This window comes from Gigantopelta aegis, unplaced genomic scaffold, assembly GCF_016097555.1.
Source record: "Gigantopelta aegis isolate Gae_Host unplaced genomic scaffold, Gae_host_genome ctg1719_pilon_pilon:::debris, whole genome shotgun sequence".
Classification (NCBI taxonomy): Eukaryota; Metazoa; Mollusca; class Gastropoda; order Neomphalida; family Peltospiridae; genus Gigantopelta; species Gigantopelta aegis.
The window spans coordinates 179-72,267 of NW_024532779.1; the positions used below are offsets into that span (position 1 = coordinate 179).

Here is a 72,089-nt window from a genome sequence, read left to right on the forward strand (position 1 = left end):
TGTGATGAAAAAACAGAAAAAATTAATAACGAAAAAAAACTACATAATAATTATAAATATTGAAAACAATATTTGTGTGATAATACTGATAATAAAACAATAAAAGTGAAATGAAATGATTAATAAATTTTATTATCGTTGAGTTAAAAAAGGCAATCTAGCTGTGATTGTGTATAAGAGATGATGTAATAATGATGTAACCAGCACATCATCAAAATGAGCTGAAAACTTTTAAAGCTAAATTTAAAAGAGAAAGAGATATATAAACTACTACATGCACTAGTCTAGAGTTTACTAATGGTAGCTTATCCTAAGTCACTGTGGTAAGTATGTGGTGTTCACTAGTCTAGAGCTTACTAATGGGTAGCTATCCTAGGTCACTGTGGTACTGATGTTCACTAGTCTAGAGCTTACTAATGGTAGCTATCATAGGTCACTGTGGTAAGTACTGATCGGTTCACTAGTCTAGAGCTTACTAATGGTAGCTATCCTAGGACACTGTGGTAAGTATGATATTCACTAGTCTAGAGCTTACTAATGGTAGCTATCCTAGGTCACTGTGGTAAGTACTGATGTTCACTAGTCTAGAGATTACTAATGGTAGCTATCTAGGACACTGTGGTAAGTAATGATATTCACTAGTCTAGAGCTTACTAATGGTAGTATCCTAGGTCACGTGGTAAGTACTGTTCACTAGTCTAGAGCTTACTAATGGTAGCATTCTAGGTCATTGTGGTAAGTACTTGATGTTCACTAGTCTAGAGCTTACTAATGGTAGCTACCCAGGTCACTGTGGTAAGTACTGATGTTTTCACTAGTCTAGAGCTTACTAATGGTAGCTATCCTAGGTCATTGTGGTAAGTAGTACTGGTATCTCTTACCTTGCTCTATCTCTTTCATCTATTACTCCTATCTCTAGCAACTCATCATTACTAATGTCCTTATATAAATCGTATATCATACAAATCCTGTTTCCACCATTGTGGACGTATACTCTGTAAACCATTTGATGTTAGCAAATCTTGTATAGTACTAGGAGTCTTGTGTGTGTGTGTGTGTGTGTGAGAGAGAGAGAGAGAAACATGTGTTGTTTACAATCAACATTACTATTACTAACTGAAGGTGTTTTGGACATTTGGTCTTTTGTTAGTGGTGGAGAGTCCCCTGATAGTTTAGTCCTTTTTGTGGGTACAGGAGGGTTATTTTTACCACGTTGGGTATAAACTACAACAGTAATTGGATATTATAGTAAAACAGATGATGAGATGAAACTCACTAAAAACCAATGAAACCAAGTCCTCTTGGTTTTTCGCTTACTGGTGGTCTACTGTGAAAACAACACAACACAACATAGTCCTTATTTGGATTATAACATACTATATTATGTTAGTAATGATATTATAAATATATATTGTAGTATATTAGTACTGTGTTATTACAATATATTGGAGTATATCGTACTGTGCTAGTACAATATATTGTAGTATATGAGTACTGTGCTAGTACAATATATTGTAGTATATTAGTAATGTGCTGTACAATATATTGTAGTATATAGTACTGTGATAGTACAATATATTGTAGTATATCGTACTGTGCTAGTACAATATATTGTAGTATATCGTACTGTGCTAGTACAATATATTGTAGTGTATTAGTACTGTTTTAGTACAATATATTGTAGGTGTATCAGTACTGTGTTATTACAATATATTGTAGTATATCGTACTGTGATAGTACAATATATTGTAGTATATTAGTACTGTGCTAGTACAATATAGTTGTAGTATATCGTACTGTGCTAGTACAATATATTGTAGTGTATCAGTACTGTGCTAGTACAATATATTGTAGTGTATTAGTACTGTGTTAGTACAATATATTGTAGTGTATCAGTACTGTTTATAATTGTAGTATATCGTACTGTGCTAGTACAATATATTGTAGTGTATCAGTACTGTGCTAGTACAATATATTGTAGTGTATTAGTACTGTGCTAGTACAATATATTGTAGTGTATTAGTGACTGTGTTAGTAAATATATTGTAGTGTATCAGTACTGTGTTATAATTGTAGTATATCGTACTGTGCTAGTACAATATATTGTAGTGTATCAGTACTGTGCTAGTACAATATATTGTAGGTATAGTACTTGTTAGACAATCTATTGTAGTGTATCAGTACTGTGTCTATTGTAATATATCGTACTGTGTAGTACAATATATTGTAGTGTATCAGTACTGGTAGTACAATATATTGTAGTGTATCAGTACTGTGCTAGTACAATATATTGTAGTATATCAGTACTGTGCTAGTACAATAGTCTTATATTGTATATCAGTACTGTGCTAGTACAATATATGTAGTATATCGTACTGTACTAGTACACTATATTGTAGTATATCGTACTGTGGTGTATTACAATATATTGTAGTGTATCAGTACTGTGCTAGTACAATATATGTAGTTATCAGTACTGTGTTAGTACAATATATTGTAGTGTATCAGTACTGTGCTAGTACAAATATATTGTAGTGTTCAGTACTGTGCTAGTACAATATATTGCAGTATATCATTACTGTACTAGTATATATATTATCTTTACATTACTTACTGTATATGTATAGTATGCCTAGTATTGTGCTAGTATGTATTAGTATTGCACTAATGTTGTACTAATGTATTGTGTTAGTATTGTACTAATGTATTATAATTTACTTAGCATGAGCGCTGTTTTGTCTCTTGGACCTGGTGGTAAAGGAAGCGTGGTAGCTGAGGTTGGTGAAGTAGGGATGGCCTCAGGATAAGTAGGTAATGGTGGTGACCCTCCAGAATATGATCGTGAAGATGTTGATGTGGCTAATGTAGATGACATTGTTCTGAACGTTGGAATATCCCTACGTTTGGGAACTGGAGGTAGGGTGTCACTTCCTTGTCGTCCAGGAGGGAGAGGCATTGGTGGGCGCTGGAAGCCATCATTGTCAGGAACAGAGGTACTAAAGTTAGATGAGGGTAGAGGCATAGGTGGACGGTGGCAAGAAGCACTACACCGAACGTGGAAATGGTAAAGGGGTCGATATTCGGTTGCTTCCCCTCCACTTTGAGGACGAGAATGGAAAGAACCAGTTGAGCTAACTCCACCTCCTACATAAAATGTTGACCTAGAGCCGACAGAAGTAACTAAAAAGATAAAAATAATTTGTGAGTACTTAAACATGAATTACATACTTTCCTCAACTTCTGATTCTAATAAAGTCCAAGTTTCCTAAGAGACAACATTAAAATACACTAATAAACACTGTTTACAAGACTTACCATAAAGGTCTTTCTCTGTGTCACCATAGAGTGGGACTATAATGATCCATTGTGACATGTATCATACATCTATAGAGGACATGTAGATATTCTTAGTTTGTTCATGAAACTTACTCAAATTCTCCTAAGAAAAGTCCTTGATGGATTAGTTCACGAGTTACAGATTGTGGATAAGGGTTTATAACACTTCCAAGAGCGAAACACAGCACTCAGCTAAGAATAGAGACAATGATCAATGAATAAATTAATAAGAGTATATACCGTAAGGCTCATCACTATCTGTAGATTTCAACATCAATAAAATATGTTGTTGCTCCAAATATTCCTGTTCTAGTATCACAGGAGCAATCTGTGGATGGAGTCAGTAGTGTCATGTGATTAGCAGCACTATCTAAATTTACCTTAGCTACAGGTTCATTATTGTTCCATTCAGGTCGTAAGTACCTTCCATCAACTAATTCTGTAAATGTTTGTTAGGATCTGTTTTAACAACACCTGAAATGAAAATGTAATTTTAGATAGAAAACAAAATTTTGTATAGACAACCTTCAAAACAAACTGAATGTATTTCAATATAAAAGTGAGTCCCTGTGTTTGTCAGGATCTAGAAAGAAATATAAAAGCAGTGTTAACTTGTATATATTACAGTACAAACTAATGCCAAATAGAAATCAATGTGTGCTAAGAATTATCAAACATATACCTTAGCTGAGCATCGTTGGAGGATAATAAAAGTGCTATTATGTCCACTGTGAGCTGTACATTGATGACACACATAAGATAAGGGTTTTAAAAATAATTATACCTTTATTTGAAGCATGCTGTTTGAAACCACCAATTTGAAATGTTGAAAAAACAGGACAATGATCACTGGTCATTATATTATTGGAACAACCTATATAACAATTGTCTTTGTAATTGTTGTAACACAAATATATATTATAGTTTTATTTATTCATCAATCCTTCCATACCATATGATGTATTATGTATCCTTGATCCGGGATATGATTTCCACAAGACTCGGTCGCAAAAAGATGGTTCATTAATACGGTACCTGACCTTTTCTTTTTAATATATACATAACTACCCATAGTTGTTTTCTCCTTACGAAAACGATATGTGGGAGGGAAACAAAATGGAGGTTCCTCTGAGACAGAGAAAAGAACAAAGTATTAACTTTTGCATTCAGATCAGCAGATTTAGGTGCCTTACCAAAACCAACAAAAACTTTCTTTTTTCTCCATTCTCCTCTTCAATTGGTCAGCACAATAAATTGGATTGATATCAGCATTTTGCGCATGCTTTATTATGTCCTGAAAAATGGATGAATGAAACAGATTAATGGACAGACATTTTATTTACATACCTTTGGATCTAGTTCAACACGATAGTTGAGATCACCGAAAGAAGAAAAGATGATTAAATTGGTGAGTCAAATCAAATTGGCTCATGTGCTTATGTTTCATGTTGCCATTCCTTTTAAGATATCATGATAATTTTGGTTACGCCCTAAAGTTGAACAGGTAAATTGACACTAGATGGACGGACTATATTGAACAGACCTGTGACATTCTCAGTGCCTGATGTTAATGAGCAGCAATAAACCCAAAGAAATATTGTTAATAAAAAACGATATTCCAACACCACCTTTTATTACCCCCAATGTGTTACCTTATACCAGTTCGTACTAAAGACAATGGCATACAATAATACTAATATAATTATTGAGATACCAACACTAGATAACAAATTATAACTAATTATAACAAATATAATAATGATAACAAACAATGAACAATCACAAGATAGATAACAATACATATAACAATAGACAAAACAATAGAAAAACAAACCTGAGTGTGTTCTACATGAATGATTTTCTTGGTATGTTCTGGTTGACCAGTATGACAAGTCGTTATACCCAGAGAGTCTGTGATGTCACACGTTCATATTCAACATCAACAAGGTTCTTCAAAACAGACTTCACTTTAGCTACCCCCACCATTCCCTTGCTCCCATTCCCGACTCTAATATATATAACATGCTAAATGTAATTGTTTACAAGACATTTACATGTAAGTAAGTAAGAGGTTAGATGTAGCACCACTTGCCTGAGTACCAATAGCATAAATGTCATGTGCAGGAGCAATTCCTTTGTCCATGTTCTGCCCCATCCATCAGATTTAAACCAAGAGTCAATATCAGTGGGTGGTGCACTGTCACCTTAAAAACAAAGAAGATAACACATGTCATATTTAATACAACTTAATTGCAGGGACATACCCCCATATTCAAGTACCGATAAAAACTGAAATGGAATCAGGATCTTCATGAGTATGTAGTTTGTTGCGAATCATTTGAATTAGTTGACAGAAATGTTCTCTCGCCTACAACAAGTTTATATAACCAGTTTATCAAACCAGTTATATAGATGAGGGGAACGTACTGCATACTATTGAAAGACGTAGTCCTTTCTGTTGTGCCCTTCAAACAAACACACCTAACTTCTGTCTTTTGATCGAGATTTAATAAGTTGAGTCACTAAGAAAGAAAAATAGAGAAGTGGACAAACAACAAACTAACTTACCTTGATTATGATAGAATGTTTGTCCTCCTCCTAAACTCTCCTTGTTGCTGATAGTAAGCTTAACATCTTTTATATGAACTGATAAACACATATTCTTTTTGGCTCCAAGTTGTTCCAACTTCACCTGCAGAGGGTGAAGGCAGCAGTCTATTCTTTAGTCCATCCATCAATCCATCCATCCATTTGTCCATCCATTCTTTCATCCATTGATCCATTTTACATACATCAAAGGAGACTTCATTCATCAAAGAATCAGAAGCACCTTGAAAGGATGCAGGTTGTGATAAAAACCCTTTATTAGATCCTATTAAACTAGCACCTAAATCCTTATAGGTAGAGAATGCTATATATACAAAAGCAAAGCTATTTTTAGTAACATGACATCATAAGACTGACAGTAGTCTCTAGTTTCTGCACAGATGCTGCACAATCACTTAATTTATAATGAACAGAGTCAAATGAGTTGTCTTGAGGTGATTGAACGACGAGTTTTAGTGGACTGTGTGGCTTGCTTAGCTCCACCCACTCGATCTAAAAGAGTCTGAAGAACTTCTATTTGAGCTATAAGTGCATCCAGTTGCTAGGTAACAAAATATAATATAAGTTCAATAGATATTATACTAACTTGTGAGTCTTCTCTACTTCTTTGCTTAGCAGCTGTTTAAGACGAGCAGGTTCAGGAGCTAAAGAGCTCATGGTATCAATATCAATAGCAACATCTTCAGTAAGATATTTTTTGAGATTATCCTGAAAGTCAGTATCCACTCTATACAATAAATAATTAATGGAATGCACAAATGGAAGTAACTAATATTAAGTTAGAGGCGATGAAACTTACTGACTAAGATCCACTTTAGCTAATGCAGCTAAAAGATATTTAGTGATAGCAGAGTCTGAACGATCATTAGATTGTTCATCGTCTTCTTGCTCATCATAATCTATAAGAGAAGATAGGGTTAAAAACTAAAGCGAGACATTATTAAAACGAACCATCATCATCGTCATCATCGTCATCATTTTTCTGTTGATCCAAATCCTCGTAAGACGGGTGGTGGCTTATGGGTGTGGTCAAACCCACAAAACTATACCTCTCTTGGGTTGGCTATAAAAACTCGACTAATTCATCCAGTGACAGAAACCTTTTTGCTGGAACCTTCTTGAGACTATAGAATAGTAAACCAAGCAAGAAAATCTATTATACAAAGAACAATGGTTCTAACTTGTACAGAGAGAGAACAGTCATCATTAGGTAGAATACGATAATGATGAATTCTTTGCTGGTGACTAGTGATAAAAAAATACAATGAAAGTTTGACAAGAGCTTACAATATATAAACTGCTACCATTACATTTAGAAGTCATAATGTATTATATCTATAAATAATACCTTTGTAATTTGATACCTAATAATGTGATATAGCGTATAATTAACTATATTGTATTGTTATATTATCTTTCCATTATTAGTAAAACAATATATTATCTATCTCATTATTATACATTTATACAGGAGTATAATAACCATTTTTTTATTCGAAGATAATAGTGTTATCTAAACAAATAACTACTTCTTATCTACTATGTCACTATTGAATAACACACACACTAAATATCATAGTCTCTAATACTTTGGAACACCAATTAAACTATATTATTAAAATTAGCAGTTAAGTTTATTAACAAGAAACATATACTATATCTTCCAGTGACAGATTGTCCATCATTAGTAAATGGTTATCTTTTTAGCTGTCATCCATAAATGGTAAAAAGCAATGTACTAAAACAACAACTATCATTTAAATGGGAACTCAACTAACAGTTAATTTTGTGTTGACTGTTACACACACGCACGCACATGAAAGCTAAATATACAAGATATGGTTTACAAAACTACTTCTGGGGAAGACATACCTGTATATATATATACTGACATAGTTTGTATATTGTCGCCATTAATGTATACAATGTATAGTCTTTGTATGCATATGAGTGTGTGTATCTATGTGTTATGATATTAAAGGAACCAGAACTGAAAAGACAAAGCTTGAATAAAAATAATAAATACAGAAATGGAACAATCTAAATAAGTATAGAGTCATTGACAATATTGGTACATGCAAACGCCTATGAAACAATTGTAATTCAGTCTAAAAACACAAGAAATGTCAATATGAGGTCAAGAATATAAAGATTGCCAATTAACACATCTATTTAGGATTCTCATAGATACAGAGCTTTACAACTACCATTAAACCTAATTATACTTACATCAGAGACAGTACGTATGCTCCTTTCATGGATTCTGATGGACGAATTAAGAATGAGCCATCTTTTCCGCGACTGTCTACCAGCAAACGTTCCGTTGCCATACGTCCAAGATTGCCATGGAACCATGGCCTGTTAGCTTCTGACATTATGATGACCAAAAAGATGCGTGTAATTCTAAGAGAGAAGGGCTCCTTGGCTTGAAAAATAAATAAAAACTAAGTTATGATTAAAGGGGGGAACTTAGGGCCAGTAATTTAAATTTAAACATGCCACGCCTTCCACGAGAATAATTAATTGACCTGTCCGAGACTCGACCAAATCAAACAATTATGACTCAAGTTTTTCTACCTTGTGAGAGCGAACACTGGCAAGAAGACAAACGCTATTTCATTCTTTTTCTCATATCAAATCACCAAATGAATTCAGAAAGCTAGTCAATGAGCATACCTCAATATTATCACAGCAAAAAGCTGACACTCAACTGGTTTTTCTTTGTCCCAGAGACTCTCCTGTCTACAAGGCCTAGCAGTATTTCTCACAGAAATTGCTACAGATGACGAGAAGAATATGTTTTTTCAGACAACTTTGCCTTTTATATGTCGAAGTGCATCATGTCTTGACGTTTCTAGTGCCAGAGGACGGGATCCCTTTTCTTCGTCAACAAGAAGGGTAGCATACCACAAGATAGTAATAATTATCCTTTTACTAATTTAGGGCTACAGTTTCTTTAGGTTGTAAACTTATTGTTTCATTAAATGCTAATGCTTTCGTATGTACATTTCTCATGTTCATCCTTTGGGAAAAGAAACAGGGGATTTAAACAATTTACCTTTCAGAGGTTCTTTTAAATTTACTTCTGGAGAGTAAGATAAAGAAATGCATACTTTTATTTAGTCTTCATTTGCTAATCATGTGTCTATGTGCTCTTATGTGTCCATTTTACTGAAGCCATTTTGTATCCATTCATTTGTATATCATCCATGTGTCCATTATACCATCTATGCGGCCATTTTGTACTTCCTTCATTCGTTTGTTTTTTTTGTGAAAGTAAATCAAGACAATCATCACAGACAGCTAAGTTACGTTGTATACTTAACTATTTTCACCGACTGTTGCTCGAGAGGAAGATGGGTGTACCAGGAATTGTTACCTTTACTAGACAAGTAGGTATAACAGAACAGCTGTGATTTATACAGTCCTTTAAGGACTACATTTAAATCTCATTGGAGCACGACATACATAGTGATTATAGTGATTTGTAAAGTAATTGAATAATTGTTAAAATTCAATAACACTCTAAATAAATTATTAATAAAATAAATGTGTCTATGACATCACTAGTGCTAAACAACAGCTGCATTTTTCATTGAATACATATCAGATTATATTACAGATCAAATTGTTTGATGTTTGACAAATAGATACAATATTTATATGTTATTATTGTATATTATTAGATGATAAATTATTGATTATTAATGGATGTGAATTATTGTATAATTTTTATTATCAGGTGGTGGACTATGATCAGATGCCATCCATACAAGACTGGAGAATGTCTGAGTATCCTTTGTGTTCTGTCTCAGTAGACAATACCAAAAGTCATCGAAGAGACTGGTAGCAGGAGTCTACAGGTTGTATATTTCGTAAATTATGTTATTTTTATATGTTTGTCCCTTTTAGGTGGATTTTGCAGCAGCTCATATTGGAGGTGGGGTTGGGTTTTGGGTGGAGGGCGTGTACAAGAGGAGATTCGTTTCTCAATATGTCCAGAGTTATTGGTCTCAATGTTAATAATGGATGCAATGGATTCTAATGAAGCAATTATAATAAATGGTTTTGAAAGATTTTCTTATTATGAAGGCTATGCTGCTACTCTGAAATATGGAGGAAATTTTGAAGACGCTTCAGAGGTATATATGTGGGTATACAAAGCCTTATCTAAATAACAATAATAAGTTTATTAACTATTCATAAAATGTGTACACAAAGCCACACCCAATAATAGTAATAGTTTATTAATTATTATTTATGTGTTTTGTGTAAATATTCAGAGAGATGTCTATGGTAATCTCAATACCAGTTTAGGGCTATTAATGCAGTCAATTTTCAAGGGAAGTTCAAACCTGAGGAACAGTACCATGAAGGAATGGTCCTCCGAGAATTAAACAAGGCATTGTTGGTTTTTTATGTAAGGATGAACGTGGAGATTTAATGATGGATCAAGTGGCTTTGCATCAAGGAGAGTATGAAGAGATGGAACCAGAGTTAAATCTGACAGAGACAGGTTCTCAGGTTACTGATCCTGATGAAGAAGAGGAGGAAGTGCACTTGATGAGTCAGGTCTGGTGGAATATGCCACTATATGTCTAGTGATATACTTACTGATGCTATGAAGGACCTATCAACCAATTAGGGACAATGGTTTGTATATATAGTACATGGGCATGGACATATCTTGTTTTCAGACAAGAAAGCGATTGAGTCCTATGCCAGTGACTTAGTCAGTGATATATTTTCTAGTGTTAAAACGTCTCTAGCACATGATCACTCACCAGCTGGTACTAATAGAACCTGAAGTACAAACACATGCTACCTCTACCTAGAATTACTTGTAAGTATTATCTCTAGTTGTGTGGTTGCTATGGTTACTACAATATATGTAGGAGGAGCCAAGTAGTCGTTCATCCAATATACTGGTCAGCCAATGTTGCCTATTGAATTTGTCGAAAGTTGTAGTAGAAGATGCTGTCCAAATCTGGTGTCAAGGAGAGTATTGAGAACCCCCATCTCCTTTGGCTATAGGGTTAGTTCAACCAACTGTCATTGATGTGCTAGCTGAAACAGTTAACTACGATGTGTTAGAAGGTATCACAATGCAAAACATCTAAAAAGACTAAAGCTGGAAAGAGCTCAACTGGATTGAGTACCAGCAGAAAGGGAGGACTCATAAAGGAGGACCTGTTCAAAAAGATCCCAAAGGCCACTCTCGGCAGCTCTCTGGTGGACGTCATTTCAAGCCAGTCTCCATGACAGATGGCTCAGATTTGTTGGATCAATGTCCCTACAGCCTCTACATCTCGGATGAGTATAGCGTGGTCTACTACTTCTACTCGAGATGATGATTCTTTACCACCATCGCCAACAGAAACTGGGACAGCTTAGCTCTCCGAATGGTTGGAACAATTGATGAGTTCAGCTCAATGTTAGCAGACATTGTTCTTAGAGATGCTATAGCTTTGGCAAAACAACCAGAGGATTTGGGACCACATTTAGATTCACATAAAGATGAGACATGTGAAGATAAAGGCTTGTCTAAGATTTGATACTTTTCTCACAGCTTACGAGAGGCTGGTTCACAGTATTCTCTGGATATTGTAAATGAAGGATTATTAACTTTTTCACCACGATGGCACAATATTCAAAAAAATGTGCTTAGACCTGTTGCTACGGGTAACTGGGGGTGTGGTGCTTTTAAAGGTGATCCACAGTTGAAGGCATACTACCAAGGGATGGCTGTCTCTTCTTGCGGTCGACAGAACTCAAATATTATCCTTTTAAAGAGAGCTAGGTGTAGGAACAAGTAAGTAAAAAACATTTTTATACACAATTTAGTAAAACTCAATCCTTTAGCTAACAGAGGTTGTAAATAAAATTACAGCTGCCTCTACCACTGTGGGACAACTGTGTTGTTCATTCTAGAACTATGTTCTAAGAGGACCACAGGAGATACAAGGGAAACACTTTTTTGATTATCTCCTCAAAAATAGTTGTACTTTTTGTTGTTTGAGAATTTTGATTTTTTTTTCTAAATAAAATTACCAAAAATGAAAAATTGCAAAACTTGACAGTAAATTATTCAATTAAGAACACATTGTGTCATTCCTTTTCCTTTTATCAGAAGGATCTCGGAAGTGTAGAAATACACACGAAAAAACAAGACCACACCCACCATCATTGAAAAAGCACTCAGATAATAAGGATAAGCGGAGTTAATAAATCTTTCATATTGAGTATGTTCGTATGGCCTCACAGATACTTGTGTAAAAACTTTGAAGATGAGTATACCAAGTCGACTGTAGTCCACCTTGAACTGGAACACACGTAAACATCAGGTAACTCAAAAATTCACATAAAATGTCCCATCTTTTGTTTTGTGAGAAAGGTACGAACAAAAGGATCAATTCGAAAAAATTCTAGCTGTACGTCAGAACCCTTATAAGGGATCCACTTATCATCGACTTAGTTCTTCAATCTCAATAAAGTAGTAGACAATATCTCGAACAGTGTAAGACGAAGGTGGTTCCTCTTCTCCGTCTCTGTGATGACGTAACCTTTCCACTTCGGAGGACACCCTTCTCTTTAAAGACCCACTCAGAAAGGGACCTGCCCATGGCTTCATTCCCACTCTGAGCATATCCTTTGGAACCAGTAAGGGATTTTTGAACTGGGGCTGCAAAATAATTCATTGCTAAAAAAGTCTATGGAACCACAGAATACAACACGTGCATTATTTCTAGCTTGAAGACCAGCAATTAACAAGGTACTTTTACCAACAGCATGAGGATATTCTGTAATCTCTCGAGAAGGGGCTATATGAATAGGATGTAGTGTATCCATTCATTATTTCTAGGACTAAGGGATTGTCTGTATCAGCTATGAGACCCAGCCCACGGTATAATATTGGATTGGTGTTACTACAACAATAAGATGTGAATTAATAATGTTGGATTTATCTACTACTAAACGAGTGTGGTCTCCCTGGTCGTTATGTCGTAATTAAGATGATCAATGACAGCTGTTTCTCGTTCATCGGGTTCAATGCCGATTTCTATTGCAAAATCCCTCAAGATATCACCAACTTGTGAGCTAGCAGCTACTAAAATATTGCCTCCCTGGTCTACAAATCCAGTTAGTGATGGTACATCAAGGTTCCTCCGAACTCTTCGATGATGGTGCAAATATGATCAAATGATCATATAAGTATTCCCACTATTTGGAAAGAGCAAGGCTTGAATCATCAGCCATCTTGAAAACCAATTGAAAACCCTCTAGAAGTCAGATCGTCAAAAAAATATTGAATGTCTGTCTTTAATGAAAAGGTTTTCTAAAAGGGACTAAAGTTTCTTGCCACTTTTAGTGGCCACGGACATGGAAACGACAGCCATTATGACTGCAACCATTTGAACAGCGCCATTTTTCTTATTGTTGGACAACTTGTACATGAGGGTGGTAGTAGGTGTAACTGAACATGCGCACAATAACCAAACTCCTCGTGACATACCATATTGGGTTATAAAAGGAAATGATGTATGGTTAATCAGCAAATGGGTATTATAAGGCGAGCAGTTACGGCAACAAAAAGCAGAAGGCCTTGTGGGCTAAAAGAGGTGGTGAGAAATACCGAAGAGAAGTAATCTGCTGCCTGTCTCAGTCCACATTGTCACCAGAAGCGCGAAATATAGTTTAATATTGATGAATTAGCAAACTACAGAAAAGATTCGAATAGTGGTGTATTGAAAAGAAAGGTAGGTGAGGACTTAATTCTCAGTCTTCGATTTGAAGAAGACAAGATGGCGTCACACACATAGAATCATCGGCACCTTTACGATCTGTAAAAACGAGTTCAGTTTGGCATTACTTTTTCCTGAAGAAATAGTAAGTTGTTGTATATGAACAAAGCCATTTAAGAAGAGACATCAATTAAAAAACTAAACTTTATCATTTGTAATCATATATGATAAAAACACTGCAGATACATAATTACAATCCACTATTTATACAGAAAACGAATGTCAGTCACAGTCCCGGATGGAAATCAGTATCCATACACTATGGAAGGGGGGCGACCAAAATTAGGAGGGCTAATGGACCCTCGTCAGGGAGTAGTAGTAGACCGACTCTCGGATGTCAGACCTGTGCTGGAAATATGACCACCTGTCCAGGACACTTGGGCATATTGATCTTGCAAAACAGTTTTTCATGTTTGTTTCATGACAAAAGTTTTGAAATTAATGCGATGTGTATGTTTTTATTGTTCACGCCTACTTATTGACCCCGGTAGGTTTGTGATCACATGACCATCATATGATAATCATGCTACATGCATTTATATGACATGAATTACAGTGACATGAGATTAGTATTTTAAAAGTGGTAAATGTATATAGCATGTGGGTGTTATATTAAGATCCATTTCACTTCTGTATTAGATATAATACATTATCTAAATGGTATTGTAATCACATGTTTCATCTAATAATGTAGGATGATGAGAAAGTGAAGGAGATATTGACAAAGACAAGAATGTTTCCTCATAAAAGACTTCAGTACATATATACGTTAGCTAAAGTGAAAAAAGTATGTGATGGAGGAGATGTGGTAGACAAAAAGTTTGATACAACAGTTACTGAAGAGGAACCAAATTGGGTAACTAATAAATTACTTAATTATAATAATTATTAATTAACAAGTGAGTATTGCTATTTTGTAAACAGAGTCGTGGTGGGTGTGGTCGTTTTCAACCAAAACTTCGCAAAACTGGACTGGAGATTACAGCAGAATGGAAAGAAGTCAATGAAGACTCACAAGAGAGAAAACTTGTTGTGTCTGAGAAAGGGTACTAGAGATTTTCAAGAAACATGTCAAATGAAAGACTGTCGTATACTTGGGATGGATCCTGTCTTTGCCCGTCCTGATTTTATGATAGTGACGTGTTACCTGTTCCACCATTACCAGTCCGACCAGCTGTAGTCATGCAGGGGTCAATGCGTAATAATGTGGGTGAAGATTCTATTTGTATTGTGTACTTTATCTTTTGTGCTATACTTTAGGACGACTTGACACATAAATTGGCAGACATTGTTAAGGCCAACGAGCAGCTGAAGAGAAATGAAATAAATGGTGCTGCTTCACACATCATTGAAGAGGACATAAAAATGCTACAATTTCATGTGGCAACATTAGTTGATAATGAGTTACCAGGCATGCCAAAGGTATGTAAATTCCTTTAATAGGTTTTGTACAACAATAATACAAATTTATTTTATATATTAGGCTGTTCAACGAGGTGGACGACACTTTGAAATCAATCAAAACAACGTCTTAAAAGCAAAGAAGGTAGTATCCGTGGTAACCTTATGAGGGGAAAACGAGTGGATTTCTCAGCTCGAGCTGTATTACTCCTGATTCTAATCTAAGTATTGATCAAGTGGGTGTTCCACGTACTATTGCACAGAATTTGACATTTCCTGAACTTGTTACCCCTTTCAATATTGACAGGTAAAACATGTGATAAGACATGTGATATCATGTGATTATCATGTGTTGCGTGCTGTTTGTTAGGATGCAGGAGTTGGTAGCTAGAGGTCATAATCAGTATCCAGGTGCAAAGTACATCATACGAGAGAATGGAGAGAGAATAGATCTTCGTTATCATCCAAAACCAAGTGACTTACATTTACAATTCGGCTACAAAGTAAGCTGGCTAGTACAGACAAGTATATGTATCCTTCTCTTTGTCTCTCTGTTAGGTGGAACGTCACATTGTTGATGATGATTTGGTAATATTTAATCGTCAACCTACTTTACATAAGATGTCTATGATGGGACATAGAGTTAAAAATATACCTTGGTCTACCTTTAGACTTAATTTAAGGTAAATTAATAACTCAGATATCTTATAATGCTGGTATCGTTTTCTGTAGTGTGAGCCACACCCTTATAATGCCGATTTTGATGGTGATGAAATGAATCTTCACGTCCCCCAGAGTATGGAAACACGAGCAGAGATTCAGGAATTAATGATGGTCCATCGTAATATTCTCACACCGCAGTCAAATCGTCCAGGTTCATGGGAATTGTTCAAGATTCTATGAGGCTGCCACAAAGTTCACCAAAGAGATGGTTTTCCTTGAGAAAGTAAGTTATTATAGTAAGTGTATCTATTTATTATAAAGCACACTAGGACGGTCTCATGATGAAATCTTTTGATGTGGTTGCCAAACATGGGGATGGAAAAAATGCCTCAACCTGCTATATTTAAAACCCAAACCAATCTGGACTGGGAAACAGCTGTTCTCTCTTATTATCCCTGTAACGTGAATCTCATCAAGACTCACTCCACCCATCCAGATGACGAAGATAGTGGTCCTACAAATGGATCTCTCCTGGTGATACAAAGGTCAGTTTAGAGTTTAAGGGAAATTAAGAGAAAGATGGTAGATGGCAAATCTTATATGTTTTGTGTTTTCTAGGTTCTAGTTGAACATGAGAATTGTTGTCCGGGCATTTTACCAAGGATACATGGGTAACAAAGTGTGTTCTGATGCACTGTGGGATGTATGGAGTTGGTGGTAACGATGTGGCCCGAGAGTTCTATGGCAATATCCAAACTGTTGTTAATAATTTCCTCATGGTTAGAGGGGTCACAGTATTGGTATGGAGATACTATTGCTGATAACTGACGTATAATGATATACAGAAGCAATCAGAGCAGCTAAGGTAGGATGTGGTACCACCTGTACAACTACTTACTACTACTACTACTTGTATAGTAATAGTATATCTATAATATGGTATGTTTTCTTTTAAGAATGATGTTGGTAGAAGTTATCAAGAAGGCACACAATAACGAACTAAAACCACTCCTGGAAATACTCTTGCGTCAAACTTTGAGAACCAAGTCAATCGATATACTCAATGAAGCTTCGTGACAAGATGGTAGTTCAGCACAAACGTAGTCTCTCTGACGTTTAACAATTACAGAGAATTGTGGTTACTCTGGATCCAAGGGTGCCAGATTAAATATTTCACAGGTAAAGGGTCTGGCATCATTTGTGGGGGTCTAGGTTAAATTCACCTAAATAGGTTATTGAGTGTGTGGGTCAACAAAATGTGGAAGGAAAACGAATTCCCTTTGGTTTCCGTCACCGGACCCTCCCACATTTATCAAAGATGACTATGGGCCTGAAAGTAAAGGATTTGTGGAAAACTCATATCTGCTGGTCTGAACACCGAATGAATTCTTCTTTCATGCTATGGAGGGAGAGGAAAGGTCTCATTGATACTGCAGTAAAGAATCAGAGACAGGGAGGATGTGATAGTCTTGTAAACGTTCGCACAAGTGTGTAGTAAGTGGTTAAGTGTGATGTGTTATATAGCTGTCTCTATTATAGTTAATAATTACATCATAGGAATGATTCAGGTGATTTGTCATGCCACTTCTATCCTCTCAGGTTATATTCAGCGCCGTCTATAAAGGCTATGGAAGGGACTTATTGGCACATTATTATGGCACTGTGAGAACTCTAACTCTCAAATTGATCGCAGCTGTGTTATGGAGAGGATGGTATGGATATGGGGCATGTGGATGGAATTCCACAATTACACCAACCTATTAAACATTCTAATACTGGCCTTTAAAGAGAAGATTTTATTTTGACTGTACCAATCAGAGGTAAGTGTTCTTATAGGTAGTGAATGTTTCAATATTTTCTCCCTTTATAGACACAATTACGACATTGTCTGAAAGAGGAGGTTGTCCGTGATTTATGAAAATTACTAATGCTCAATCTAAAATGGAAGAAGAGTATTCAACAACTCAAGGAAGATCGTGAGACCTTACGATCCCATTTTTTCCTACAGCAACAGCAAGGTATAATATAGTATTCTCTATAGAAAAGTATGGTCCAGATGAAATAAATAGAATATTGTGCTCTTTGATATATTCTTTATAATGATAGGTTTGCTTTCTGTAAAATATAACTCGATTAATATGGGATGCACAGAAAATTTTTCCATGTTTGACACTCGGGCTCCTGTTGATCTTCATCCTTGAAAGTATAATTGAGGGCTATGTGATTGTTGTGACAAACATATGTACATTCATATGATGTGTTGTAGGTGTTCAAGATCTAAGTAAAAAGCTTCGATCAGTCTTGTAAAGGAGCATGATTCCTTTATCAAAACCGGGCGCAATTAAGGCTAAACTTCTTGTCTCTATTTTCTCTTCGGCTCTAACTTTATGGTCTAAAAGAATGGCCAGAAGAGCCCAACTTTCCTTGGAATTGCCTTCTGTTTCTGAATGGGTAGCCTAGGTGAAATAGAGTGACTCCAGTTTCAACGACCTCCACCCTGGTCCTGTCCGCAGCACGAAATGTACTAGGGTGATTCTCCCTCCCCTCTGGGCATGTTTTGCAAGTCAGGTCAATTGTGATAGTCGCCACCCACACAGATGGGGACCCCTTGAATACATTTCATTATGCTGGGATTATTTTGCAGCTAAAATTGTCCACAACCTTGGTTGTGGCTCGCGCTCCAAGAGAGATTATCAATTTCCATAAGAAACCAAAGACTCCGTCTCTTACTGTCTTTTTCTTATCTTGGGACCAAGCTTCAAACAAGATGCTGAAAAATAGCAAAGTGGTCTCATACACTATATACGTGATTATCATGTGATAAGTTTAGTCCTATTTACACATGTGATTGTAGCATTGTTATAAATGTGATATCATTAGTGTATCATGTCGTATTATGTAGTTGTTTTATCATCGTTGGTATGTGTAGTTTACCATTTAGGAATTGTAGCAGGTGTTATCATGTGATTTTGTAGTCCTATCATGTGATTTGGCTGTGATGCTCAGTTAGAAACTATGATTGAAGTATGATCAAGGTTATGATTTTCATTATTATCCTGAAGCCAATTTTATTTCTACAATCATGATGTATTGTACTTAGATTCTCTAGGATGTTTCTCTGGTCATATTGAGCATACACTACTCTCCACAAAGTTGACCGCTAATACGGCCCATTTTTTATGATCCGGAGGATCCACAAAACCCAGTCATTGGGAAGATCAAGAGTTTTAGAAGGGCAGTTTTAATATGAATTGCACCGAAATTTGACTTTCCAAACAAGAATATCACCATGGTATACTATCGACTTTGACACTTGACAGAAAGAGAATGACGAATAAAAAAAACGACTATGGAACAAATTGCGATAACATCAGTTGCAACATTTGGTGATGATCTTTCACTGTATTTTTAATGAGTGCCAAGGCTGAGAAAAAAAATTAGTAATTTCATCTCGTAGACGTTAATGAACAGCGAGACCGAGAAATATCAATCTGAGGTGGCGTGTGACGAATCTTATTAGTCATATGACATGTCTTTTGTAGGCAGATGATGGGCACTTGATAACCTTGGAGGATGAAACTTCTTGCTGGCTGTCTGAAGGTAATCTAATCTGTCTGAACATGACGCTTAAGGCATTGAGCAATATCAAAAGTATATTTTCAAAAAGAAACAATGTCACTTCGTTTACATTATGTCATACGTGATAGTATGTCATTTATCTCCACTAAGACCACAAAAGAACTATTATGTTATAAGATGAACAGGTGAATTCAACTTTCAAGATGGGCATTTTGAGACATTGAGTTTAACCTTCTAAGTGTTTTAAGTGAATCCTTCTTGTATTCAGTGAGGAGCAAGACTTGTCTAATCACATTTATGAAATTTTTCAGGTTAGTCGTTACTGTCATGAAAAGGTGAATTGACAAAGGAGGCTAGTCAAGATGTGATATTTGGAGAATCGACCTGGTGTTTAACCTTTATGTTGTTTGCGGTATTGAACTGTTTGTACGAGCCTTGAAAGGACGGACCTCTGCAGTGATCTCATTCGATGGAAATAATTTCGTAGGTCATAGTACTTGCTCTGTATTTGTGAATGGCATGACCTGTCGTGGTCACTTATGGTGGGCACCATGCCATGGTGTCAATAGACAAGAGTGGGAGCACTGCTAGGTTGTTGTTTCCTTTGTGAGGTATTGAAGGCTGGTCGTAAAGCTTGGAAGTTAACGATAGAGTTATGTTCCTCTCACTTCTTAGTTTTATGTCTAATTATCGCATGCTGCTCATGCTGATTACAAAAAGGATAGGTGATGACCGTGCGAGGTCACTTACGGCATGTTACAGTCACTGCCAAAAGGAGAAGAAGTTGGATTCGAATTGATGCTAGATGTTCCTTTGAGGGTAAACTGTAAAGTGATGACCGATGGAAATATCGACAACAGTTTTGTATCCTTGATTGCTCTAGGACTAATTTTTGATAGAATGCACGCTGCCTCAATGCTGAGGTTGACAACCATTGAGAGTGAGTGAGCTACTCCAACTTACTGCTATGGATCAGCTGCCAAAAAGGGACGTGAAAAGGCAGGCATTCGGATTTGATTCTGCATGCCATGAAAATGCAAGTCAGTAATGGAAATATCGAACAACAGCTTGTATCATGATGAAGGGTTCAGTTTCCATATGTACAGCTGGTGGTGAAAACGCTGATATGCACATAGGCAGAGTGGAGCTCACTCCAATTTATAACTGATGGAGCAGGGATCAGGTGGTATGACACAAGAATGGGTGCACACTTTTCCAGCTGTCAATTTCACCGGTTATTCATTCAAGCCCGGGTGGTGCTGCACAGCATCGCCATTTAATACATGGAGGTGTGATACTCACCTGTAGTCATCCCTATGACGGCATCTCCACGGGGTCCACCCAGTCCAATTATAGTCAGAATCTGGGAGATATCCCAGACTCACCAAGGACTACTCCATTCTAACAGGGATTAAGTATTCCAGATATCTAGCTTCTCCAGCTAGTCTTCATACAGTCCAGCTAGCCCTCCTATAGCCCTGCTTGTGACTTTTAGCTATATAGTCCGGCGAGTCCATCATAACTCCCATCTTCACACTGTCATATTCCACCTACATCACCACAGCTTATGCCCAACAACACCAAGTTTATAGTCCTTCATCACCAAGCTATGCCCCTCAAGCCCATCTTACTCAACCATCTGCTCCAAGTTACAGCCCCATTTCTCCAAGCTATAGCCCCTCGTCACCAAGTTATAGTCGCTTTCCCTCCCGAGCTATAGCCCTTCGAGTCCTTCATACTCACGTCATCTTCTCGCCAGCGTTTAGCCTTCGCGTCACACCATTGGATTCATCACCATCGTCTCCAAGTTATAGTCCTTCGTCACCACTCCTATTGCCGTCCTCAAGTCCTCGGTCCAGTCCACAAGCCAATACTTAGCCCACGGCATCCAAATCAATCAATACTCGGCCCCCGAGTCCACATTATTCACCCTCGAGTCTCCGTCATTATCACCCTCGAGTCCAACCAGTATTCACCCTCGAGTGCCACAGTACTCTCCCTCAAGCCCAAAGTATTCTCCCTAAGGCAAGTCCAAAGTCATTCTCCCTCAAGTCCCAAATACTCCGTCTTCTCCCCCTATGTACACCTTAGCTCGCCAAAGTACAGCCCCATCATCGCCCTCGTAGTAACACCCAGTTCACTCCAGTTATACTCCAACATCTCCTCAGTATACTCTAGTTCACCTCAGTACAATCCTAGTGATGGTCCATAGTGAAACTATTCCCTTCACGCCCTACTTCTAGTATGACACCAGACTTCTCATACTCTCCCCTTCGCAACCACCCAACTTCGCCCATAGTCCCAAAACCCCTGAGAGTGAAGATGAGTCAGATAAAGACTGTGTCAGAAAGACACAGTGACTTTTTTGTTCCATATAATAATGTCTTTTAAGTCATTTTGTTTGTTTTTTTGTATTGGTTTATTGTTCTCTCTAATCACTCGAGTCATTTATTTGCGTACATGCAAAGAATTGTGTTTATTATTATAGATATTATATTTTTATTGTAAACAGTTGTTTTATAAAGCAATATTTGTTTTTGAAACTTGTAAACAGTTGTTTTATGTAAAACAAATATTTGTTTATAGCTCCGTCAACAATAAAAATAGAGAGACCTCTATCATGCAAATAAATTAATATTATAACTATCAATGGTTATTTTTTATATTATAATAATAAAAAGTAAAATAACTAAAAGATAGTATATTCAATATTTTAGTGTGAGAGTACCTTATGATAACTATAATATTGGTCCCCGTTAGTAATGTTTGTGTTTGATACTATACTCACTGTATTTTATCACGTTCTGCTGATACTTTAGTTTGATTTTGCTCCCAATCAATAGTAATCCTGATGAGACGACAAAATATATTTACTTCGTCTTTGTTTACAATAACCTTTTCGTTGTATTGTTGGAATTTTTTAATTATTTCTTCACATCCTAATTCCCCTCTAAGGTATTTCTGGCGGATATGACCAAGACAGTATCGACATGAGTCTTATACTGGATGGCTAATTCAAGAGCTCTAAGTGTAGAGTACAAAGAATTAAGTAAATAGCACGAGTGGAGATCAGAAGATACCTTTCCCATTGAATAACTGGATATTTATTTCAATAGCTCTGCAAAACCAATCCAGACTGTGATGTATATGGTCTCTGCGATATGAGGTTGGGCCGATGACAAAACCAATGCCAGCTCAGCATTTACGAACTTCAGTATTGTGTAGACTTTGAATATCAATCAAATAACGAACTTTGTCCATCTATAAAGAAAATAAAACTTGTTCACTCAAAAGTGGTAGTAAGTGTGGTATCAAAGTGTAGTAGATATTATAATCCCACTTATCATTGGGATTATAATATATCAGTAGTACTACGATAGTTATGGAATACTACCATTTATAATATGTGTAGTAAACAAAAAAAAAAAATCCTATTTTAAGTATTATAATCTTGAACGAAAAAAAAAAAAAAAAAAAAAAAAAAACAAAAAAAAAAAAACAAAAAACAAATTAAAAGAAAAAAAAAAAAAAAAAAAAAAAAAAAAAAAAAAAAAAAAAAAAAAAAAAAAAAAAAAAAAAAAAATATGTGTAAATTTATTAAAAAAAAAAAAGGGAAAAAAAAAAAAAAAAAAAAAAAAAAAAAAAAAAAAAAAAAAAAAAAAAAAAAAAAAAAAAAAAAAAAAAAAAAAAAAAAAAAAAAAAAAAAGGATTTTAGAATAAAATAAAAAAAAAACTTTGGTAACTAAGCTTCCTCATCAATTGCCTGAGTATGGCAGCTTTTATAGCTGTTGATATGCTCTGATCTCTTGTAAGCCTACCTGCTAAACAAGCCACAATGCGCGATTCTATGAGGTATACACATCACATCCATGGACCATAATGTCCATTCCATCTATCTATTCAGTCCAATCAGATTTAAAAACCAATCTTTTGCAAGGTACCTTTGGCAACTCGGCACAACTTACAGTGTTAGCCCATTGATGTGCAAGGAACTTTGAATGAAGGCCATCAGGAAAGGGAGATAAACTCTAGAAATTCCTCAATATGACAATACATACCATGACTGAGGTGCTATGTGTACCGTAGCCATAATTATAGCACAATTCAATGACGAAGGGTCACCTGACTTCCCAAAAATGTCAATTGGGATTCTTTGAATACCCACTGATAGATAATTTTAATTAAACCACACCCCTTTTAATAACACTATCCTAACCTTTTTTACTTGCCCCAGTGGTTAATGGTTAAAAGGTATTGATCTGTGAAATACAATGGTGGATGAACCCAAACTATGAGGGAACGGTAACCTGCTTCTACTTAGATATTGTATTGATCCATTCCATGTGAATGATGTCACCGATAGAACCTAAATGAATATTATAATTAATGAAAAGCTAACTGATAAATAATTAGTATTTGAGTTAATAGATAATTATTTATTTTAGGGTGTGGTATTTATAGTTATTAACCTATTGCAGTAGGTGTGGGTCCTGCTGTTTCTATCTCTTGCTTTGTACCCACTACAGGTCATGGTTCTTACTTCTAGGAAATGCCAAGGTCTTTGAGCTCCCAGATCGACTCAAATGTAATTGATCCACTTACAAGTTTATGAATGTAGGACTAACTAAGTTCACGCGGACTAGGAGTGAAAGGGAAGGTACCCCACTCAGAAGCATCAAAGAAATAGATGCCTACAAAACTGAAAACAATTAACATTTATTCTATACCACATGTCTGTGCTATTACTAATAGGAATGTTAAATATATATATAAACAACCACAATAATATAATATAATAAAATATAATATAATATAATTAATAAAATCTAAATAATATAATATATATACTATATCCTAATACAAACATATACTAATAAATGTACACAAACTGGTAGTATACTACAGTAGCTAGCTAGTCATAAATCATAAAAGTTGAGTACATATATATGTGTATTTCCTTGGCAGACATTGAATATGATAGATCTTCCTTTACACTTGTTCTATTTACTATAAAAGTTTGTATGATGTATAACTACTGTACGTTTAGGATCTCTCTTGTCTCTAATGGCAATTGTATCGTTGGAAATAGCTACAGCTCTGGTGTGATTAAGAGTGTCTGTGTGAGTGCTGGGTGCTTGATTGTGCATACTGTACGACCCTGATGTCATATGATGTGAATATTACATCATTATTTTAGTACCTTCATATGATATGATTTGACTCCAATAAAACTTTCCACAAGCATGAAAAACATAGACATGTATGTGTGTAATAAATGATATATGTACTATAATAACCTTTTCTGCTGTTTAATAAGACTGGACTGCTCCACTTTTGAGATCAAAAAATAACTGGTGTAGTCAATTACGTTCCCGAAAAGTGATGAGTGGAATAAGAGGGTGGTTGTTGGACTTCCATAAATGGTTATAATAAGAGTTTATTTACATAGAGGGGGTGCAGATAAGGGTCATGTGGTCTGGCAGTCCACCCACTCTTGTTAGTAATACCAAACTTATAACATATTACAATAACGTTATTATGAATATTTATATTATAAACACAGGTGTAGTGGTATGTGCTCAAATATTATATTCATTAGTTGATAGCAGATGATTGAATGGACTCTTCATGAATATAGAACTAGTTTCCTGTTAACTGATGATTGTAAATATTGTTTCTCTAATTCCTATTTACCTATAGATAAAACATTGTGTAGATGTTGTCCAATAAAGGTGATCCCATCTAATGATATCTTGATAAATTCTCTCATTTAAGACTATAGAGTAATAGATCAACATGAAGTGAAGTCACATAATACCATCCATCCAATTTATCTCTTTATCAATCCATTCCCTCCATTGTAAGCCATCTATCAATTCATCAATCCATCCATTCACTCAAAAGGGTGTATCAACTACCTAAGTACTCTTTGGAATCATTTAATAGCATTCCTGACAGTAATACTATTATCATCAGTCACTATAGCCTCAAATGTTTCCATTCTATTCTTCTACTCAGGTGGATAAACACTATATATATGGCATTTCAACTAGTCACATGATTACATTTATTGTGCTTAATATGGTATGTATTTATGTGTGGTATCTGGTACCTTCCTAATACTGGTCCGCTGACATGTGACCACTTCCACTTTTGCCCCACCCATTGAATTCCATCATTTGACCAGGCAAGTTTGAAAATAGTACGCATTGAGGTTTGTCAAGGCTATGTGACCACTGGAGGGAGAGGGAGAGAGAGAGGATAAGAGTCTTCTATCTATTTGCTTTACCCCAGCTTTTTGTCACATAGTCTAAGAGTATTAATCCCCCTACAGCAAACAGTTCACCTAAAAGATGACCATTACGATCTATTAGTTGTCATTCAAATCACTTACCATCTGGTTGCCCAGCTACTGAAGTAACAGGAGAGTCATGTGGTAAAGATGTATAGAGTGCTCTACCCATAACAATCCATACCTTAACAAAATATTATATTAAAATTGTATTGTGTATAACAGTTGTTAACAATCCCCTACCTTAACAAAATAATTATTATATTAAAATTGTATTGTTATAACAGTTGTTAATATACATAACAAAAAGTCTACATGGTCTATAACCATACTTATATTTCCTTCTTTCGCCCCCAGATATAATTAGCCCTCCTGTTATATTCCAATCTACAGCAAGTATGATCCCATCGTGTGCCTTCCATTGACTGGTTTTGTGGAGGGTTGAAGTGGTTTAATGACGAGGGATTTAACCACTTGCGTACAAGACTTGGTTACTGTCTGGAGACCACGAGGCTCCATACACTGGAATAGCTAATGATGGACATATAAATAAAATGAAGACAATATATATTTATAACTACGCATAATTTTTGTAATGGCCAGTACAGACAATTATTAACTATATTAAATGAATGTATTTAATCTTTACATTTTGAGCTAACACACTTCTCAACATACCAGTTCTGGACAGATTTTACAGCACCATCTTCACCATCTAATAAAAAACAGTTATGTTAGTAAATTCTGACACAATTGATACGAGGACTGTACATGTTAAAATAGCTGTGCCATTCCTGAATCCATTAAATTCCATAACACAGCACCTTTATGACCCTCTACTGTCTTCTCAAACCCGTCCAGACTTAGGACCCCACAAGAACCGACCTATAAATTAAATAGATACTTAGAGGATTACAAAATGGATAGTCAAAACAGACAGTGATATACATGACAAATGAATGTATGGGATAAAGTTCAATGGACATTAGCAATACATTCAGTACAGAAGCAAGGGCAAATAGCTCTTGACTGTGTGACTTGTTTCTTTCCTGTATAGCTGGAAACAGTGGATATCTGTACAATATATGTCTTAGGCAATTTGGCAACCTAAATTATAATACTTATAATATTCATAGAGTACAAATATGGACCTCTGTGGGGGTTTCGTTGGTTTTTAGGTTCCATTTCATAATCATGTGATCATCTCTGTAGTAGAGAAAGAATGCGGTGCATGAGTTTATTGGAAGTACTTACCAAATGGAGTAGAGTTCACAGGGACTGGCCCAACCCTACACAGCTTGTTCCATCGAATGTATTCCTAAAGTTAGGGATTATAACAAGGAGACAACCCATTCAGTTATTTATTTTAATAAAAAAAAGGATATGTTTAAAGTCTTTGGAAATGGTTAATTTCAATCTATCTTTTCTCCAAATCCGCCAATAACAAGAAAACCTCAAGATTGGTTTTGTAAATTGTATATTATATTTGTTGCTATGGATACACGTATTTTACGATGAATAATTCATTTACGGTATATCTCGTGTTTATTATAATCTCAAGTTTTGAATTTTACAACACAGCAATGAAGTGGAGAAGGCAGTGGAGAAAGTTAGAGCATATCAAACTGGAGTAATATTGCTGACCACCATAACTAGTAGCTGGCAGTAAGAACTATGGACTCAGAGCAAGTGACTGACTCTGCCATCAGTGCTGGTGATGTTTACTACTAGTACTACTTACTACTGTAGTAATAGTGATGAAGAAATGCAACACATCACAACAATCGTAAATCCATCGACAATTCCTGCTGATGAAACTTCAGAGTCAGCAGATACACCAGTTAATAGTATCGACAGTGGTAAGCTAGTATTGTCCTCGACTTCATCCACGAAACATACGAGGGACTCGTCCTTGGCTCGAGCTGGAAGTCTGCAGAGAGTTGTGCGAGGAGACTGCAGCAGGACTGCAGAGGAATGTGCTATGCTCATCCTACAGGCCTCAGTGATTGGTCAAAGATGGTAAAAAGTCATTGTTGTGTTTGACTACCTCAAGGTAAGGCTAATATATATTGATTTATAGTGAATCAATGCATGTTATCAATACATGTGTAATAAAATAAATACCAGCAATGCATAAACTTAGACACTGCTTACAGTTTTATCACTTATCTGTTATGTTATTTTTATTCATAATGCATGTATATGGCTGTGATTGTTAAGAGTATAAAACAATCTTTTTGTCAGTCATGTGGAGTTTTGGGTTAAATTGAAGGTCCAGAGTGATCATTGCATCACTATTGTAGCATTGTAGTATAGTTCCATATTTTTATCAGTGTTATTGACATAATCTATAGTAACATAACTGCATTTTTTTTTAGGATCGATGCTCTCGAGAGCATTGCCAATATCTCCATCCTCCTAACATCATTAAGGATCGACTTGTCATGGCAGGCAAGCAATATGGCCAGCAAGGCTGTTGCATCGAAAACCAATGTTGGTATCACCTCTAGTGCCCTACACTCTCAGCCAGTACAGATACCATCTATTCTGTATAAATCCTTTTATATTCTCATCTAACCTTGTCTCTTCATTTATTTAGCTACCTGTATCAGGGACTTACTCAGTCTCTCTTCCTATGTGACAACTTCGACCTCCACAGTCGGACACATGGCTCATCCGAACACACCCACCTTTACTTTCCCACCTAAACCAAACTTTTCTTACATATCTTCTCAAGTAGAGGGTATGTAGAGAGTTTGACGAGTCACGATGTACTCCATGAGAGACCTGCTACTACGCTCATCCTGGTAAGAGGGTGATATAACTAGATAAGGCTTCAGGGCTACTTGTGATGCCAAATACTAGTATATGTTGTAATGTTAGTCATCAATGTGTGAGTGTCGGTGTGAGTGTATAGGCATTGCCCTATGATAATTATAAATAAATATCAATAATAATTCATGAACAAAACTATGATTACATAATATTATGTGTGTGTATGTGTATTACACTTTGATCTGGGAAGGGATAGTCCTGTGTGGGATAATGTAATTCTATAATAAACTTTAATAGTATTAAGTTTTATTAATCTTCTGGACTCTTTTCTAAGTTTTCTCCTTAATTTTAAAACTAACTAACATGTCCCATGGCCTGAACATAATTATCATTTCATTAATGTTGTACATAATTTTCTTATACATACCAATTATATTTTATAAGTTAGCTTATGTATGTTCTATATAATGAACTATTTTAGCACGAAGATGGTTATTACAAACAATATATGGATATAGTATATAGGTTATTATATCTAACATATTGAAATGCCACAAAAGGGTAGTTCTTTACTTATAAGGCATTGTAGACCCATTGATTAAGTCACTCATGACTACCATTGCTACTATGGTCTACCAAGATAATCACAGCCTACTAAAAATTTGGAGGAGTGGTATATTCATTGATATAAAAACATGTATTTGCCCTTTGTCACGTATGAATATCTTTAATAGGCTACTCAGCAAATTTTTTTAAATTGTTTCATGTGCTATGCATGTGTCATAGTAATTGATAGTAATTGTTACTTGAGTAAGAGGGCTATGGAATTGAGTCTCATGACCACCACCCAACCACTCCACCCATAACTGTTAACTTAGAGTATATCATGGCCTATGAATTTGATTGATAGAAAGTAAAAATGAAGAAAAGAAGAGACCCCTTTTAACAATAAAACTAGACTTGCTTGTTATCAGTTTTGTTAAGAAGAATGATTCTTATATGTCTATGGAAGCACTTATACTGTCTTAGTGATACTCATTACATTCAATACCATATATGATTGCTGTCATTTTTATACCATGATACCCAATTATAATTTATCATAAAGACATAATTAAAGTGGTCATTATTTTATTTGTTTGAGTTTTAAGATCATTAGTCTTATTATCTTTCAGAACCTTACGTCAGAAGAAACAATAACATACAGTTAGTGTTTGTTGGAATTTCATGAAAGGGTTCTGTCGACATCAACAATGTTGGTTTTATCATCCTCCTCCTCACATTATGGCAGCCATGTCATACTAGTGGTGGGTCCTTAGTCCCTCAGCCTTTTCTTGAATCCTATGTTGATACCTTCCTTCACTTCTAAACCTTCATATTCCACTCAAGTTGGAACTAGGAGGACCATTCCATATTGTAAGTGGGAGTAAATCATTTTAATTTTATTCATTGGTGTTCCCAGTAATTGTAATTCATAAACTGGTATATAATAATATTTATAGGTATGTGTTATTATAGTCTATTTATGAATGACTATTAAGTGTATTTAATTATTAAGTACAAAATTTAAATTTTAAATTGTTTACTTATAGTTACTTATGACATACCTCCTTATGCTGAACCAGTTTGACTCTCGCACATCATCTTGTCCCATAACAACCATACCTGTCCCCATTTCTCCACCATGGGTTCGCGTGTGTCTACTCTCCCCAGGCCATTGTCAATTAAAAATCTCCTCTAGTTATTGTAAAATATATGATGATAACTTTAATTTTCTGAATGATATTTTTCTTTTTGTTTAATTGTCTATGTGAATGCATGTTGAGGTATATAGTTCCTCAAATCTATGTGGATTTTTGAATTTTCAAGGTATTTTAGATTGTCACCTGATGTTCATGTTTTAGGTCAACAGGTGTCTTTTATTCTCTCTCATTGCATAGCATGTGATGTTCATGTGACCTTATCATGTAACATATGTAATATGAGGCATATGGTTCCTCTATTAATATTTATTGTATTATTTTTTTAAAATTTGGTCATTTGTTTTTTGGGGGGGGTGATTTACATTATTGGTTATATGTATATACTTATTAAAATTTATTAGTAAATGGAAATCAATAGTAAGTGATATTCTGCCTATAATTCCGATGATATATAATAGTTGCTCAGTCTTTAATCTGTTGAGTAAGAAAGTGGATGAAAAATTCCATCGATTCTGCTTCCTTGTCTCCCTTGAATTGGTGATGGTCTGTAATCTTCTTCGGCGAGACAATCTCTTTTTTGCAGCTGCAACTTACTTTCATGAAGAAGACTGTTTCCATGTTAATTCCTGAGCTAGAGACTTTTATTTCCAGACTTGGTTGACCTTGATGGATAATGTAGAGTTTTTCCCAAAGAAGATTTTGAATTACAAATTTCTTGGAAATGCTGGTTAACTTGTGAGAGGTGCATTATCGATTGGAGGTCTAGATACAGTGCTTGCTACGTGATCATTAGAGACTCGGGAGACAATGCTCAAGTGATCATTACAGCCTTGCAAAATGCGTTTTAATCTGCTTGAGTACATGAGCACCAAATATTACTCAATTTCTGATTGTAATGATTTATATATTTGAAATCCTCATATGACATGATATTTTTCTGTTGGTGTCGAAGGAGGGACCTTGAGAGTTTCTTAAAGTGATTTTCCACTTGTCTCCAGACCACTCCCCTTTCTGTGACTAAAATTTGGCAGAAATCTTTCGAGGGAGATGGTACTTGAGCAGTAGCTTCAAATAGTTTTTGAGCACGTGTGACTGTCTTTTTCCATAATAAAAACATCTGTAATTGGCTGGGAGTCAATTGGTAGAGTCATGATGCCCAGGGAGCTAGCCCATTTTGCTGAGCTGCAGGCATCAGCTGGGGGGCGAAGTAGACGATTTCCAAGAATCCAAACCCAACCCATTTCTAATTTGGTAATAGTAAATTTGAAAGAGTTTTACGCATTGCTCGCGGAAATTAAAAAGGAGGGCGTGTAAAACCAACTGTGGGCGTGACACAGGGCGGTGTTTGCTAGGTTACAGTGTTCGTCAGTTATATTGTAACCACAACAACAGAAAATAGTCACACGAAAGTTAAGCACTATATCCTAGTGTGAAAGACGCAAATTAGGCACTATAGTTAGCTAAGTTGTGTAATCTTCGTGTTCAAAGCTGTGAGCGGATGGCTAAATGACAAGGCCTGTTTTGATTGGGAACTGAAGAGGGGTCCCCCAGCTAACGAAGTATGATATTCTAAGAATTCTTCTTTCATATTTATTTGTTGTTTGATTGACTTTATTGAATGGGGGTGGAATTTTACTCGAGAGAGGAGATAGAGAGAGAACTAGAGTCATCAAATTGTTATGATATATATATACATAAGGTATATTGTATTGAAAAAGCATCTTGTGGGTCAGTTTTGTTGTTTCTACTGGCTGCCAAATTAAGTAAACTATGAGTATACTGACAATTATCCTAAGGTATACTGACGAAACTGAAATATACTATAACTTGTTAGAGTATAATAATTATATTCCAAACCACTTCTTGTTTTTGTTTCTTCTCTCCTTATGTGCTCACTCTTCTAAGTTCAATTGTGACCTTTGAATGGCTTTGATATATGATATACTGTTATAGTACTACCTAGATATTGTAGGATAAAAGATTTAAGTTCAATTAGTTCATAGGTTTTATTCTAACAGTTCTAAATTTTTCTTATTAACAGAGATAGTTCATATACTTCCTATTTTTACGTCGATCAGCTCGTCTTATTGCAACAAAGAAACAATCCACTTGAATCCTTGCCCAAAACCGTCCACTGTCAGCATCACACTCCTCACTTGAAAGAGTTAGCAAAAAATCCAGAACTCACTCAGAAAGAAGTTTGGCAGAAGAAGAGGAAGAATCAACTACTATACAAGAGAATCTAACAAAGCTAAGAGAAAGAAGATATCTATCAAGTCACCAAAACAAGAGTTAAGTGCTGAGTCTCCAGCATCTTGTGATTCTACTGGTAAACAGCAGAAAACTTCAAAAAGGAAAGCAGCCAATTAGAAAAACGTAGCAGGTCACATTCCTCTTCTGCTGGTTTAGAAGAAGTCTGCCTCGATCATAAGAAATATCTTCAGTCATATCAGGAAGACAAGTGTGAAAAGAAAAACAGGAAGAAAGAGTAAAAAAAAACTCTCAGATAGATCTTTAATTAGTGGGAGTGGCTCAGAAAAAACGTTCTACAAGTGTAAACTGATCTTGGAGATAGGCAGAAAAACAAGAAAAAAAACGTGGTTGATCAAGATCCACCTCCATTAATTACTAAATCTCCTAAATTACAGTCTAAGGTCAAAGACGACAACGAAGACTGTACTATAGTGACTAAAGAGACTACAACTAAAGGAAAAAGTAGAAGAAAACGAAAGAACAAACAAAGAGGAAATTCCACAACAAGAAAGGTATTGTTATTAAATTCATATCTAATGTACTGTAGTCACTACTCTTAACTATAATTATGTTTGCTATACATGTACACATGTTGCTATCATTGATGTGTAATTATTGTGTGTGTGAATCAGCTGTTGATTGATAGTAGCTTCCTTACTACCATATGTTACACACTACACTATAGGCTTTCATGAGTCTGATATGTACAACACTAGTACACTGGTACAATGGTAGAGCATTTTTTATCAATGTTTATTTATTAGTGTAATACTTCCATTGACAATATTCTCATTGTAACACTTGTTTTGTGTGGAATATGCCAATATTGTTTGCATTTTATCAGTTTTGTTTGTTCTCTATTCTTCTGTTTGTGTATTGGAGCTAGTGTTTATTATTGCTATTTGTTTCCATTATAGAGTTGTACGTAAATCTGTTATTCAATACGCAATGTCTAATAAAGAGTAAGTCATGTTGATTGTACTACTGTAAATCTCTCTTTCTCCTCTCTCTCTCTCTCCTCTCTCTCTCTCTCTTCTCTCTCTCTCTCTCTCTCTCTCTCTCTCTCTCTCTCCTCTCTCTCTCTCCTCTCTCTCTCTCTCTCTCTCTCTCTCTCTCTCTCCTCTAGTCATAATCAGCCTGGTCCATCAGGTGAAGGTCAGATCTATCATTGATACTTAACTTGATTGTATATTTAATTATATTAGGAAATGAAGGATCCAATGATCTTCCAGGGGGAGCAGGCCACAGGGAGTCCCTTTGGGGATGGTTCTGATCCTGTGGACCCCATTTTTGGCTTTGATGAATGAGGAGAGTAAAAGACTACAAAGTAAGGATATGATGAAATGGTATTGGAATGAAATATTATAGGAATGAGATGGTATTGGAATGAGATTGGGGACTGGAATGATTTATGTGTGATTTCATTTCATTAGTTGATGCTGGAGTCTCGTGGTCTAACCTCCTCATCTCCTGGGCTCATTAGGTCCAAGAATTCCTCACTTTTTTTCACAAACATATGAGCTCCTCTAACAGTAAGAAGTATTTTATCTGTTCATTAGGTTTAATCTAAACTAGATACAAAGGCTCATCAATTACTTGAAGGTCTCCAATGTGTTGAAGACGAGAGTGTCCAATTACAGTCATGTATTGAGATAGGACAACTACTAGTTATGGGAAATGAGGATACTTTAAGTGGATTTCCAGTCAAAGAGGCAGTACCTGCATTAGTAAGTGATGAGAGAGAGAGAATACTTGTATCATTATGTTACTGTTTTATCTAATATTAGATTCACTTGCTTTTCAATGGAACACAATTTTGATATGGTAAGTATAATTTAGTCTCCTATACCTACTATTGTATTATTTTTTAGATGATGAATGCTTGTCGTGCACTCACCTATATGATGGAAGCTCTCCCTCGATCAACTGTTGTGGTATCTGATGCCATTCCTGTTTGCTAGAGAAACTGCAGATCATACAATGTATGGATGTTGCAGAGCAGGCATTGTCAGCACTGGATATTCTCTCTTTAAAACATAGCAAGTCAATTTTGCAAGCTGTAAGTCCAGATATCAATACTTATGCCTGCCTTGTTTTACACAATGTAGGGTGGAGTCAACGCTTGTCTGTTGTATTTGGATTTTTTCTCATTGAACACACAAGTTAGTTTTTTTATGGCAAAATGTACACGCACACATTCTTTCTTTCTCAAACAGCGTTCAGCTCTTAGTGTAGCTGCAAACTGTTGTCTGTCAGTGGCAGAAGAAGACTTCCAACTTGTGACAGACAGTATCCCTATCCTTTTCTAATCGTCTCCAACATCAGGTAATCGAACTCTTCTATTTAAAAACTATTAATAACCATGTTATTACCATTACATTTAGGATAAAAAGTCTGTTGAAAGCTGTTGTCTATCTTTCTCAAGACTAGTAGATAATCTTCATAATCATCCAGTAAGTGAATATATTATTAATTGTATTAATGAATGATGTGCCTTTTATAATTAGAAATTATTGCAAGAAATAGCATCACAAGGTCTACTACCCAATATTCAAAATTTGGTATGAGAATGAAATATGAATGTTTAAAGAATGAAATAATGATAAGAAAGAGATCAAAATAAAAAATGAAGTAGTATTACTTTTTTTATTTTTCACTAGTTGATGATGTCACCGTCAATAATAACATCGCACATGTTTGTTGTGGTCATAAGAATGCTCTCAACATTATGTTCAGTATGTCCTATATTAGCTGTAGACATGTTTGAAACTAAGTTAGTTTGTGAAATCATTGAATAAAAATAAAAGACATTGGTTACCTATTATAGACATGGGAGAAACTTTGAAAATATCTTCTTGTGGCCCTGAAGAGATCACACTTGAAACTATTGAGGTACATGTGTTTATAAAAACATTACACAATAGATAATAATTTTAATTATACTATTTACATGTACTTATATCATGATACATGTATTTTATTATGTGCAGATCAACAGCCGTTCATCAAATGAATTTTATGAGATTGTCTCATTAATTAGGTATGTATATCAGCTGTATAATATTTTATTATAATTTTATTTATCTGGTAACCTTTTAGTGAATTGATGCCTCCTCTGCCTAAAGATGGTAAGTGATAGCATTTATGATAAACTAAGATAATTTAGTATGAATCATTACAGGTATTTTTGAAAGTAGACAAGTTGTTGATTACAAGTAGAAGACATATGCCTACTTCAGTGAGTCTAAATTATCTGTTTGATGATCATGTGATGTCATGTGATATTTAGGTGCAGTGGGAGTGGCAGGATGACAATGGATCATGGCAGCCATATACTAAAGTAGAAAAACAGAATTATTGAAGTGAGGATTTTTGAAGTTATGTCTAGAAGACTTATCCTTTATAGGCAGCTCATATGGCTGGAGAAGAAGATATAGCTGTTGATATAACATGGTCGGACATATATAATAGAGTTTGGTGTCATGCATCAGGTCTGTTTTTTGTGTGTCCATTTAATTGTTATATCTGTCCATCAATGAACTAATGTACATCCATTTTTCATACAGATCAATGAAGAAACTGGTAACACACGAGCTATTAGAAGGAGTACAGTCGATTCTATTGCCAACAAAGACTCTGAAGATTATTATACAATTATTAGCTATATTATATATATACAATATATATAATATATATATTGTATATAGTACTGTACTATATTGTAAGTATGTTCCTTTAATTTATTTGTTTAATTTTTTTAGGAGAAGGCTGCTGATGAAGATCCTAGATTACTTGCGTATGTGCTGAACCTTCACTTTCCATTGGGTTTCTACAATCACCTAGTAGCAGTACTTTATGAAGTGTTCAGTAATATGGTATGATCAATTTGTTTATCTCTATGTTTCTCAAAATCTTATTTTGTTCGTTTTTCGTCTATAGGTGCTCCCTCTATAAAATACAAATGTCTTAAGGCTCTATTGAGAATGTTAAACTGTACAATGTGAGTACAATTATAACATTATCACACCAATATGCATGTACATGTGCAAATAGGTCAGAAGTACTCACAGATATTCTCAGTAATATATCTGTTTCAAGGTAATATTTTGACTATTTGATTTTTATCATCTTTCTTTCTCTCTCTCTTCATAGTTACATTGCTACAATGTTGAAGTCACAAGATTATAGAATAGTTGTTGGTGCCATACAAATGGCTGTCATTCTCATGATAAAATGCCAAATATATTTATTGAGTATTTTCATCGTGAAGGTGTCATGCATGCAATGGAAAATCTCAAGACTTTACCACTCAAAGTAATAGTACTAAGCTACTATATACATCTATTGTATTATAATATGTAATAATGTCCCATAGGCTATGGTCACTCCTAAGAAACCTGAACAAACCAAACCATCTGTACCACCACCTTCAGCAGTAATATCACCTCCTCTACCTATCCCTCCTCTGGCCATGTCAATGCCACACCCATCTTCTAGTGCTCCTATACCTCTTACTACTGATAGTGGTATTGGGTCTGTAGACTCACCCAGCACTGCACGAAGGTTAGATGACATATATATGAAGTGATGAATGGATAAGGATTCAATACTTTTCTTTCATAATTTTAGATTTGTGGACAGTTCCGTAAAAAGTAGACGTCACCTTCGAAAATCACTAAGCCGAGCTCGCAGTGAAGATGTTTCAGAAACACCTTCAATTTTCATGTCTGGACGTCCCATGCCCTCATGCCCCTCCTTCCACCACCCACGTTAGCTGTATCACCTCCTTATTTATCTTCAATTACTGGGCTATGGGAGGTACCTCAAAGAAGTTGGAGTCGGCTACAAAGTCGGAAAGAAAGCTCAACAAATAAAGAAAAAATCAGAGAATGGATTGTTCAGCATGTTAGTATTGTTACTATTGATGTTGGCATTAAGATTATGTTAAAATCATTGATACTGATATTGATGTTTAGGTGTTAAAATCATTGATACTGATATATTGATGTTTAGGTGTTAAAATCATTGATACTGATATTGATGATGTTTAGGTCACTCTGTTTCTTGATAAATGGTCAGTAAAGTCTGGTTCATCTGATATGAATCCAGCACTGGAAGTAATGAAGATATTACAGGCAATATCAGACCAATTAGATCCTGCCAATATATCTTGCTTGAAGGCACTTAATGTCAGTATATCATCTGCTGTTAATGATCTATTATTAATATAATTATAGGATCTCTGTCAGGTATTGTGCAATCCTAAAAGTAATGCAACGGCTTTTGAATTTTTGCATTGTGATATTCCTAAAAAATTGACCCGGTAAGAGAGAAAATGACATAATTATTAAAATTATTATTTAAATTATGCTACTTTATTCTTTATTTTTCAGTGTCATATCATTAGACGATAGTCAATATAGTATTACACTTAATGCTAGACTACGTCATTTTGTACATATCTTTATGGGATTACCTGTATGTGTTGTTATTTTAGTATTTTACAATAATTAATTGATTTTTTATTAGGAACAGGATGCTGAGCTCTCATCATGGGTAAGACCCTGTCATTACTACAACAAGTTTGATAATTTATTCAAATCTAATTCTTAGACTCCCCAAGAGCGTCCAGGTTTGACCATGTTGCCTAAAAAACTACATGCTTGTATAAGTCAAACGGAACAGCTGCCAGTGAAAGTTCATGACATGCCAGGAAAGAGGTGTGTACATTTACATTATAATCAATTTATTTTTCATATTATTTTTACAGAGGATCACAAGCTCTAAAGTTTTTTAACACACATCAAATTAAAGTACTATTCTCTCTTTTTAATGCTATATTACATAAGTTGTTTTTTGTAGTGTAACCTAGAATGTCATCCCTCAGCCTCAGGTCTCCAGTCCTGGAAAGGTGGGATAGTACGAGTTGATCCCCTTGCTACTCTTCAGGTAAATCTATTTCAGTCATAAAGGGTTAAATATTATACACCTGTACATTTCTGTGCAGGCTGTTGAAAGGTATCTTCTAATGAAGGAGTGACTAGACCAGAACAAACTCCACTAGAGGATACAGAAGGGTTAATTATATATTATTGAGTTAGTTCATTATGTAATGTATTATTTTATTACTATAGCTCTGATGACAGTGAGTCTGAAGATGCTATGGTAAGTCTATCAATTTACCATATAGGTTTTTCTTTTCATTATTGTAAAAGATATTTATCATGTAAATGTATATTATATTTTTTTTCGATCTCCCGCCATCTCTCTCTGGCTTTAGTTGCCAAGTTTACCAACTGGACCAATGAAGTAAGTATCATAGGATTATTATTTTGTTAATACTATTAATACTCTTCTTTAGGCAACATGTTGGAGTTTTAATTAATGATAATGTTATTCCACATCACACGACAGGTTTCAAGCAATAAAACAGTTTGGATTGGTGAGTTAATAGATTATGATTCATGTACCATGATGTAATGATGTTACATTAATAGACTGTGGCTCTGAGAATGAAGATGATACCAGTATGTCAGCATTAGGTCATCCTGATATCTGGATTAAATCGCATCTTATACAGTAAGTAAACATTGTCAATTTTTAATGATTTTTTACAGATTTTGACCTCAATTACAACAATGACCTGCCAGATATTTATAGTTAATTAATTATTAATTATATTCTAATTATATTAGATATCGACTAATTGGTCAGGGGCAATCTTCTATGTTAGCTTCACGACCAAAGCGTTCCTACTCTCTTCAGCCACACCTCTAGATACCACACCCACTCAACTAAGAGACTCACACAGCCAATGCTGGAAGCTCTGGACCTAAAGCACGCCGCAATCTTGTATCAAGTAAACTAACCACACCTTTTTGACTTCAACGGAAGTACAGGAAGGGGGGGGGGGGGGGTGGGGGGGGGGGGGTGGGGGGGTGGGGGGGGGGGGGTGGGGGGGGGTGGGGGGGGGGGGGGGTGGGGGGGGGGGGGGGGGGGGGGGGGGGGGGGGGTGGGGGGGGGGGGGGGGGGGGGGGGGGGGGGGGGGGGGGGGGGGGGGGGGGGGGTGGGGGGGGGGGGGGGGGGGGTGGGGGGGGGGGGGGGGGGGGGGGGGGGGGGGGGGGGGGGGGGGGTGGGGGGGGGGGGGGGGGGGTTGGGGGGGGGGGGGGGGGGGGGGGGGGGGGGGGGGGGTGGGGGGGGGGGGGGGGGGGGGGGGGGGGGGGGGGGGGGGGGGGGGGGGGGGGGTGGGGGGGGGGGGGGGGGGGTGGGGGGGGGGTGTTCGGGGGGGGGGGGGGGGGGGGGGGGGGGGGGGGGGGGGGGGGGGGGGGGGGGGGGGGGGGGGGGGGGGGGGGGGGGGGGGGGGGGGGGGGGGGGGGGGGGGGGGGGGGGGGGGGGGGGGGGGGGGGGGGGGGGGGGGGGGGGGGGGGGGGGGGGGGGGGGGGGGGGGGGGGGGGGGGGGGGGGGGGGGGGGGTTAAAACGCTCAATGAGTCGTGACACGCTCAATGAGGGAACAACAAGGGAAGAAATTAGTAAGTCACAGATAATATGGAAACAGGTACACAGAGAGAGAATTGTAGCAGTGTAGTATGTACATGTGTTTATATAAACTACAGATATTGAATGTGTGATGGGTACTTCTAAATTATCTCCATTATTACTACTATAGAGAAGTCAAAGACACCATTGAGTAAGTGATGATTGTAGTAACAATATTATGTACTACTGCTATCTGTAGATATCAAGATCCAGCTCGTCCAGTTATTAACTTGCTGAGGATTTTGTGGTCACTTAATAACCACTGGAATGATCTTTATAATGTAATGTAGTGATGTATTGATCTATCATCTGTGTACATGTATCCACTTATCATTTTCTTCATACATGTAGGGTTTCCCGGGTAATCCCATTGTTGCCTCATCAGAATTTATTAGCAGTAAATTGACTGCCAAAGCAACTCGTCAAATACAGGTACAATACACATGGATTGAAGTGGGCGTGGTAATATATGTACCTCTCTTATAGATCCTCTTAACGTCATGACAGGCAACTTTCCTGACTGGCTCAAACATTTATCCAAACATTGGTAATTAACAATAATTGTTATTTTATTATTATTATTTTTGTTTTTTTAGGTCCATTTCTCTTTCCATTTGAATGTCGTCAAACTCTCTTTTACTTCACAACATTTTGATCGTGATAGAGGAATTACACGCTCCAGGTAACTGCTAACTGACTATGAATTTACTTAATAACATTCTCTCTCTAATTTGTCTTAAAGGACAACAACCAGAACTATCAACTGATACATCAGAACAAAATAAAACCTAAATTAGAAAAGAAAAGGTATAAAACAATATATTAGGTTTCTAATTTTATATTGTATTCCTTAATTTAGAGATGTGTCCCTCTAGGGAGGGTCTCTTAATGCAAGCTGAGAAAATTATGGAAGAGGTAGCTTCTAGTAGAGCTCTTCTGGAGGTCCAGTATCAGGATGAGGTTGGAATAGGTCTGGGTCCTACATTAGAGTTCTATACATTAGTATCTCGTGAGTTACAACAAGCTGACCCTTCATATGTGGCGTGGAGATCCTTGTCCTCTACTGGAATCTCCTCCATTCCTCATGGTACAGCTGGATGGATGGATGAATAGATACTCTTTGATGGATGGTCAGACAGACCTATAGATGCCTGTTAATTCTTTCTTAGCATCTGATAGTAATGGTGTCACTCAGTATGTTTATAATCCTGTTGGTCTCTTTCCTGGTTAGTACCCTCTAACTATAATAATTACTATTGGATCAATGTCTAATTTTAGCTCCATTAAGTGCTAATACAAATTTCAGTATTGTTGAAGAAGTTTGCAACAAATTTCGATTCCTTGGTCGTTTTATGGCAAAGGCCATAATGGACTCAAGAATGGTCAGTTTACTATGTACATAATTTAATAATTTTCATGTTTATATTGTCTCTTGTAGCTTGATCTTTCCACTTAGTAATGCATTCTATAAATGGATGCTTGGTCAAGAGGACTCTTTTTACTGCACAAGATCTCCAGTATGTTGATCCTGTAATTGCACGTTCATTTTGCTCAGATAGCTGATGTTGCTGTAAAGAAACATCAACTAGAGAACGATCCACTATTGGTAAGAGTTCCCTCTCACTCTCTATCTTATTATAATTACTATTATTTCTATCATACATAGACTGGTACAGCTTTACAATTAGGTATCCAGTCATTAACTCTTGAAGGAGGAGGTAGTATCGAAGACCTTGAACTAGACTTTACACTACCGGGATACCCTGACATTGAATTGAAGGTGGTACATCTTGACTTCAATTCTTCTATACTACATTAATTTATATCTCATACCACATTAATTCATATCTTCATACCACATTCATTCATATCTTCATACCACATTCATTCATGCGTTCAATATCTTTTTTAATAGCCAAATGGTAAAAGATATTCCAGTGACTATTCATAATGGTAGATGAATACTGAAGGAACATGATTGTTATAACATTGGTATGATACTTTACATGTGTTGTTGTCATTCTCTAGTTGGTACTTGATTGGACTCTTGTAACAAGGCGTGGCTCGACAAATGGAAGCATTCCGTGATGGATTCAATAGTGTATTTCCTATGTCATCACTACAAACAGTTCTACTCACACGAGGTAAAGTTTCAGTACATGTGCACAGAGTAGTAATCCATTATATATATAATAGCCATATAATGCAAGATGATACTTTAGTAGTCTATATGTCTACTGTCTATTTAGTTAGTTATGTTGAAATTAATGATGTACTGATGTTATGAATGCTTCTTTAATCAATTATTAATAGTATAATCTTTAAAAGGAGTATGATGATAAGCAAACAGTCATATCTTATATAATATAATAATACAAAAACAATAAATACAAATGAGACAAATGACAGACAAGTGGCCTAAGAATCTCTCCTACACAAAAATTTTTTATGAAATGAGACAATTGTGAACCACTCAAAAAAACTTAGTCATCAAAACTAATCATTGTTTGACTATATTGAATATGAGCATAATCAAGGCACAACCAGAGAGAGTAATAATGTATTTACCTTATTAGGATCTAGGAGTGTATAATTATGTCTTATTTTGTGTTAGTATGTGTTATGTGCTTTTTGTTGCTAGTCTATGTATGTGTGTGTTTACAAACTTTGTTTCTTGGAGATGATAGTTATTGATCTCCTACACTTGTATGATGTCATATGATGCAATTATTGAGAGAGGATATTATCTTACTGTAAAAGGATTTATTTGTGTAATCATTGGACATACTTCTCATCAGAAATCACCTTGTGTTGCAATTATCACACGACATTTTTATAGACAATGGTGTGGTTATGATGATAATACTTCTTTTCTCTCTCTCCCTCCCTCTCTCTAGATGGACATGTTTTTATGTGGTGCAAACAATCAAAAGTGGGACATTAAAGGTATTATATTATAAATAATTATTAATACAGTTATACTGGAAGTCAATAATGACTTCAGGTCCACATTGAAAGTTTTGATTTAAGAATTCATAGTTGAACTTGTTAGAAGGAAACACTGAGTCACTTCAAAGCTACATACACTTATTATAACATAATATTACTTTATTACAGAATTAATGGAGTATTGTAGACAGATCATGGATATACTCATGACAGGTTAGGGAAATAGTTTCTGTATGAATTGTTGATCTTGCCTCTCTCTCTCTCTCTCTCCTCTCTCTCTAGCCAAGCTATTCAATTTCTCTTTCGGGTGTTAAGTTCTTATAGTACAACAGAACAACGTCAGTTTGTTCAATTTGTTACTGGTAGTCCTCGTTTACCTGTTGGAGGTAAGTCATTGATAGCATAATGGTCACTAATGGTGTACTGTAGAGATACTTTACAGTTATTATAAAATGTCTTTGGATACTTGCTAGTCATTTTAGACAGCCCCATGGTTGGTAGTCAATAGTAACACCAATATTTAAATATTTTACTATTACTCTAACAAGAATGACTGGGGGGGGGGGGGGGGGGGGGGGGGGGGGGTTTATTAGAAGAACTAAAGTCTGTTTTATGACTATAGTAAATGACAGTATCTTCCAAACTACAAAGTACCTAACATTACCATTTAAAACTAAATATCCTGCAATGCCCACTTGATAGTCTCCATGTCTCAATCTAAATTATAACTCAAAAACTTTAACTATTGTGTAATCTTTTTATCTTCCACACAAGTAACCAGACTCTAATCACCACTATAATTTGTAATGAGGAGCTTGTAACTAGAAGCTCTGGTTATACTTACAATATTTGACAATCATTATACTGCTCTTAACTAAGAACATGACTAGAGACAACATCAATAAAAACCAGTACAGTGTATATTGGTTTTTATTGACATTATCTAGTAAGGCTTTTTGCTAAGAGCAACAACAATGTCAATACAAATACATTATTAGACAAAGCTCCTCTTTAAGTAGTCTATATTATTACTGTGAGTAGTCAACACAATAATATATACCAGTTTAAATTTATATGCAAAAATTCCCTTTTTAGTTTACATTATGTCTATCTCTACTAGGTTACTAAGTCATAGGTTGATACTGAATGTATAAATACAACGTAATTGTAGTATAAATAATCAGTTTATGACAACTGTTTTCCTAATTATTCATTTTTTAATCTGGGCCTCCACCATTCCAAGAACTAGACCACACATTTTACTTTATTAGTGGCCATTATTTGTCAACTTGATTTCAGTAATACGATCTTTCTATTTTACTAGTATTGATAATGTAATACTAGTCTGACCACTAACTAGCACTGTGTTTACTAGCTAGCATCATTATAGGTTTATTGTCCATATCAGGTTAAGGAATACAGTCAGCTAGGTCTAGGTATATAGTCATCCTGACAAATAACCTAACCAAAAGAATGCATGTAGACAGACGACGACAGAGGAAGCAGCAGTTACCCAGTGTGACTTTTGATGTTTTCTTATAGTGTTTCACCCATGATAAACATGGGGTTTATTATTACAACCAATTTTTGGTGTCCAAGAGTCCTGTGACTGATACTAACTACACTTTGGTGCATCCCATAGCAATCCATTTTGTATAGCAAACAATTACATAATAATAGCAGAAATCAAGTAGATAACCATGGGCCCATTGTTAATAAATAAAGCAAGGAGGGGTGTATCTCAGAGTCTATTTGATGTCACTAAAATTAATATTGTGTCTAATGACATATCATCATTCATCATTATGGTCTTTTTATCTACAAAGCCATTATATCATTTCAGTCATCATTTCGGTTCAAAAGCACTCAATCTCCATTAACAATTGTACGTTAAACAGTCGAATTCTCTCAAGCCACCTGGACAATTTCTTCCCTCTGTCATGACTTGTGTTAATTATCTTAAATACCAGATTACACAAGTGAAGAAGTTATGAGAGAGAAAGTTAGGCTTAGACTAAGAGAGGGTAAGGCAATCATTTCATCTCTCATAGTTGGAGCAGTTTCATAGATCATCCTACATGTAAAATTATAACAGTGCTTTGTTGAGAGTGTAATTGCACTATTAAATTTATACTTAATGATTATGTTAATTGTTCTTTTTAATAATAAAAAATGTCTTTTTTCTCGAGCTACTCATTGACTCTAAGAATCACTATAAATTTAATTATTATTGACATTTGTGTTTTTTGAGTCAGAGTTACTGTGTTTTAATATCACATTATATAATCTCCAGTAATTTTATTCTTAGTAGAATTGTACCAAAAACAGTTTATCATAAATGATTACAATTGTGTGGTGTTTAAATTGTTTTGTAACTAATGCAACCATAATTTGTGTTTCAGAAAATAAAATTAATTCTAAAATAAATTGTTAGGCTCTTTCTCGACCTGTTGAAGTCGGAAAACCATTTCATAAGGTTGTTGGTTGAAATTACAGGCACTTTTATCATTAGTGTTTTCAATACATAACAAACAATAAACATAATATTTTGTTGTTGTCCATACTAAGATCCATATACATACAAGATAATTCTAGTATACAACAATAAACTATAACTCTTTTTGTGTCATACTTAAGATCATATACATACAAGTTATTCTAGTTACCAGCCTGCTCTAGATGCCATTGATAAACATAGTGACTACGTTCATAACAATGACAGCTGTATACCATCTAGAAGCCATTTGTACATGGTCATTGTATGTTACAGTCAACTTATAGTGATGCTACCCATATAAATAAAACATTGATATCATTGCATATTCAAGCAAATCTACACTATTCAGATCTGTATATTATTATGAGTTTATCTACACTCATAACTGTATTATTATAACAATGCATTTTTCTACAGGTCATAGCTGTCTGTTCTACAGTCATAGCTGTATTACTAAGTTATTCTACACTAGTATAATACCTATATTCATTACGCATATTACACTATTTCTGATTGCACTAACTAATATGTATTCTGTAATATCAATGGATTATATTTTTACTTGATCAAACTGTTATATTATACCATGCTATGTGATGGAAATCACATCTATTTCTGGAGGACCTTATGAGGATATAATGCTCCAGTATTAACACTTGAAGCAAGAACCCATAACCTAACAAATGATTATATTCACCATGCAACCCAGAACACGGAAAGCAGCAATGTTGAAGCAGAGTGTTACCATTGATATAGTCAATACAACCCATTTTGTAAATAGACAATGAGGACTTAATGAAGTAATGCTTAACAACTTTTACTTAACATCATCATAGACGGGCTAATAACGGCAGCTTTTACTATTGTGCTTCTAATTGAGCTACAGTACGTGCTCCTATGAGACTACAGGAGTGATACAGTTGGTTGTATGAAAAGCCAAGCTATTGCTTGTTTGAGCGACACTAGCATTAATGGAATTAAAACATAAATGAACATGTGTTGTGAAATTATACTGAACTGTGGCTAGTAGCATCTCCATCCTCATAGTTTTTGTTAATAACTCCCAGGATTTTTTTTCTGTTCATTATCAGAATAAAGTGCAAGAGATGGATGAGACTGGTTGCTCCGAGATCGATCTGCTTTTCTACCAATGCTATGCGAGAGCTAGTGGGATCTCCAGGAGTAACTCACACGCTTCAAATTTTCCAGACCGGAGTCCTCTAGAAGAGGATTAGCATTATGACGTGATTAATTAATAGAGTACCCTTTTAAGGGACTCCATGGAACATAGCAATCTTCACGCTTTACAGCCTCTAGTAAATCCCACTCTGTGAACGACAAAGAAGACTATAATGAGCTAAAGGGAGAGAGAGAGAGAGTACATGAAGTAGATCATTATGTCTTATTTAAATGATGTTAAAGTGTAGTAACCAGAGACAGTGTTTGTAAACAAAATTTGATTAGCTAAGTGTACTATAGTTCCAGGAATTACAACCAATGTATGAGTAATTATTTAACCAATTTGTTTTTACATCATTATCCATCATTAGTTTACTGGTATAAGTTACATTTGTAGTTAATACATTACAAAGAAGAATAGTAGTTGATTGCACTCCACCTTAATACTACCATTTTAATAGTATTATTGTGCCAAAACAAACATAACGTAATTACAATCATTTTCTGAATATATTATTTTCTTGTTTTGTATAGCAAGACAAGAATTTATGACCTTTCCTGTATTAGCAGTAGCATTTTCATTGTAAATTCCCTACTGATTGCTAAACTATCTGGTTAAGTCCAAGATGCGAAATGTATCAATACATTTTTTGAAACTGCCTATCCTGTGAACATTACTCACGCCAATGTAGTGGAATGTTCTACCACATACTTTTAGGTCATTAAGAAACTCTTAAGTTTCCGCAATTGTCTGTACCATCTCCAGAGGTGAATCGAAAAGAGAGGGAAAAAGAAAGGAAAACTTTATCAGGGTACTAGTATCCAAAATGTTGAATTATTTAGTTTTCCCAAGATTCTGTCGTATCTAATTGAAACAGTAAACATAATCTGAATGTTAGAGACGACTGTCTGTCTTTTATAAACACTTATATAAGACAAAAGTAAAATTTCTATGCACAGAATCGTGGTCTTCAGTGTAGTAATGTATGCACTACGAATGTGGAATATCATTTTACTCTAGTAATGTTATCAGAACTCAAATGTCAAGTGTAAGTAAAGAACACTATAGAGGTGTTCATCTACCATAATGACTATTACTGTGGCTTGACCACAAGGAGTGGTTGAGGTGTTGTACAGGATATATTAACAGCTTTATCAACCTACAGACTGATAATAAGAGAGTTAGCAACAGATACTTTTGTAAGGTTTCTTATTGTACGACCAGGCTCACTAAACCCAAATAGTGTGGAAGTCTCTAATTAAATAATCATTTCAGACCGGACACACAGAGGAGACAGGATTTAAACAAAAGAAAATTAGACAGATTTACTATAATATAATATTGTACTATGTAAACTTTATAGCAAAAAGGTCATAAATTATGACCAAAGACAAGAGGTCCTATTAATGAGGGACATATCACATTCTACTCTGAGACATCATAGAGTCTGATTAAAGGGACTTAGATTATACAGTTAACTTGATTAAACACCATGGATTAACTGGACTACCAGAAGGCAACAGCTCTTAAGTGAATACAGAACAAACAATAGCCTATATTTTTTTTTTTTTTTTTTTTTTTTTTTTTTTTTTTTTTTTTTTTTTTAATTAACATTACTATTGAGCTTTTCAATAATTAATACACTGTTAAGTTTTGCTACAACAAGAGGTTATTGCATTGCTGAAATAACTGAGACACTAGGTTAGGACTACGATAGACACTAGATAAGTGAATGAACAAACCATATATGGTAATTGTAGAACACTAAATAGTCCATTAGAATACACAGAGGAAGTAATAGGGTAAGTCATGTAATTTAGAAATTAAGACATTTTTGTAATTAAAAAAAAATGGGAAATACAATTATATGCACGTATGCTTATAACAAAAAGGCAAGATTTACAAGTAACTCTTGAAGAGAAACAATAGCATTGTAGATACATGAAAAAGTAATTTATGTGTCATTATGTCACAATTAGCCATTGTTCACAGTGTGTTGATGTCGACATATGGAAATGCTAGGATGCAAACTGGTAAGTGGGTTTATCACATCCCATGAAACAATGCTATCCTCAAAGGTGTTTTGTTGCGACAAAGTAGCACAATAGGCTGTTGAGTTAAGAGGGAAATATAACCTCCCACAAAATGCTTACCACTGGTATGAGAGTAATGAAACTAACGTAGTACAAGTAAATGTAAAAATTATGGTCAACCACACTTGTGAGAGTAAATAATCAACTATTTAAACACAAATTGATAGCTGTCTCAAATGTTAATACTTATAACACTGACGTACGCAACTATTGTCTCAGACATGAGGGGAGTGTTAATTGTAACATACGTTTTAATTATAAAAGCAATAAGGTCACATGTAAGACTATATTTCTAATTGAAATGTGACATTTTAAATGGTAAAATTTTACAAATCTAATATGTTTTTATTAACAAAAGTCCTCATTTCATAGCAATAACAACATATAGGAAATATAAGTAGGAACATTGCTAACTTTGCCTCATTATCATTAGCCCATATGACATACCTGATAAAGATCAATGTAGTCAGTACGTAAACGTTGTAGACTCTGTGTTCAACAGCAACTTAATATGATGACGAGAAAGACTCGATTATTAGGATCATCTTTATCAAATGGACCCAAACCTAATGACATAGTGTCCCGATTTCTCAATATTACTGTCTAAAAAAATACCTAGTTGCAAGTATTAATTTTGAGCGTATCCCCCCCCCTGGACATTTTACACCAGACATTTCCAATGATACGTCTCTGAAAGACCAATTGATAGACATCAGCTGTGTCTATGAAAGTTACCACCGCTTGTCCAAAATGTATCAAGAGAGTATGGGCTGTGGTTCATCACATGGGTAGGACGAGAACCCTACAAGAAATAATAAGGACTCAGATAGTATTACAAATTGTAAGTATCCTTCCCTTTATTCATGTGAACTTTACAGAAATCAGAAACCATTATAACAGGCGCTATTTGCACTTAGCACGCCTCCATACACCCATTCCACAATATAAACCAAAAAGGACAAACGCCTCCATACCACCCATCTCAAAAAAACAATTCCCCAATAAAGGTAGTTTTTTCTAGTATCTTACCTATCTTATACCAAACGTCATAGTGCCCCAAATATAGTAGACACTTTAAGGCCCTGTTTCCCAAATAACGATATGATAGTTGCTGCTCACTTTGCGCAGCCATTCTAGCTAGTTATTTCTTTAACTACAAATTCAATTAATTATACGCATGCGTATTAGAATTCAGCAATCCTGATATGAATTATTAATGAGTGTTATCTTCATCTGAAGATGATGATGAAGTGTTCTTCGACATGGGTTCTGGGTCATTGTGAACCTAATAAACAATAGTTAATACAAATAACAATTATTTTATATTAATGTAAGTTAATATTATACTAGCATACTGGCAGTACCTGCTTGAGGTAGCGAGCTACATACTGAGAAGGATCATAGTAAGTGTTGATTTTGTGTATTGGTATTTTGATTTAAACCTAAAGATCAGAAGACACAACAGCAGTGAAGTACAGTACATAATATAGCGTAATAGAAATACTTAATGTTGAGTACTTATTCTTGTAAGAGTTGTCAATTTAATTTTGTTTTAGATTTATTTTCAAAATATTGCATCATAGAAAATTAATTATTCCATAATTATAACTGTATATATATATATACAAAGAATTAAAATATATAGTAAGATACAAAATTGACTAGTACATTGAAAATACGTTAGCAGTTAACAAAAAAATATGTACATTCAATACTGCCTATGAAAGTGGCAAACTGAATTGAGAGTCAGTGTAGAGGGTTAGATCATGGTTTAACCAGAAAACTCCATACCTTCTGCTAGAGCCCTCCTTCGTGCTGGTTTACAGCACTCCATACCAATTTTAGTAAGAACTTTTGAACATAAGTGCTTTACAAGGACAATAGTGATATACGGGTGAACGCATAACGAATAAAATTAGCAGCTAAATTAACAGTCACTGGCTCGTTTCTACTGCTCAGGGAGCTTCATGAGACACAGGACGAGCTGCTACTGGTTTCTCTGGCGATTTCTCAAATACGCTGACTGTGTACAATACTCCAGCGAAAAAGGAGAGAAGAGTGTGCTCACCAAATGTCAAATCTCATGTAAGCCATTTTGGCCACCTTACTTGACTTGAGAGCCTTTCATCGTTAAGTTATAATTGAAAGATAAATGAAAACTTTGGGAGGTTACTGCTATTGCTGTTCAAGTGATCTTGAGATATCGTTTTGTGATTCGATTGTTCCTTTTATAATTGTATAAGCGCTCGAGCGCCGCCCACGTAACAGTTTCGCGCGTAAGCGGGGTTTTATGGCTCTTTTTTGGGAGTGTTACTATAAAATAGAATCTATTGTATTGGGTGATCCACCTTACCATTAAGTTCTAATGTCAAATTTTCCCACTGGAATCTAGTTCCTTGATGAAGAGAACATCAGGGTTTGAGTTTACCTAGGCACCAGATCTCATCTCGATATTTGTTGGATAAGGACGACGTGATAACCTGTGTGGGTGTGTGGAGAGAGAGGAGTAATAAAGAGAGAATCACGCATTACACTCCCACAGTAAAAATACTTCGTCAATTATAATTATGTACAGACACCAGTTAGTCTTGCTTGCTATTACAATGGCACGAAACCTAATTAAATAGCAAAAGAGAGCATGCTGTTGATGACGGAGAATGTTTGTAATGATATTCCAACCATACCTTAGCTAGTTACATACGTAGTTAATATCATATATGGTAAATTAAAAACCAATATACTTTACATTCCAATGAAATTGAAAAGATAAAAAGAATAATTGTACTATTATGAGGATATAATATTGTTCTCGTCATTAGTTTGAATAGATATTAGATTTAAATGTATAGTCATTATTATAAATGTACTTTCAGTTAAGACATCATAAACTTGTATCTTAACTAAACCAACAAAGTTACTGATAGCTTAAATGTTTTTAATCATGGAGTCCAAATATACTCACTCCATTAGTGTTATTACAGTAACCACACACAACTCTAAAATACTGTAGACCATAGTTTAACAGAATGTCATAAACTTCTAGTGACAAATACTTTGGCTGACTAACATGACAATTTGACCATATTCAGTTAAATCTACATAGAACAGATGTACAGAATTCTTTCAAGCCATTCAAAGATATAAATATTTGTGTCACGTTTTGGATCAAGAATGTAACTGCTAATATGTAATTTACAATACAATTTGACACAACCTACACGATCCTGCAGATAAGAAAGGTAATGTCCACTACAACTGAATTCATACAATCTAGACATAGCAAAGTAGAGATAAGTTTACATTACAAATGGCCAATCTGTACTAGTCTACCACCACCCCTTCTTCAGGTTAATCACATATTAATAGTTCTATGCCGAATTCACTTTTGTGAACAAGGCTTCACATAACTCAGTCTATAACAAGTGTATGTATGTGTTAATTTCAGGTACTAGAGTGTCCAACAGATCTCCATTAAGTGTTTTAATGAAGTTTGGTATGTGCATGTTTCGGCATCAAACTTCCTAACTGTAGTGGTTGGTTAGTAAGATGCTAGTACTAATGGGATGATAGGTATATTAATATAGATGATAATATTGTTAGACATAAATCTCCTTACTCAGAGAATATCCTCCACAACTGAATTATATCAAAATATCACAAACAAAGATTAGCGAAAAGTTCTATTACATCAATGCATAAGAAATAAAGCATTAATAGTATAGAGCTCTTTGGGATATAGTAGTTGAGATTATTTGTATTAAAGTATGCAGCTAGTTTAGACTAGTACATAATAGTAGCGTCTTATGGGACCCATGTTCTCTATTTGTCATGATATAGAGTAGTTGTACCGGAAGTTATAATATAATTTGCCAAGTCACAGAATCATGTGACAAAATTATAAGAGTCCCTTACAACTAATAAAAACCACCATATATCAACAGAAGATGAAGACACATTTCTCATAGTATTAATGGATAGCATTAATTCAATACATACAACTGTACTATGCTAGTCTGTTAGCAAGAATTGCATATAAACTGCTACATAGACACCCAAGATAACTATTTCCTTTCTGGTATCAACTATTGGTCCAACAAGCACCTGGCACATCACATCACCTGTGTATTATGCTGGGGGACTACTGCAGCATACATTATATCTAGTGCGCACATCAGCCTATGTCATCAACTCATTGTGTCATAATTACCAATGATCATTGGTTAATTGTTATAGCAATCATATCATATCATGAAATTACTGAACTTCAACGTATCATTACTATTCCTCTGTGTATACCAAAAAGAGCCACCCTGGTTTAGTTTATAAAGCACCACTAACAAAGTCAAGTGACTTGACCAAGAAATTCCAAGATCATAAAAATTTTCATAGCATTAACAGTTAGCGGGCATAACACTTTGTATAGTGCATTGTAAAGCTTTGCTAATTACTTGTTGAGTCAGGTTGTTGTGGCTGAAAATCTAGCAAGGATTAGAGATGTAGTCTAGAAGGTCAACTGATAAGAAATAGGGAGTTAGGAACACTATGAATATAATTATAATTGATTAGTGATAGTATGTAAAATGTTAATTATCAGTGAATTGAGAAAAGGAAAGACAAGGCGTGTGAATGCCACAATTATGGTACAGACAGTATCAAAATATAATAGCAATTAAACAATGAGGTCATTACAACTAAACTATAAGGTCAAACCAATTAAACATTATGAGACCACCAGTTAACGTTATATAAACCGTTCTATTCACAAAACATCTTAAGGAAAAGGCGACAGTTGTATTGTAAACAGACAGTTAGTTAACCAGTAGAGTGTGAAGAACAAAGGGAAACTTTTAAGAAAATGTACCCTTGTAGTAAACAAAACAGGTCACGTACATTGATTTGATGATAGTACAGACTACATTGGTTTTAACGAGTAATAGAAAAAGTCTACATTAATAATCAATTATTATATACAATAAATAAATCATACTAAAAACATATTTCTGTCTCAAAAGTCTCACTAAGAATTAAATCATTAGACCAATCTTTAATGATCTCAAAAAGCTAATGAACTAATTGATAGAACTGTACACAAACATACTCTTACAAATGTAAGTCAGTTGGCACATAGAATTGAACCTTATATTATCAATGTATACAAAAACAAACCAATCACAGTACTAAATTGAGGTTAGTGTCTCTTCCTGTTATCCTCCACTTTACTTGTTTATTACATATTAGGGCAATGTAACAATATCTTTTTAAGATGGGTGATTTCACTTTTAAAGGCATTAGTTACTAGCAAGCTAAGAAGAAGTTAACATGATCAAGCTAATCTAATTTTACTGCATGATGTAGCCATGGTAATGAGAAGTAGAGCATAAAGTATGCAATATAGTGTTTATAATGAAGGAATCATGTGTCAAGTCCATAATCTATTTTATTGACCATATATGGAATGATGTAAGTTGAACATGTTTCAGCTTTAAAGATAGTGGGTACTGATAACAATACAAGATAACTAGTGTGAGTTCAATTTTATTGACCATATATGGAATGATATAAGTTTCAGTTTAACTAGTGTTTGTTCAAATTATTCACATGATTGTATGCAAACTAAAATTAAAATAAAAAATTAAATTAAGAGATAATGATATAATCCCAAATCACACTTACTCATTAAAATCATGTGATATTTTAACCATATATGTTGTAATTATACTCTACTATACTTCCTAACAGAAAGTGTGATAATAAAAGAGAAAGGTACTATTTTAAACATAACTAGTCTTTTAGCTCAACACTACAGATTCTACCAAAAACACCAAGTCTTCAAAAAAGTTAGAAAAACAAACTGTTTTTACTGCAACACAAGTATAATTGAACAATCATACCTTGTTAACATTGCTCATTGAGACATGCCTATTAGAATTGTAATATAATCATCACATGTAATATCAAGTAGATTTAATAATGATATTATCAAAAGGAAGACATGCCAAATCTAAACTCTACCAGTACATGTCATGGTATGTGATGATATTTGATGTAACGAAAACAACAACAATGTTGATCTTTTGATGTTATCATCAGTAAAGAATTGTTTAAATCTTTACCATATATGGTCACTATAAGAGAGCTTAATATTGTCCATACAAGTAGTTACTATTAACATTATATACTATATATACTTCCAGTACAATTCACAGTTAAGAGACATAGCAGACTCTTTAATGAGAACCTATTATCAATTCTCAGAATTAAAAACACTAGCAGTATATTTATCATAACAGGACATATTAATTTACATCACAGCTGTATTTAATGATCAAACTTAAGTAAACATCAAATGATACTGGATTAGGTTAAAGGGCGAATCTAAAGTTCTCTACGTATAGAACATACTTTAGATTATAACACTTCAATATGTTACCATTGAAGGTAGAGACCCTTTAGCGTCATCTCAATTACTCATGGAATTCAATATACTTATAAATAATAAACAAATGTATAACAATTTGTTACTCATATTTAATATATAACACATATGTCACTTGATTATATAATGTAGCATAGCATAAAACACATATGTATGTATTAGCTGTTACATAGATATATATATACTAACACATATGTCACTTGTATTATATAATGTACATAGCATATATGTATGTTGCTCATAATATATATATAACACATATATATAACACACTATGTATTATTATATAATGTACATAGCATATATGTCCCTCATATAAAATATATAACACTATATATATATACTATATATATATATATATACAGGGTTTCATTTAGGGGGGGCATTTGCCGCCTTGCTAGAGTCGCCGCCCCCCCCCCCCTTGGAAATTAGGTTAGCCATTTTTTTTTCAAGGGGTAATTGGATGTAATGAATACAGAACTGAAATTTCAACAAAGGAATATACAGCATAAGATAACCATAGACTAAACACAAGGAGTATGTAACCTAAACACCAATAGTCTATGGGTGTTAAATTACTCCTAAATGCCTTATCACCACCAGTATAACTTGGTCTATAGGTGTTAAGTGTCTTATCAGCACCAGAAATATGGTCATCTCATCATGTCATTTGAAAACCACAAATGGTCTGAAAATGTGCCAGAAGTGATCTCAGAGGGTCTAAATTCAGAAATTTCTGGGACATGCCTCCAGACCACCCTAGAGGACATGCTGTCACGGAGAGTCCCTTCCCCCATAAATTTTCTCGAAGTATTATTTTGCCCCCCCCCCTTGTTCATTTTTCTAAATGAAACCATGATATAGGTTGTAAATATCAGCAAATCCAGATACCAATACGGATATTTAAAACTAATTAATAATGATTATTTATATAATAAATACCATATCCAAGTTTGTTTTATAGCAATTAACATATGGACTTTGAAGCATATAGAGTGATATAGAGTTAACACACTCTGTTTTAGAGACCTACCTGAAAGAGCAGAATATGTCGATCTTTGAGCAACAAAGTAATCCATTGAAGCCAGATGAACCAATCTTAAAAAGACTAGATACATAGATTATTTGGAAAACACATACAACACCCTTTAGCTCAATTTGCTCTAAAGTGTATTTGTGTTAACCACCCTCAAGTGTCTTATCAGAATGTTTATTTAGTACAGCTGGTGACATAATTGAATAAAAAGGAAATTGTCTATGCCTTAAAAGGCAGAAATGCTTCCTTTCTTGATTCAAAACTTACAATTATTAAATTTCAATATTAAAAGTTAATACTTCATTGTATAAATCGCTTTTGTTTGTTCAATTGATCCATTTGGTAATTTGGTTACACACAAGGTCAATTTACAAGTAACATCAAAGTATAGGCATACTATAGGCTATAGTCCCCCTATACCAGATACCTCTAATATCACGAGTATAGAGGCCTATACCAATACCTATACCAGTATAATATATATATATATAATCCTTGATTTGTAATGTTGTAATAGATTCTAATGGGTTCCACGAATGGTAATTGGTTGATTGGTTATGTGATTTTACAACATATAATAATCATCTAAAGTTATTGCAAAAGGTCTATACAATAATGTGCATGAGTGGATGACCTCTGAACTTTTGTAGCAAGATCAGCACATTTATGTAGTCTGTATAGTCTAAGTCTTTAAGAGTATATCTTAATAAATTTGATCTTTATGTAACCTCATATATTTTGTCAACAATCACGCTACACTTTGCATACTTAAAATGACTATAATTTATTCTACAATCAATGATGTATTAAGGACTTAGATAAGACCAATGACACGATAACCAGGGCCTAATGTGAAATTTTATCTCAAATCAATTGCACAAGTCCATCCTTTTTGACTCTTACTTGGCTGCCATCCTACTGGAGAGATTGCTGAGCTAGCTTGACTTATTTTATGAGCATATGCAATCAGCTTCTCTGGACACACAGAACCTAACCAAGATAATATAAATAATAAATTAAATTCTCTTAAACATTTTAATGGGAGATCTAGTTGGTATAGAGTACAAAGACAAGCATTAAATAAAATATTACAACAAGCTCATTGATCATTAAGAGACTTTGTCAGCATAAATGTAATAGTAAGGATTCAAGCTCATGATCATTAAGACTTTGTCAGCATAAATATAATGGTAAGAATTTCATATATGATATAGTTTTTATGTATAGAAATAGTCTCTATATTATCATATCTAATAAATGCCATACATAAGTGAGTAAAATTAAAATAATCGAAACTTTATAATTCCACTTGTAAGTTATTATTTATTTGATCTATAACTACATCTTGACTTCATTAACTTTATCTTTGTAATTGATACATTTACAAATAGTTCAATATAATTATGATAGACCAGAGCTTTAAGTAATAAGTGAATAGTGTGTGTAGTTTTCAATATGTAGTTGTTTACAAAAAAGTCTTTTAATTATAACAAAGATAATGAAATTAATTTTGTTATTGATAATAGAGGGGGGGAGTCCATACTACAACAGTAATTAATTTTAATTTAAATCCAAATTAAGGAATGTAAATTAGTCAAGTCATCAAACAATTAAACACAGGTGTTGTAATAATATTAGTAACAGATGATGATATTACCTTTTTTTGATTGCTCAATGGAATCTAATTTTGTTTCCCATGATGGACAGTAAGTTCCTAGTGAATGAAATAGCACTATATATTAACAATATATTACAATCTGTTTCTTTATTCTTTAATCGTTTTCCATTTAATATTATAACAGATGATATTTCTGACCAACCAGTAATTTCTCGGCATCATGAAGTCGATTTTGAAGTTCTTCTATTTCATTCTTTCTTAATTCCAACTGGGCTATCTATCCAATCTATTTCACGTGACGAGTCCTCATTTTTAGAGCTACAAAATCAAAATAATATTCATCACGTTTGTACAACAATGCATGGTCACATCATGTTTAGAAATATTAGTTATGATTAGTAAGTGACTTAATTTGGGGGAAACCATTTACAGTAATGAAGTATTGCTATGAAACCATACTGTATAGGAAATCAATATAATTTGGTGCACATGAAACTTAATTTATTGTTGCAAAGCAATGTAATTAATGAACTAAAATGGCCTCATATCAACTGTTAATAAGAAAGTGCTTGTGTGAGAAATAGCATAGATTTGTAACAATGAGATGTAATAAGTGCTTGTTTATCTTGCAATAGTTGCTAACAAAACTAAGATAATTAAAATGGGCGTGGTCAAATGTGATTGTCATGGTTACAACATACAATCATACCTGTTTCAACTAGTTCCTGCATTTCTCTGTCTCTTTCAATTAATTTGTCTAACACCTGGGGAAAATAGGTTGGCAAAATTTGACAAGAACATACATATAAAGAGATCAATACAAAAAGTTTGTAACATTGGTATAGATCTGGAACCAGACTCAAACCATGTGTCTTGGTATGAGTCTAATCTTGTGTAGCCAAACCAAAACCAACATGGGACTAGACTTAAACCAACGGATCTTGGAATGAGTCTCGCTAGTAAATTTGGGAACAAAATAAAACCAGCTTACACTAGTAACAGACTCGTCTGTGGTCCCTGTTGTTGTAGGTGGAGTTGAAGTGGGAACAGATGTGCTAAATGAAGGTTTATCAGTACTAATCATCTCCAATAACATTCTAGAATAAAAGAATTCAATTAACCAACTCAATATGAATATTCATATTACGTTAGTATTACATTATTAGTTGAGACATATCTACCTTGTTAATGAACTGAAGTCGTTGAGTTTTCCATGTAGCTGTGTTTTAAGAGGCTCGTTGATCGCCATTACCTTTCAAAAACACCCTCTAGTGAATTAATTGAGTGTCAGCAATTTTTAACGTACTCGTGGGAACTGATGATTTCAAAATGGACCAATCAGATTGCTCATATTTCCCGGTATGAGGGAAATTGACCAATGAAATCGCGTCGTAGTCAAACACTGCCTCCGGAACAGGCGTGGACTTAGGAGTGCGCGTTGTCTTTGCAGCCACTTGAGAAAGAAGCTCACGAGTCCTCCCTCATTCTTCTATCTGCTTCCTTAGAAGCTTTGTGCTATCTATTCCCTTTTTGGATATCAACGCAGACATTGTATGCGTAACAGAAGCGAAGATAAGCTTTATCAGGAATTGTTTTCATATTGGATAGTCATGGTTCTCCCTACAGTACTGAGTGTTAATACTAAGAAGATAGTTAGAGCTACATTAGAGGTAAGGGCTATCTCTTCTATTCATTTTGATATGAATTGTGTTGCTGTACTGTTTGGTGAGCCAGTTTATTTTTTGCACAGAGTTCCAAGAACTGAGAGATAGACATATAGATTTGCCATTGGATTTCTCACTTAATATGGTATGGCTCCTCAAGAGGAGTAAAAGAAAGCATTGCGTCTGATAACAAGTGTCCCATGAACTATATCTGAATGACAGACAAGACTCGAAAACTAGAGGTGAATTCTAATTAGTGCCCACCCTCTTCTAAATACTTATCATGCTCTCTTCTGTTACTGTCAAGCATATACATTTAAGTGCAATATAATTTGCAATCAGTACCCATTCTACCCATAGGATCGCAGTTCAGCTGTGAAGACGCCACGGGGACATATTCCTGTTTCTCTTCATCCACTGACGACCCCCACACCTGGTCTTATACCTGCTGCTTATACCCTTCCAACAGATGTAGCCGCTATGTCCCGTCATGGACCTCCCCATCCACATTTAACCCCTTACCCAGTATAATATCACCTTCATTTGCCATGCCCACCCACTAACCATGCCAGGACCTGCAGCTCATCCAGGTTCAGCTATATCCAATGATCTAGGTCCACCTATTTTTATGCCCTGTAAGTTGATTCATTATAATAAGTGTCCTTTGTCTAATAAGGCTTTGATATGTTTGTTTAGCTCAGTGTTTAATAATATTCTTAGTAATCACTAAAATATACTGCTGTGGTTGTCTACATCTACTCTATTTACTCACCTGCAAAATACCTTGTTGACACTTGTATGGTTTCTATACTACATTCTTGTTTTCCTTTAGCTCTTAATCTTGGGACTCCTAAATCTTCTTCATCTGTTAATACCAAACCCATTAAAAGCTCCACTTTAGTCCCCTTGGGTCATGTAACCAGCACACATGACACCACACCCTCATCTGGGACTTCACTCTCTTCACCACAGAAATGTTTCAGCAAAATGCTGTCATATGCCACTCCCCCTTTTCTACTCAGCCCATATCTAGTGTTCCTAAATCTATAGCAACTTTTCCTAGTAAGATCAACAGCCATGTTAATTCAGTAAGGAAAGCAAAACCTGAAACCACAACTGGTAAATCAAGTACTTTCACAAACAGTACCTCTTCAGAATGTGAAGCAAATTGGACATCCGCAAGGCTCTCCATCGCCAGGTCCCACGAATCCTTACTCACCTAATAGTCTAGCCAATATGGGAATCAATCTTACTACAAGTATGGGTATCAGTCTAGTCAAACCTACAGTAGCAAGACCAACAACAACTGCTATAAATATCGCTGATATGACTAGTGGAAGTCATGTGACTTATGCCACTCTACTTCATATCAAGGTAGTTCAATGCAATACGGAGTAGTTCCTGTGTGGGGTGGAGCAAAGGTGGAATTGGTACTAAAGGATTTGCAAAACAAGATGTAGGTTTTGAACATTCTAAATCAGAAACAGGTATGAGGTTGCTATTTTTTTAGTTTGTATTGGATATTAAAGTGTTTCCTTTAGGTGGTGTTACTGTATGACTCTTGCAAGTGGACTAGCTGGAGGACAAACCCTTGTCTGTACGGAGGGTCTACCACCACCTGTTCCTTACGTAACCACACCCTCTACAGCCAGTTCATCGTCAATGTCTTATCCTTCTACTACAGCTGACCAGAGAAATGACAGGTATAGCACATTTATATTATATATTGGTAGCTATCCTAGGTCATTGTGGTAAGTACTAATGTTCACTAGTCTAGAGCTTACTAATGGTAGCTATCCTAGGTTATTGTGGTAAGTACTAATGTTCACTAGTCTAGAGCTTACTAATGGTGGTATCCTAGGTTATTGTCCTAGTACTGATGTTCACTAGTCTAGAGCTTACTAATGGTAGCTATCCTAGGTTATTGTAGTAAGTACAATGTTCACTAGTCTAGAGCTTACTAATTGTAGCTATCCTAGGTTATTGTGGTAAGTACTGTAGTGTCTAGAGCTACTAATGGTAGCTATCCTAGGTTATTGTGGTAAGTACTAATGTTCACCAGTCTAGAGCTTACTAATGGTAGCTATCCTAGGTTATTGTGGTAAGTACTAATGTTCACTAGTCTAGAGCTTACTGTGTGGTTTAATGTTGCATCCTAGGTCAAAGTGGTAAGTTTGTTATATCATTTAATATAATTTAATCATAGAATGCCTTCAATCAATCATCACTATCCAGCTGATACTTCCTCTATTCAAGATGCTATATACTGCAGCTCAAGTAAGCTCATTATTGTAATTATGACTAACTAATTACACTCCTTTGCACAATAGGCCCTCAGGATTCAATCCCATGGCCTGAGGCTATGAGCAAGAACATTATAATTCCAGCTCCAAATCTCACTGGGAAAGATATTGCTAACCTTACTTCATCTGCTTCTTCTCCATTGCCTAACGAAAAAGGAATAATGATCTTCAATGGCCACAATCGACCACACCTACTGAACACACTCACTCAGAAGGCAATGTACATCCTTTGGATGTGACCACAGGAACAGGACATTCTCCACCCCCTCAATCAAATCACCCCTAGATCCAAACACGTCCATTGTCTTCAACCAGCTCTGGTATGTAATCTTTGGAATGGGAGGACATGGGACTCAGGGTAGTTCCTCTCCTAGACCTAGTATTCTTAGAAAAAGACCTCTAGAAAGGTAAGTAGGAGTCACAAGTTATGACCACCATGTTTTTGTTAACAGCAACAGATCCACTGACCTCAGTGCTTTGTTGAGTTGGTCAGTGACTCAATGCAGCGTAATCAGCGGAATCTGGACGCCCCTGGGATGACCCATTAACATCATAAACTAAGTTCCTTCTATCTCATTCTATGTCCATTGTCCACCGAATGGAGCGTGCCCTGGGCATTCCCTTTGCAGCGACAACAAAGGTCATGTTCTGCGAACCCAATGACTGAACTGCCCAATCTCAGCCTGTAGGAGTTGGACTCGCTATTTCCACCGTGAGAAGCTCCCCCTATCCACGGTAAACTTTTGCCGCCACCCGCGCACTGTTCATCTTCTCTTTCGGAGACCATTCAGCCATTATCCAGTCTGGGAGAAGGCGCACATGTGGTGTGTGCGTTGGTTTCCAGTTCCCCTGGGCACCGATACTTGTCTCTGGGAATTTCCTCTGCGCGCATACAAAACTTAACATTAGTGATGTATAAGTTGTATTGAGGGGCGAGTCCTTCTAATTATTGATGTAATCTACCCCTACCTTCACTTACTATAGATGACAGTCCTGTACTAAATTGCTGAAATGGTATCTGAGAGTACGTGGGCTAGTAGCTAGGGCTGGGAATTACTCATTTAAATTGTCATCTGGTTGCATGGTATGCGACTTTCCACTAACCCGCCCTGTTGTTTGTGTCGGGCGGGTTGGACACTGAGAGCTTGCAATGATCGACCGATCTGACGTGCCCCTCGTTAAGTATGATGCCTTCTCCGAAGATGACGACTTCCACACAACTTTATGGCCAGTCTGCTTCGTGCTGTGAGGTTAGGTGTGTGTGTGTGTGAGTGTGGGGCGGAGCGATTTACCCACCTCTACCTCTACCTCCCTTCTCCAGGCCCACGGAGGAGCCCCCCGCTCCTTATGACATATACCACGAAACCCGTGCGCCACAATGTACCAGGGTCGGCGCTCTATCAGCCTCCCCCCCTCTTTTATAAAGTCTCTAGCTACTATGTCCATGGCAAGTTGTAGCCCCACTGCAAAATCCCCACACCACCATCCCTATGATACTTCGACCTCTGTTCCACCTACATCCCTCAAAAAGCTAAACCTTCTCTTCATTATATCGCTATCCTTCCATGGTCCACTACACTCCAACTATTCTTGGCATCTCTTTCCCCCCCTTTCCGTGCCGTTCTTGCCTCTGCGCTTTGTCTTCTTCTGTCTCCGATGTCGTGGTGGCTATTTTTTGCCTCAAGTTTCTTCTATTTTTCTAGCCCTTACCCCACCCCACAGTGTTGCCGCTTGTTTACTCGGCCGCTTGAGTCCCAGACTCTGGCCTGGAGTTAGGTTCCCTCTCATGGCCTGCGACTGCTGGTCCATCGTAGGGGGTGGTTGGCCTGCATTGGTTGTTGCCTGCCCCCCCGTCCCCGATAGTAGGCGTGTTTCATGGATGCGACCCTGAGTTCTCTCCTGACTGCGTTAGGGCCTGCCGCTGGCTTTGCTCTGTCTGGCGTAGCCATGAATGGTATATGCTTTCTGACGGCTTGCGCCTTCCGTTTTCGCGTTCCGGAGATGGATGGCCTCGCCCTTCCTCCGTAGCCGGGGTAATCGAGGGGATATGAATATCGAGCGCTCAACGGCCTTTGCCCCTAACATCTGCACATTGGTTTGTCTTTGTTTCTTAGCTATACACTCGTCAGGAGGCCTTTCCCTCATTCACTAAATCTCCACACCCCCCTCGTTCCTTTGGTCTCCCATCTGCGCCCTCGTCCCCCCTCCTGTAGCTCCCACCCCCCCGGCAGAGATTGACGTCCGTCGCCCGCCCCCCCCTTCATCAGTAATACACCTTACTATTACCATTTCCTCCACACTTCCCAACGCCCGTTTTTCTTGCACTCACAATCTTTTAGTAATATTACTTATGCATTTTACAATTGCCGCCCCGCGCCTCAACGACGAGCCTGGCAATGATCTGCCCCCCTAGTGATCACACTTTCTTACCGCCTGTCTTATAGCCATCCGCCCCACCCAACATGCCCTATGCCTTTCCTTACGACCCATTTCTGTACTCTATCTCGACAACCGTCCATGTAGAATCCGTTCCTTGGACTACAATTCATCAATCCCCCCCACAAAAGCCACTCTAAGGCTCCCCTTGTGCACTCACAACCGGCCCAATTGCCTGCACAAAGTTTTTGACATGCCTTCCGCATCAATTTGTTTTCTTAAAGCTCATTACCTCCGTTGCCGCCATTTCTTTAGCAGCATTAGTATAGGGCTATCCGCTTGCTCGCGGAGCGCCTTCTCCAGCCCAAGTGCATGCTCGAGCGGGGCCGGACCTAGGAAGGGTCATGTAACAAATACATGGATGCCGCCCCCTAGCTGTCTTCCCTTGTAGCCCCTGAACTCCTCCTGCCCCTTGTTAAAAGTTCACTTGCACTGCCCTTCTTGTCTAGCTTCCATTAGCATGTCACCGTTCACGGACGACTGCTCCTACGCGAGGTTTTCTGGCTTTGTCACGCTGCCCTGCATCTAGTCTCGGCTCCCCAGCTCCAGAACGTAAGCACCGGCGACAGTATTGTAGGCTGGCGATTTCGTGTCACAGCCTGTTGTATGACGCAGTGACTCACAGTCTCGTCTCCCCATGATCCCGGGCACTTCTATTCAAATATGGAGGTTCCGTCACCAGTTAATACAGGAGTACCAGGCGACAGTATCAACTGTTGTGACATATGGGTTTGCGGTGAACATTCGGTGCTCCCACTCTGGGGTACCAACTGCGAACGTTTTTTGCTCTGTTCGGTGTGCTTGCGCAAAACAATCAACCTCTCGAGTCCCCCTAGGGAGAGTCACTCCAGGAACAGCTACAGCCGCACCAAGGGACAATAGAACTAGTGACATGTTAAAGAACAAAGGTGGATACAGGACCAGTAGATGTCACAGTCGAAAAGCGGGATCCCTGTTACTCAACGCGGATGAATGATTATGCGAAACTTTCACAGCGGCAACACCCGCAGTACATATAGTACAAGTAAGATCAACGTAGAGATCCTCCTCCGATAACCAGCTGTATTGCCCTCATCATACAGCTTGTACAAATCAGTCAGTGCACCAGAAGATATCCTTAGCCTGGAGTGTCATATGGTAAATAGCATTATGATGCGGCTTGCACAGTCAGTAACCGTGCACCTGGTACCTTAATTCGCGTCGTCTATCAAGGTCATATCCGCACTTGTCCAGAGCTGTTGTTCTTTCCTGACACACATGCTGTTAGTACTCAATCAATTCTCCGTATGCGAACTACTAGTCTCTTATGTAAGCCCCACTTGTGGTGTTGCCCTGTAGTTCATTGTTCCCTAGTCTTCGGTACCAGGTAGAACACCGCCTTCTTTCGTCCAGTGTAGAGTTAAGCGGAGTGTATCGCGTGCAGTTTGTGCCCCAGTCTGTTCCTGCTGTCCAATTTTCTGGATACGTTGTTGGGCCCTATCGTCACTACTTTGTTCTCAAGCGGCGGGAGGGCGGGCCGCGGTCTCGCCGGCAAGAGGGGAGGGAGAGCTAAAGGACGTCGTGAGCATTCGTCTGGTCCCCTATCTAATTTCAGATGTGCAGGTAACTCGCTCCGCCCTTCGGTTTTATTTTTTGTGTCCCGGTCTTGTCTATCACTACTCCCTCCCCTCCCCATTCCTCTGTTCCCTCCTCCTCCCCGCGTCGTGCGAGGGGGGTTCCGCGTCTTTTTTTTTTTTTTTGTTTTTTTTTTCGGTGGGGGTGGGGAGCTTCCTTTGTTTTTCCAGCCGGGGTCTCTCGCGGGGCTGTTGGCAGCGGGCCACATCCTGCGGTGGGCGTGCTGGTCCAGCGCGCGCTTCTTCCATGCGAACCATGACACGACTAGAGCCACCTCTCCACTCCGGTTCGTGGTGTGTGGCTGTATTGCGCCGCTTGTGGTTCGTGGAGGGGACTTCGGCGACCTCCGGACCCGGGTCCTGGATCTCTGCCTACGTCCATTCGCATGTTTGGTCTCCTTCGCAAGGTCTGGATTTTCTCCGGCTGTGCCCTGTGGCCTGTACATGGCGTGCTCGAGTTATTTCTCCCCATCCACCGGCGTTGGTTAGCTTCTTCGTCTCCTCTGACCCCCCCTATGGTCACTATAACATTATGGACGCCACTTTGTCTCGCCCACGCTGTGACTCGTGCACACCTCTCGCGCACGCACCTAGCTCGTGGGCCCACGGCGGCCCCCCGCAGCAACCCTGCAACAATCAACAACCCCCCCCCACACCCCCCCCTCATACACACACACCTCCACTCCCACCATGCCTCGCAGCCAGAGCCCATCACCACACTCTATCACTCGACATACCTCCAACACTGGAACATGACCACCGCCCATCCATGCCCCTTAGCCCCCCCTGGTTTGTCCTAGGCGGCCTTGAATCCACCAGAACCCCTTCCTGAGCTTGGCACCGACCCAAACCTAGCATGATTTGCAAAACATGGCTAAACGCTCCCCTTCGTAAGACCGCCCGTATAGCCTTTCCTAGAGTAACAACCACCACAACCCCACACCACCCCCACTTTCTTTACCCAACAACCACCCCCACCCCAACCAACCCCCGATACCAAACAACTGTACACACCACCCTTCCGTAAAAGCTCACATACCCCCGATAAATTTAGGATTAGGTAGCGGTTATCCTCCCAGCTGCTCCCCCCAACCACCCCCCCTTTCGATAGTCTCTGATGCATTCACATAACACATATCCTTGGTGCAGTTAGAAACTTCGTCCTTCATATTACGCACCCCCGCCCCCCCCCCCCTCTCCCCCCTTCATCCGAATCCTTGTCTCACAATTAAACTACATTTACTACAGCTGCGGATTTTCTTCTCTCTGCCGCCCAAGCTCTGCATTTTGACAGTACCTTGCCCGGCCTGGGCATACCTGAGCGAAGCGCGAGATCTCCGTACCTCCTGACAAATACCTATCTTGTCCCACTGTCCTACTGGCGATCCATCCTCCACACTCTTCCTGCCCATACCTGAGCACCGGGAAGAAACCATACTCGCTCACCATTTTAATCGCATGTCATCCCCCCCTTTCCCTTCCGTAAATTTCCTGTGCAGGAATCAAATCCAATGAAACGGGTGTTCAAACTCAACCTGTGCCCGATGAATTTCTGGTCTCTCTGCTGCACGTTCTAACCAGTGCCGACTCCCCCTTCGCATCACTCCCCCCCCCCTATCCCTTCCTACATTCTAGCGGCAAATCACTCTAACTTCTATACCATACATGAATGCACACTTTAACACCCAAACAGCAAAGCTCCCCTTCATCTATTCCGGTTCGTCACCCCATGATATTTATTGCTCCAACTGCCTCCCCTTTCGCCCCTACCAATTGTATGCATGCCAATTAGGTGGCGACGGGGGCTACCATCTTCCTTCGGTGTGCCTCGGTCCCCAGTCAGTCACCCTTGCTGTTTCTAGTTCATTCGCCGATCGGTAAAGAGTAGGAACCCACCTACGGTACCTTAACTACTACCGTCTATTTCCTTGGCTCTCAAGTACCCGAGAAAGCAATAGCAACCAAGGCTGGACCAGAAACAATGACAAAACAAGATATGATATATATAGAACGATCCTACGACACACTATAATGAGGCAACCGACCGACTTAGAAGAACAAATCATCATCGTTAGAAGCCTCTAACCCTCAAAGGAGAGGGCCCCCACTACAGGCTTGACGTACGTCTCCATTCTGTCTCGTCAGCCATTTCCCACCCAATCGTGTTAGGACAGAGCAGCGGGAACCAACATACAGGACATTGGTCCTATTGTCACCACAACCCCTGGCCCCCCCCCCCCCCCCAAGCGTGCAGTTCTAGGGAGACCCGTAAAACCACATAGTAACTAAACCTAACGAAACACATTTACAACCACCTGGAACAAGACCCCCACCCCCTATTTGATAATGACCATCTAAAAAAGCAACCCAACAACTACAGCGCAAGATCAATCCGACCTGAGGGCCTATGTTCGATAGTAAAATTTTTTGATCTAGGATACCTTGAGACCAAGAACAATGGAAAGAAGTTGTATCCAAAGATGGACTTGCTGGTAAAAGCTATTGGTTTCTGAATGTGACGTTGATATGATCTCCTGTATATCGATGTCACTCAGGTGGTGTGGTCCATGTAAAGCCAGTTGTGAGCCTGTTCGTAGAAGTAAGATATGAAACTAGGAGATGATCTCGTCCAAGTTGCTAAGTATAAATATTTTCTTTTGTACTCTATGACCCAAATAATATATTTATAGGCTAAATCTGAGATATTGATGTTTTTATTAGAAGCTATAGAGACGCTTGGCTACGTTCTTATGTATTCAGTATGTAATTGGATGAATGACAGATGGCTGGAAAGGAGGAGATGGATGAATGGATGGATAGCCAACAGAGGGTGGACAAAGGAGAGATGGTGAATGTATGTCACATGCATAGGCAGGAATATTTAGGGACGTGTGGTTCATGGTTTGTACACGGTCCATAGTAGAAGATTTAAAGAGAAGAGAATATGAACACAAAGTTATAATGACGGAAGCTGAGAGAGTTCCGAGTAAGTATCTTGATGTTCATATCTGTAAAATTTTGTGAGATTATAGATTGAAGCATAATAGGTAGTAGTAATACCTGGGGAAAAAGGGTGGAATTTTTTTTGAAGGAGAGGAAAAGACAGAGGAAGTGAAAAAAAGGTGTGATCTCCCCCTAATCTACTGTCTATCATCTATTTATCTTCCATCTATTCATCCATCCAGGTACTTGTATAGAAGCCAACTTAAAAGAAGGTATCTGATAGTAATCAAACCAGATGCTGTAAGTTCTGACCAAAGTTGAAGAGATCATTTGAAAAGGTAGTAGGACTTATTAAACAATTATATCTATGCAAAATCTGTGACATATTCAATTATGTATTTAGTTGGAATGAGAATGGCTATCAAATCAACTAGTGAGAGAGACAAACGCACTAAGAAGAGGCAGCAGAGTTTTTATAAAATCAGCAGGAAAACTCAGTAAGACAACCATCATTACCTATCAATTGATAATCCATGTAGGAACTATTTTGAAGAGTATAGAATTTATGAGCAGGGTTAGGTAGATAATCAATTCCGCTATTATCGTCCTTTTAGTGCCCCTTGTATGACATTGGTGTGAGGTAAAGGTGATACTGGAAGAAGGTGTGTGAAGGTCTACGAGAGTTCTAGGAATCCTGATGTAGAACAAGCCAAAGGAAGTCACTGAGAGGTTTAAGACAAGGATAAGTATGCTGGTAGAGTTTGATCTCTCCGAATTGTTCGAGAGCCCCAGTATGGTACTGCCACAAAGCGATGCATCCATGCCAGGGACTCTCATGACACAGCAGCTAGAGAAGAGCTTTCTTTTTCCCAAATTATTGAAATTCCTTTGGTTACGGCACAGAACCTATATTCAACGTCACTTTAGCTTAATAAGACCAAGTGTTTTACAAGACACAGAGGAATTCATGCAAGCATAGGTTTAGCATTCTTGGGCGAATGAGTGCCACTTGAACATGTATAAAATATCTTAAATTTTTACTAAAGTAGAGGTATTCTGGCTAAGATTGAGGAGGCAGGCTTAAGATAGCTTTAGTAAAGAACTAACATCTAAGCAACAAAGCAGAGAGTTTTAAAAGACAGAAGACAAAGACGATTATGATTCTTTGTGCACTAGTATGTAATAGTGGTCAATGTAGATTAGGTATGGCAGGGAAGATGCAGTGGCAAAGTGGAAGGAAGTATTGGGTCCTTCAGAAGTAGAAAAAAGCAAAAAACGGAGCACCAGAAGCGTAAAGTTTCTAGGTATTTGTATGTTCATAGTTCTCCAATGTATCTTTAGTTTGCGGGCCCAGTTTATAGCAGATGATACGGACATTAATCATTTCATGGTGCTGATGGTCAGAGGATGTAGCCTGAAAAAGAAATGAAGTTCTCTTTCCCCAAAGAAAGACAGTAGCGTTATAAAACCTAATGCTATAGGGAAAAGTAAGTACTTCAGACATATGAATCATGTAGTTTGTGGTAAAATGAGATGTTCTACATAGTATATATAATTATTGCCTTTATTACAGAGGCTATAACAAAAAATTGAGGAGAGTGGTGTCAAGGTCTCTCGGCAGTAACAACCCGACTAAAGAAGTGCAGCACAGTTATATGCAGATCATAAAGGAGGAATTCTATGATACAAGTCACAGACTTTCATGAGCGTAGTTACACAGTATAATATTGTTATATGCCGAGAAAGTTGTCAGGTATTAACTTTACACGTTTAATACAGTGGTTCATCTGTATTTATGGTCTACTCGTGCGGATGCGTTAATGGCTGGAGAGCACTATGGGGACCTACTGATCCTGAGGAAGCACAAAGAAACTTCAACCTGATAGGAAAGTAATCTTCCTGTTTTATAATTTTATTAGCATTTTTATAACGTTAAGAGCTTTGTTTGGTGGAGAAGTAAGATAATGAAGCTATCCATGGTAGCCCATAGAAAGAACATGCTGATTAAAACAAAGCTATGGTGTTTGGAAGAAGTGGTATTCAAGGAAGATGGTACAATCAAAGGTAGTTAATAGAAAATGAGAGGAAGTCAAAGGAAACACTTACGCACATACACAACACTACAATAAGATTATCCTTATTCATTTGTCTTTACTTTGTATAGAATTGCTGTGACAAGAGGAAGGGACCACCATTACATGAGCCAGGTGACAGTTAAAATTATAGTTAAAGGTAATATGACTCAGTATTTATATGAAATCGAAAACTAAAACACAGATATACTATAGCAAATTCAATTAAATAAGAAATATAAAAAAAGGCGACATGTAGCCAACACTGTATTTTTCTGTGAATCACTTAGTCCTAAATCTTCCATCCATCTGCTGACAGACAATGAAATTGAAATCCCTTTTTTGTCGAGATCCTTGTCTTTCGTGGATGTTATTAGCTGGCTCTCCATAAACAGACTGTTGCATTATAAGGAAGACTGCTGGTATCGTGATAATTCATTGACCTTAAATCCTCCAGCTAATTGTAATATTGAAGTAATCCGTTACATATGCTGGCTTGTAAATGTTGAGGACTGATGGACTGCCATCGCTCCACACTGAATGCACAAATGAAAAACAATAGTCAGATGAAGTGGGGTCATCAGTGGGTGCTGTCTTAAGATGACATATGTACCTCCTACATACATCGTCCTGTTAGATAGGGTACAGTTTTAAAAACTAAAAAATCTGAGGAAACTGTGAGGCTGGGTGTACTAATATTACTATCTTCTAATTGTGTACGCGAGTTAGTAGAGGATCCTTTTTAGATATGCTTTCTTAAACAACTTCCCCAGAGATTAGACTCAATGAAAAACTCCCCTTGTGAAATGTTTTGACCATTAGTGACACATTGAGTGTTTGGATCAGATGATTACGACCGGACACCATTGTGTTAGGAGAGAATATTGGATTTTTGTAAGGGTCTCAGGCAGGAGGTCCAGTCCCCAGTATGGTATGTACACTGTGGGATCCATCATTCTCAACAAGTCCCTTCCAAATTGCGTTAGGTAGTAGCGATGCCATGGTAGGAACTGAGTGTCAGAGGAGTCTAAACTTTGAGAAGAGGGGTATTTGAACTATTGTAATAGAGCTGCAATTAAGTTCTGGTAATGAGGGACGATGATAAAGTGCGATTAGAGCTTGCATTTAAACAGCTTGTATGTAATGGGATCTTTGTGTGTTTGTTAAATTTAACCAGTCTTGACGATATCGGCAACAGTTAAACAAGTTGTCCGCTTAACACATTGACATCGGCGACCAACTGAATCTAAAAATATGTCCATTTTCCGCAACACATGACACTAAATAGACAGATAAAGCGC

General features: G+C 36.8%; 1 protein-coding gene and 2 pseudogenes across 1 annotated transcript; 2 read left to right on the forward strand and 1 right to left on the reverse strand.

Annotated features, from left to right (window-relative positions):
- Positions 1 to 12,035: 12,035 nt before the first annotated feature.
- Positions 12,036 to 13,613, reverse strand: LOC121391099 (annotated as a pseudogene).
- Positions 13,614 to 13,745: 132 nt separating this feature from the next.
- On the forward strand, positions 13,746 to 20,793 carry LOC121391101 (annotated as a pseudogene).
- Positions 20,794 to 27,445: 6,652 nt separating this feature from the next.
- Positions 27,446 to 46,629, forward strand: LOC121391102 (E3 ubiquitin-protein ligase TRIP12-like). The gene is given in 21 exon segments (XM_041522845.1): positions 27,446 to 27,699; positions 28,059 to 28,209; positions 33,845 to 33,868; positions 33,870 to 33,925; positions 33,970 to 34,139; positions 34,201 to 34,235; positions 34,283 to 34,364; positions 34,367 to 34,470; positions 34,520 to 34,573; positions 34,628 to 34,714; positions 34,716 to 34,736; positions 34,796 to 34,864; positions 34,919 to 34,972; positions 35,072 to 35,188; positions 36,173 to 36,286; positions 36,787 to 36,974; positions 38,546 to 38,576; positions 40,545 to 40,630; positions 40,824 to 40,908; positions 41,504 to 41,554; positions 46,486 to 46,629. Coding segments are annotated over 21 exon segments (1,977 nt in total).
- The last annotated feature ends 25,460 nt before the right edge of the window (positions 46,630 to 72,089 follow it).